Source organism: Vigna unguiculata, chromosome 4 (assembly GCF_004118075.2).
Source record: "Vigna unguiculata cultivar IT97K-499-35 chromosome 4, ASM411807v1, whole genome shotgun sequence".
Classification (NCBI taxonomy): Eukaryota; Viridiplantae; Streptophyta; class Magnoliopsida; order Fabales; family Fabaceae; genus Vigna; species Vigna unguiculata.
This window is the reverse complement of record NC_040282.1, coordinates 36,324,483-36,385,430: the sequence shown is the minus strand read 5'-3', so window position 1 is coordinate 36,385,430 and position 60,948 is coordinate 36,324,483. Positions and strand designations below refer to the sequence as shown.

General features: G+C 29.7%; 5 protein-coding genes and 1 non-coding gene across 7 annotated transcripts in view; 3 read left to right on the top strand and 3 right to left on the bottom strand.

The window, feature by feature from the left end:
• Nucleotides 1-307: 307 nt before the first annotated feature.
• Nucleotides 308-7,375, bottom strand: LOC114181078 (glutaminyl-peptide cyclotransferase). Of its 2 annotated transcripts, XM_028067411.1 has the most exons (11): nt 6,997-7,374; nt 5,900-5,956; nt 4,900-4,935; nt 4,262-4,326; nt 3,318-3,381; nt 2,624-2,741; nt 2,373-2,470; nt 2,211-2,281; nt 1,879-1,906; nt 1,618-1,672; nt 308-597 (listed from the first exon to the last, which is right to left on the bottom strand). In XM_028067411.1, exons 1-11 carry the CDS (start codon nt 7,246-7,248, stop codon nt 482-484), a joined length of 960 nt encoding a protein of 319 aa, XP_027923212.1. In that variant the 5' UTR covers nt 7,249-7,374; the 3' UTR covers nt 308-481. The 2 variants fall into 2 exon arrangements, with proteins under 2 accessions (XP_027923212.1, XP_027923213.1); XM_028067412.1 differs by lacking the exon at nt 1,618-1,672 and having other exon boundaries at nt 6,997-7,375.
• A 7,888-nt stretch (nt 7,376-15,263) lies between these two features.
• On the bottom strand, nt 15,264-17,156 carry LOC114180853 (ubiquitin fusion degradation protein 1 homolog). Its single transcript, XM_028067145.1, has 6 exons — nt 17,129-17,156; nt 16,920-17,041; nt 16,692-16,822; nt 16,371-16,588; nt 15,397-15,665; nt 15,264-15,353 (listed from the first exon to the last, which is right to left on the bottom strand). Exons 1-6 carry the CDS (start codon nt 17,154-17,156, stop codon nt 15,264-15,266), a joined length of 858 nt encoding a protein of 285 aa, XP_027922946.1.
• A 3,843-nt stretch (nt 17,157-20,999) lies between these two features.
• On the top strand, nt 21,000-24,163 carry LOC114181930 (heat shock protein 83). The gene is made up of 4 exons (XM_028068609.1): nt 21,000-21,351; nt 21,698-21,839; nt 21,965-22,245; nt 22,361-24,163. Exons 1-4 carry the CDS (start codon nt 21,229-21,231, stop codon nt 23,912-23,914), a joined length of 2,100 nt encoding a protein of 699 aa, XP_027924410.1. The 5' UTR covers nt 21,000-21,228; the 3' UTR covers nt 23,915-24,163.
• Nucleotides 24,164-26,608: 2,445 nt separating this feature from the next.
• Nucleotides 26,609-33,789, bottom strand: LOC114181033 (protein REVEILLE 6-like). Its single transcript, XM_028067352.1, has 8 exons — nt 33,478-33,789; nt 31,724-31,781; nt 29,513-29,636; nt 29,270-29,434; nt 28,999-29,112; nt 28,363-28,472; nt 27,785-27,844; nt 26,609-27,088 (listed from the first exon to the last, which is right to left on the bottom strand). The coding sequence occupies exons 1-8, from the start codon at nt 33,708-33,710 to the stop codon at nt 27,029-27,031; spliced, it is 924 nt and encodes a 307-aa protein (XP_027923153.1). The 5' UTR covers nt 33,711-33,789; the 3' UTR covers nt 26,609-27,028.
• Nucleotides 33,790-44,712: 10,923 nt separating this feature from the next.
• On the top strand, nt 44,713-44,786 carry TRNAI-AAU. The gene has a single exon. It is a non-coding gene; the product is annotated as a tRNA-Ile (tRNA).
• Nucleotides 44,787-59,595: 14,809 nt separating this feature from the next.
• LOC114180852 overlaps nt 59,596-60,948 on the top strand; it is a 3,212-nt gene continuing 1,859 nt past the window's right edge. Inside the window, exons 1-2 of the mRNA XM_028067144.1 lie at nt 59,596-59,834; nt 59,915-60,572. Coding sequence (XP_027922945.1) covers nt 59,596-59,834; nt 59,915-60,572 — 897 coding nt within the window. The remainder of the gene's footprint in view (nt 59,835-59,914; nt 60,573-60,948) is intronic.

Genomic DNA, 60,948 nt, shown 5'->3' with positions numbered 1-60,948 from the left:
AGAACCAACCGTATCATACGATTGACTTCTCCCATATTGTACTACTAAACTAGAATTCTTTACCTATTCCTACGTATTATTCCTACGTATGAATTTGAATTCTCAGATGGATTATTTATAAGAAGAAATATGAATTTGAATTTACTATTGGATTGTTCCTACAGAAAAATGATAAATTTAGATTCTCTACTGAATTTCTCTATTTTGTTCTCTGTTGTATATTCAAAACATATTGATAAACATTGATTTTGATGTTTTTAAAAAAAAAAAAAAACTACTATTTATGTATTTTGAAGACTAAACAGAGTACAGTACAACAAAATCTATTAGAAAATCTGAACTAAAAAATATACTATAAAGGTAAATGAAGGAGGCACATTTTCTTCCAACTGAATTGAAAATGATAATGTCATAATATATTTCAGCTGGCGCATTCTCCCAGATATATTTCAGAAAGTAGAGCAGAAACAGCTAAAATCAATCATGGAAATTTAAATGGCCTACGCAAGCAAAGCTGCTCAATGATCCCTTCTTCAATTGGTTTCTTTACTGGAGAAACCTTTATTTCATACAGCTTTGGCCACAGTTTTCCAGTCACTGCAAGCAAAGACGTGTTACATAACTTTATTTGAGTTGTAAATGGAAAAAAGGGAAGAGGCAAAAACATTAACTTTCATTGATTGATGCATACTAGACAACTCTTACCATTTGACCTATTAAAATAAGCACAAATATAAAATGGTAAATTATTTATTTAAATTTAATGGAGAAGATATTGTCATTAAAAAATCTAAAGGAAAAAAAATACACAATGTAATGAACAAATAATTTATCTATAATTAGATATAAAATGCCGAGATAAAAACATAAGAGTGTTGAGAGTCATATCACAATACGAAATTTGATATTCTTATTACTTTGGAATGAGTATTTTATATTAATTTTAGCATAAAAACTTGTCATCTTCTAAGTGGTTTAGATAACACTTTATAAAATATATCACTTTTAACTAGGATAAATAGTTATAGTTCAGTTTTAGTTCTTCTAAAAATTGTATTCATTCTTAGTTCCTCTAATTTTGAAATATCATTTTTAGTCCTTTAAGTAGTTTACATTACACTTTATATAGGAGAAAAAAAATATTTAGATAAATTTTGGAAAACTAAAACTGTTGCATTTCAAAATAAGAAGGAAAAAAGAGACGAGAATTTAGAAGGACTAAATCTGAACTTTAAATATTTTAGAGAAACAAAGAATATATTATACCCTTTCAACTAATAACAAAAAGAATGTGTGTGAAAACAGACAAGAAATTAGAGGGATTAAAACCCTTTCAGCTGATAACAAAATATGTGAATTTAAAAACGTGTAGTTAGCATCTCTGAGTTAATAAAAGATAACTACAAAACCATGGTTTGAGCCTTTTCTAGTTGAAATCCAAACACACTACTAACAGGTGGATTTTACGGTAAAATCACTTCCTTTGCATCATATGCCATGCTTGATAGTACTAGTATTTAAAAAGAAAAAAAAAGTTTCATTTGGGTTGAAATGGAAATAATATGCAGGAATGACAAATTTCAAATTGATAATTTAATTAATAAGACCAGAACTTACCAAAAATACGTTTTTGTTCACCGTCCCATGCTATCCCATTCAAAACATCAATATTCTAAAATATAAAAGATAACATTAGTGCAACAGCTACTTCTAATGGCTATAATCCCGAAAGAGAAATTAAAGAAGATTAGCAGTTTAATGAGGGTTTTTTTTTCTGTTCTTAAATCATAGCTGAGGTATAAAAATGTCACATATATATGCACTGAATAACAGGACAAAAATATTATCTCCTGATATCAAAAGGTACAGGCTCCTTACATTATTTCCAGCTTCAATAAGTCCTTTCCTGCACATGATATAGACTAAATGTAACTTCATGCAAGTGGACAAAGATACTAGAGTACACTATCAGTTTGCTTCTCAAAAAGATTATTAATCAATGGCCCTCGGATAATAACTTTGGCATCAAAATAATGCAAAAGTTAACCAATTAGTAGCACCAATTTGATGTCATGAAATGAAGTATCATTGAGAACCAATTTGACGTCAACTAATCTTTGAGAACCACCTTCGGATTTAATTCACAAATTATATTATTAACATAGACAATAGCACTAAAATTATTTTTCAACTGAGAAAGAAAAAGACACCTTAAATTTTGGAGAAGAACCCATCCAAGAACACTGCCATCATTGGGAGAGATTCTCGCAATGCAGTCAGTCTACACAAAAAAGAAGTGTCAACTTCAAACCATTAGGCCTAACATATAATCTTGGGCCATAGACATCTTGATGGATTACACAAAGATATACCATAAAAACATTTGCCCAAATTTCACCATTAATGTATTCCAATTCATTGAGATTGTGTACTTCATGACTCTTATAGTGGACAACTTGTTTTGATAAAGCTACAACAAAGAGGGCAATGTAAGTTCCATGAAAATGCATAGCAAACAAAAAGTATTGTCAAGTTTGAAAGATGAACAAAAAACAGTTTGAGAAAGGGGCTATGCACTTAATTGGTGAAAGGAAAGGAATATAACTTTATTGAACGGACAAACCTTTAAACGTTTGAGGATCAATTTGATACAATGTTGAACTGCCATCACTTCCAAACAAGACTTTTCCATCAGTTGCCAGACCCCAACCATCCTTCATATCATGATTAAATGTCCCTATCTACAGAAATTGTAAAAATATGCTATTTTAATCTGGCTAGCTATGTTAACAGGAAATTTGGGGCATTCGTCCATCACTGATGGTAGCATCTCAGGAAAAAATTTGAAACAACAAAAACAAGATTGATATTCACAACACCAACTCAGTATAATACTGTTTAGATTAAACCCAACCAGCTTGTATGACATTTGACTTTTTAACGATACTTACCCACCAAGTTATAACATACATGTCTACCTCAGATATAGTAAGCTAAAATCACTTCTATAACCATGCAATCACATACATTACTTCTAGCATAAATGTTAATAAAATTTCACATTGTAGCTGCCAAGAAGCAAATCAGTTTAAGATAGATACATTTAAAATGGAAATGGTATGTGAGGTTATACAGTATAAACTTTCAGGCGAAATATTTATAAAGTAATGCAGAATAAAAAAAAATGATTGCAAATCTCCTATAGTTTGATAATGCAGTCATTTTCTTCCAGAGTCTAGTAGAATAAAAACAGAGAATGATTCAGACAAGCAGACCAAGACAAAGGATTACAAGAGGGGGAAGGTGAAGCAACAAACTTTGCTTAAAGTTTTTGGGTCGTAAATGAAACCAGCTTTCTGCAACCAAGTTACTTGGAACAGCCTACAAAAAGTGCAACAAATAAATAAATTACAATCAATCCAAACACCAAATGTCAGAGTGAATATAACTTAATGTCTTAACCACAACCAAAAAAATAAAATTTTGTTAAGATATAATCGAAGTAAACATCCTCTACGACATCCAGAAGCAATGAGAAAAATTGCAACGTAGCAGAAATAAGAAAACTTGGTAGTCACTATGCAGTTTTCATGTCTATCACAAAAATACATGGCGCTTAAGAAGCATCACAAAGTCCTATCTTTAAAGGAAACCACGAGACAATATTATATTCAAGAAACACTTCATAAAATATGCGGACATTTTCCCCCTCTTCTTTTCCACCTCCTATAACTCATTGGCAACAGAATCATTATAAATGTGTATATACATACATATATATATATATATATATATATACATACATATATATATATATATACATATATATATATATATACATATATATATATATATATACATATATATATATATATACATATATATATATATATATGTATATATATATATATATAGAATCATTATATGACTGGCATGTATAACATGAATAATGGCATCTCAACAAAAGTGGAAATACCAAAGTCCAATAATAATACAGCTGGACCTGAAATAAAAAAGAAAAGAAAAGAAAGATACATACAAACAAATCATGAGGGGACATCAACCAAAACTCATGGAATTCTCCTCTAGGAGAATCTGAAAAAAAAGGAAGCTCAAATTGATTCCTAAAAGCATTCAGCACCAATAATACTCAGTGTCATGTCCCACCCAAAAAATCCTGCCTAGTATCAACTCCAAAGTTAGCTAATCTATCAGCACAACTAAAAAACAAAGTAAAATGCAACAGGATTTTCCTTTCCACCTATTATTGAGGAGAGTTAAACCTTCACCAAATATAGAACTATCCATCTTCTGTATGTCCTCAACCTGCAAAAATAATGAGTCTACAAAATTTAGAATAATTTCGATAGTGTCCAACACTTATAAAACATAATGAGTATGCTACATTGATATCAAAAACAAATATTTTACCATGATCAATAAGTCAAATATCCTTTTTTCATCAGAAAGGCAAATATCAATTATCACCATAATTTTTGTGTTTTATGTCAGAAGCACACTATAGTTTCTAAATCCTTGATGCACAATTATAGTCATCTACTCTGAAGCCAACTCATGCACATATTTGTATTAGTTTAGATAATCCCTCTGACCTATACAAATGTACCTTATCCACATAACATGTACATCCAAACCAACAGGTAAGTTACAAGAGTACATGTTTATCCTTCTTTTCATGTCCAATATTTCTTGTCAGAGAAACTGTATCTCGACCCAAACTACAAGAAGACACACATAAGAACTTGTCTCATACTACACCAGCTGCATAGCCTGTTTTCTACCAGTTGTTATCCATACAATTGTAGAGTAATTGGAAAGCCAAATGAACAAGGCATTGGAACAGGTACATCAGAGTTCAAGAAATGGATCAATCTGTACCTTCCCAGTGTGAAGGGAAACTTTGCGGACAGAGGACTGAAACAAGAAATAATTAAAATGTTAAAATGCAATATTTCACAGTAAAAGCTATATTAGTTGTAGGCATAGAAAACAAAGATTAGAATGTAATTAGAAAATAAACCAAATCATGATAAATTTTAGGATAAATAGAACTTGAAAAAATGTTGGTCGTATCCAATAGATGGCAATTGTACTGTACTACTATTACTATTATCTGGAGTTCTAATGCTGGGAACACCAACAACCACTGAGAGGTCTGTACTTCAGTAAAGAGTCATTAGTGTTAATCGTGTTAAGAGTGTAAGGGTCCAGACAAAGGGTTTTTTGAGTCATTTAATCCCAGGGGAGATATGAATTTCCAGATGGTTTATAAATGAGAAATATCAAATATGTGTTTACACTACCAGGAGAATGAGTAACCAAAAATAAGACTCGCATGAGCAAACATCCAGAGTAAAGAGTCCTTATTATTTTATCAGTATCTGAAGACAGATGAGTAAATAAAAAAGGCAACATAGAGACTCTACTCTAGTTCACTAACCTAACTAATATACACACAGAAAGGTCAGTCGCTCAATTTTACAATAATATTATCCATTCCAAACCAAATCCTATGATCATTAAAGGGTGTCCCAGAGCACAAGTCTCCTATCATTGCTGGGTATGGGGAGGACCAGATGTGCGAAGTCACCCAACACCAAGAAGTTTATTTTGCGGAAACCCATTACCACCAGGTCACAAGGTAGCAACCTACAGCAGTGCCCTAAGATTAACCCTCAAATAAATTATATAACCATTTTTTGAGTGAATTGAGGTAAATGATGGCTGGTGAGAGATTTACAATAAAAAAATACAGAATTTCTTATCCCACTGAAAATGTAAAAAGGAAAAGAGTGAGGCAAAAATCTAACTAGAAAAGGTCATTTAAGAAAACAGAGAGAAAGAAAAAGAAAATGTAGGGAAAGATGAGTAATATTACCCTCCCATAAAGACCAGTTGACTCAAATAAGGTGTCATTTCCATCGTAAACAAGGCCCTGAAATCATAACATGAGACAGCCATTTTTGAGTGACAAAACAAATAATACTCAAATCAACATCTTCCATTTCATTAACAAAGCAATGTGCACTTCAACTAATAATTTCACAAAATGTCTCCTTAGCATAAGGCTCAATATTCGTTTTTACAAGGAAGACAATGTGCTCCATATGCTAGAGCATCCAAGAAAGTTCTTGTCCAACATTAAATTCAGTCTTTCTTTTATATCATTTCTTATCTTCGTTTCGTGCGGAAGCCAACAGTTTCTTTGAAATTAACTAAAATCCACTATACTTAAAAGTATACCTTTAAGGACCTTATGTTAAAATATCCCTTCAAGAGTCCTTGTGACAGCTTCTTTTCTGTAAACATTCTTGACAGAATAAATACATGGTTTGAATAATAAGATATTTAACCAAGGGCTAATTATTTCCAACAAATCTCTTACTTTTCCCAACTAAAATTCCTAGATTTCTCAATGCATTCACTCTCCAAATGAGCTAGCTGTCTGAGAAATAACTACTTGAAAATAAAACTACAGAAGAAAACACAGTATGATCTTTACACGGTCATCCAAAATTGTTGACTTATGTAACTGTGCAGTGTATATATATATATATATATATATATATATATATATATATATATATATATATATATAAAGCAAGGTTTAGCCACCCACATTTCTTGATATTGCCAAGTATTACAGACAAATGCATTCAAGTCCGGTACAAGTAGTTGTTGTAGTCGGAGAACCGAAGGCCTAATAAACCCCACACCAGAATCTTAAATTTCCAATGTGGAACTCAAGTCCCATGCATTGCAATTCAATCCTAACAGTAGCGGACTGTTTTCAAAACCTTGATCGTAAGTTCTAATTAATTAAACAGTACACCAATTTTTACACAGAAAATGCACCAAAACCAAAGTCATCAGATTAGAGTATCAAGTTCATCTATCAAAGAACTAATCTGTGTAGACAAACACACAAGTCATCAAATTGTAAACAAACTCAAACAACGAAAGAAAAAGGTTTACCTGAGTGAAGGCCTCTGGATCATGAGGGAACACGTTGACGACAGTGACCGTTTCATAGGAAGGCCCGCTTTGGAACGCGCGCCAATTGTTCGACGAAAGGACCAAGAGAGCGATGACGGAGACAATGAGGAGAGCGGAGAGAAGCACGGAGCGTGCGACGTAGGACCGAGGCTTGCGCCGCGAAGGAACCGCGGCGGCCATGGGAGGGTTCTGCGACTCACGGAGTCTCCGCTTCAGCGATTTGTTTCCCATGGAAGCAATGGCTCCTCATGGAAGAGAGAGACAGCGCACGATAACAGGGGTGGTCGTGGCAGGTCAGCGATGGTTCTAACATGCGCCAGTAGTTTCTCTGTCTGTATTGGGGTTGTAAGAACAAAGGACAGTGACAGGGTTACCTTAAATCAGATTGGTCATATATTGATTTTATTTAATTATTTATAATTTATATATATTTTATATTATTATTTTACTTTTTGCTCTTAAAAATGAAGATCGGAAAATAAGGTATGCTTAAAAATCACAAAAAACATAGTAGTATATGACATGATGTTTCTTCATCTTTTTCTTTCACTGTTTTCCTTCTTTATTATTGAAGAAGAATTTCTTCAATGTTAAAATACATTGAAGAAATAGGTGAACTTTTATTTTTAACTCGAATTTTCTGCATTTTTGTCATTTTCAAAATCTTTGAATCGATTATCGACACTACTTCTCCGTTTACTTAATTGTATATTAGATTGATGGATAATAAGTAGATATTTACATTATTTTTCACGTGTATTAATGACAACCTTAAATACAATTAATAAACTATTTTTTGATCAATTTTAAGTGGTCCTAAATTAACATTACATGTGCATTTTTCTCGATAGTTGAATATGGAGTTTTCAACTTCATAATTATGATTTGTACTTTTTAAAATATAATTTTGTTGTCATGATATAAAAGTGTTTTTATTGGATTTAGTGGAATAATCTTCGAGATGAACTAACATGATAACATGATTGTTGACGTATGATTGAGCTTCAAATCATTACAAAAACTTCACATGTAAAGACTTTCGATGTTCAAGTCATTAAGAGATATTGTGTGCGAATATTTGTGTGTACTCAGTTTATATATTGTTTTTATTAAATGAACGCGTTTATATGTTGTTGTTGGCACATGGTTGAGCACTAGATTGACCCAATATTTTATTGGACACATGATCGATCATTTAAAAGTATTTAATGTCTTTGTCCTCATCAATAAGGGGTTTTTATAATTGTGATAACTTTTTTAGGGTTTCTAACAAACGTCTTCTCACTTACTTTTTTGACATGTGACACACTATGATTGAAAGTTTTTGAATTTCGAGAAGACAAAATGCTTAGACTCCCCTTGCCGTCATTTATGAAGTGACTTTCCTCCCCCTCCCTCAAACGTTTTATTATCCTGCCTTATATTTTTCTTTTATCATTTCAACCACTTCATTTGCATTTCTCCTTTGCATTGAAGTTATCCATTTCATTCTTCCTCACGTTCATTTGAAGGTTTTCTTCCTCCTCCATTCGCTTCCCTACTTTTAGGTACAGTCTCATGTCTTCCTATTCTATTTTTCATTCCTATGATGAGTAGCGTCCCTGGTTAACCTAGAGGCCATTGCCATCAGAGATTATGCGTCTTTGAGTCGCATTGACTCCATTCTTTAAGAAGGTTCTATAGATGAATCTATATCTCATCTTTCTCCTGTCCTTTCTAACTAGAGTGGGACAGGAAAATGTAAAGTTGGAAAATCTTCCAAAGTCCCTGAAAAACCTCCTAAGAAGGGGAAAAAGGCAAAAATCCCACTCATTAATGATCTCGAGTACTTCTAGGTTCATAGGAAGGTTGCTAGTTATACTTCTGACTTCCTTTCCATCTCATCGATAGACAATTTTGTTCTCAGTTTTAGTATATATTCTAAAGAAATGGTTGAACACTTAGAAGTTGAAGCCTGTAATCCAAGTGATAAAGTCTTCCAAAAATCTCTTCCTAATACTGTGACGACAATTTTTTTTTCTTTTTCTAATTATTATTATTATTTCCTATAATATACTTATAAAATTTAAAGGCAAAATTATACATAAAATGTTCACATATATATATTTACAGTATTATATGCATCTTATATTTACACCGTTTAGTACATATTATATTTCCTATACTACAAGGGGAAAAAGTATTATTTATTTACAGTTTTTCCCTCATATACTAGCTTTCAAATAGGTGGAGGGAAAAGGTTATGAATAGGGCTCACTTGGACTGTTGGGGGTAAATAAAAGGTAACTCCGATTTGTCCTTCGATGACAATCGGCGCATTCGGAGCAGAGAAAAAAAATAATGGTAGAGTTTCTCGTTCCCTGAAATGTTACAGAATTGTTTACTGCATTGGTTTGCCATGCATTCCCAGGGAAAACAGCTACAATGTCGGCGAAGAAGGGATTAAGCATGTTTGGAGTAGCCATCTATGATAATGCTATAAAATTTTGTTTTTCACACACAATCATAAAATAGGGAAGTGAGACAAATATCACAAAAAAAAAAACAGCATATCATAATAAAATAAAATGAAATGAAAATTCTCCCAAATCCATAAAACTGGATTTTTATTATATTTTTATAAAGATATTGATTAATTTTGTAGTAACTAGTCAGGATAAATGAGCTCATGGCCAACAAAGTAACTCAAGAACATCTCATCTTGAGTAATACTAACTCGTTTAAATCCCCAAGGTCATACCTCCAACTACAATAATCAAATCTTTATTTATCATAAATTTTATTTCAATATTAAATCATATAATTATATAAATAAATAAATAGGATCAATGAATAATTAAAATAAATAAAAATAAATAAAAGGACCAGTACGTAACTAGAGATAAATATAAATAAGTAAATGAGAGTAAATATAAATTGAATAAATAGGACCAGTGCACAACTGGAGATGAATATAAATAAATAAATAGGAACGGGAACTAAATATAAATTAGAATAAGGTTAGGGACACCTCACTTAAGGTAAATATAAAGATAAAAGTAATTATAAACAGATAAAAGAATAATCAAAGTAAAAAGATAAAATGATAGATGTCTCATCCCCTTACCTTATTTATCGTGAAAATTATACCAATGTTGTACTAAGACTTCGATGATAAATGTATTTATTTATTTTTTTCCTCTTTCTTCCTTCTCACACACAGAACTTCTTCTTCTGTTGCTCTTTTTTTTTCTTCTTTCATTCTCAATATCTCTTCTCTCTTCCTATTCATCCTATTTATACTCCTATTTGTAATGATTACATTAGTTCAAATTTAACCTCATTTTCTTTGGTTTTGCTCATTACGTTCCAATTCAATTACTGGTTCATAGATTTTTTTTCTTCTTCACAGTAACATGATAAAATGACATTTATTGTTACGTTATCCTTTCATATTTTATTTTTTCTTATTTTTAATAGCTTTTACGCGTTATCTACTTATCACTCTTTTATTCTATTTCTTTTCTTGCTTTAATAGAATTACCTTATACGGTAATAATTTAATATTAATTCCAATTATAAAATCTTATAGTTTAATTTGAAAATATATATTTCATATATAAGTGATTTTAAAAAAAATCTAATTAATCTTATTAGGATATATTTTAAATTTTTCCTCAATAATTCATAAATTATATGAAAAAGATAATTATAATTTCATAAAATATTCTAAAAAAAATATATCTCTTTTATTTTATTTATTTATATTATTATTATTATATTTTTTTTGGATGTTACAAATACAATCGACTTCGCCTATGTATATGAGGATATGTTTAAGGACCTTAATGTTTTATTCCCTTTATCTACTTTTGAATGTCACATACTTTCCATAATAGGAGTAGCAGCCAACCAACCTCATCCGAATAGTTGGATCATTTTAAAGGCCTTTGAGGTCCTATGTGAGCACCTATGTATAACACCTACTGCCAATAACTTTATGTATTTTTACCAACTCAAACTCGACCAAGAAGTTGGGTGGTTTTCTTATAGTGGTGCCCAATATGGATTTATTTTCACAATATATACTCAATCTTATAAAGGGTTTAAACAACCGCTTTTTCAAACTGGGGTGTTTCAAATCTAATAAAGAGAAATACATTTTCTTTTACCTTAACTATACACCGAGATTCCTCCTTTATTGGCAAAGATCGACAGAACAACGAACGTTCATCAACACCTACCAGTTCTTAACCTGAAGCAATTGTTCCTCATTCGACGATTGTGATCACCACTGTCATTCCTTTGTCCACTATGATGGCTATATCGACCATTATATCTCTTTCCTCCGGAGATCAACAAGGTTGACCTCGTCCTATTAGTATCAACTTGCCTATCCAAGGGGTGCATAAACCAAGAGCTCCCCCTCCCTAATTTCCCACAAGCATCATTAATTACCAAGGCAAAGAGAGGCCTTTAACCCGAGTTGACCATGTTTCAACATCTACACGACACTTCAATTCTCTGTTGCACATCAACATGTGAGGTTATGTGCCAAGGTTTGGTGGTCCCAACTTTCCAGTGCCCTACAACGCACAAATGTTTGAAGTTGTTGGGGCATCAAGATGCCTTCAACCTGATGAGGTAACGATAATGAGGAGTTTAGCCATCCTTCATCACTTCGAAGATACCTTTTCAAAGAACACCAAGCTAAAGAAGAAGGATGAAGAATTGACAAGTGTCAATGCCAAACTTTTAGAAAGGGAGAAAACCCTTCTCAAAGAGCAAGTTGAGCAATATCTACCAAGGATTGAGAAACTGCTAAATGCCTTGGACAAATAAAGAATCTAGAATTTGAGTAAGGCATGGCCAACGACATGGAAAAGTCAATGAAGGTAAAGAAGAAAGAGGTTAAGGACCTAGTGGAAAGTCTTAGAACAGAGCTTAAGAAGGCCAAGGAAAAAAAGGACAAGGTTGAGGCGAACCTGAACATACAATGATACCTTCGTCGCCCAAGATTTGTAAGGATACACCGAGGGCTTCAAGTAAGTTATTCAGCGGGTTGCACTCTTTGCTCTTAGCTTAGATATTTCTAGTTTTAATATTGAAAAAGATGTAATTGATGGAAACTTAGTTGATGACTAAGTTTCTTAAACTAATCGTATTTGTGATTTTGTTCAAACTTTTGACATTTATGTAATATTCAGGCTTTTATATCTATGTAGTTTTCTTATTTGAGCTACTATGTAATTTATATCTACTAAGTTTCATTTTCAATTGTTTTTAAGATGAGCCTGAATTTATGTGGGTAGTCACAATTTTGGACACTCGTGATTGGATTTACCAAGTCAGTCACATCTTTGTTTGCTCAATCTCAAATTTACCAAATAGTCACATTTTTTTACGCTCATACTTCAATTTTCCCAAGTTTAGTCACATTTTTGGACACTTATTTAGACTCGGGTTTCTGGACAATGATTTCAAAACATACAATATATAATAATATGTACAAAGGAGGAATTTTGTTCATGTTAATGTTTGATATGCCTCGTTAAAACCTTGATCAAATTAACACAACTTAGGAAAAAAATGGGTGAAGAAAAAAGAGACACATTTCCTCACATCAATAAAATATCAGTCAATTATAATACATCTTCAAATGCGTGGCATTCCACGTTCTTGGAATCAGCCTAACAGAAAGCTCTTCAACTTTGTATGCTTCATTTTGCAACGAGTCCCAAATTCGGTATGGTTTGTCCTAGTTTGGTGCCAACTTTCCTTCTTACTTATCCTACCAAGCTTCTTTGAGCTTCCTCTGTATGAGATCTCCTTTTTGGAACACTCGTGCTTTAACACATGTGTTATAATGTCGTACTTCTCTTGTCTTTGCGGCTTCTTCTCTTACACTGCGAGCTCCATTGAGATCATGACATTTGTACCATAAGTCAACTAAAAGAAGTTTCATGCACCAGTACAGGAAGGGCTTTCTGCCTCGGTTATTTTTTACATTTTGCCTCGGGTCTGGAACCGAGGCATATTGGGGCGAGGCCAAAAGGTACACATTTTGGCCTCGGTTGTTTTGAAACCGGTGCCATATACACCGTTTTCTGCCTCGGGTCAGTTACGACCGAGGCCATAAGTGATAAATATTTTCCAGTCCCATACCCACCACCGGATTTCTATCGCACAGTTTCTGCACCAGAATCATCAATGTCCCCTAACCGCGACGGCACCAGAATACATCTACCCACTTTCTTTTTATTCTCTCTTCTTTTCTCCCCAACCTCCAACAGGGAAATAGACATGGACCCAGACATGGATGTAATCCACAACCTCCACTTCTCTCGACACACCACCCCCTCTTCCGACGACGACTACGGTTGCAACTGGAACCACTGGTCCCCCCTCGTCAACTGGGACGCCTTCACCGGATCCCTCGTCTCACAACCAGATCCCACGACGAGGATGAAGAAACAGCTGTCGCCGACGATTCTAAGGGCCTAAGACTGGTCCATCTGCTCATGGCCGCCGCGGAGGCCCTCACCGGCACCACCAAGCAGCAGCTAGACCTTTACGTTGAGAGGGTTCAAGATGCTGACGCAGGATTGCAGAAGGTTGTGGCGGTGGAGGAGGAGGCGGAGTACTCGGAGGCGATGGCGACGGCGCTGCGGAGGTCGCGGAGGAGGAGGGAGAGGTCGAGGGCGAAGGCGATGCGGTCGTCGTTGTTGCTGGAGATGCGGTTGACGCCGTTGTCGGTGACGAAAGAAAGCGAGAGAGAGAGAGAGACCACGCGAGAGAGAGCGACAGAGAGAGGAACCCTATATGGAGGCGCTGGCGCGGGGAGGAAGAAGGGTTCAGGAATTTCAAACCCTAAATAAACCCTATGGCTTCGGTTGTTAGAGGAACCGAAGCCATTAACCCCCTTTTGGCACCGGGTCTCCTTGGACCGAGGCCTATACCCTGATTTTCAGCCACTTTTTGGCTTCGGGTCCTACTGGACCGTGGCCTATACCCCTCTTTGGCACCGGTTTTGAGCGAACCGGGGCCTATACCCCTCTTTGGCACCGGTTATTAAGAGAACCGAGGCCTAAAACTTGGCTCTAATTGCAAAAATGCCACCGCACCATTATATGCTTCGGTTCCTGGCCAACCGAGGCATATAAGGCGAGGTAAAATGAGATTTCTGCACTAGTGATGGGTTGTGGACTGTAGAGTACAATGGTATCCCCATAAGATGTTTAGAATCTCTTCAATCCATAACCCTTTCACTTTATCGAGCTTATTTAAAGGATGACTTTATTCACTACTTCTGCTTTTTCGTTGGATTACGAGTGCTCAATAGAAATAAGTCGGTGTTTGATACCAAGTTGTGTTAGGAATCCCTCAAATCCTTTATCAATAAAAAAATTATTAGTTACAAAGGAATGAGGTAGACCATGCCAACACATAATGTTTGTCAAGAAAAGTTTTTGTACCTGATAATAGTGGTGAGGAGCTTTGCCTATGTCCACTCAATGAAATAATCAATAGCAACTATAAAAAATTTTACCTGACCTTTGTTTAAAGAGAATCACTAACACATAAACAACTTATTACGTCACGAAATTTACGTCAAACATATGTATGCACTAGACGTAAAAAGTTACTAGTGACATTTTTGTAGATAAATGCTCAAAATTAACGTGTGACCTCTTAGCATCGGACATGAATTTTCTCTCTTACTTCTGAATAGGGTGTATCATGCGTAAATTATGTCTAACATAAGATGGTCAGTTTAATGAGAAAAAATATATTATTAGAGATAGGTCAATTTAGTCTTTTTTTTTTCTAAAAAATACAAAAATACCAATTCAAATCAAATATTAAAGCATTAATTTAGTTAAACCTAAATTTTATATTAAATATAGATTAAACGTAGTTAGTTTTTCATTTTTATATGTAATTGAAATGCCTTTTTTCATGAAAAACGAGTTGTTGGATTTATTATTTTTTAAAGGAGTGCACTAAATTTTGTTCTGAAGAAGATGCTCTCTGGAGTTGAAATGTTAATGTGAAAAGAAATTGAAAAAAATAAAAGAATTAAAAGAAAAGAAAAAAAACTTTTACTATTATTATCAATATAACTCAAATCAATAATAATTAAGCTTTAGAGCTTTGAGAATGACTACGTATATGTAATTAACAATGTAAATAACAATATACTTGAAACATAAAAAAACCAAAATGAAAGATGATACACATTTGAAGCAAAGCCAGAGCAATAAAAATCAATCCATCAACGAGTACTTTTTTCCTGAAAAAGCTTGAAACTTCGGTAGTTCCTCCTTCTCCTTATACGACTCTTCAGTTGTCTTGTTCTAATAAGAGAAAATTGAAAATTTGATAAATCACATCATTGACCAATAAATATTTAGGTATAACACATATTACTAATAATAACACACTCACCTTTGTGGATGCTTTAGGTACATTCAAATTTGACCCAAACACAAGCTTTCCAGGTTTACGTGTTTTAAAGTTGGATTTTTTTGTTTCATTTTCAGTTTGTTGCTCCTTTGGTGTTGAAGAGGATGTTTCTTGTACTGATTGTGTACAAGGTTTGTCATCCAAACGCCTTGCAGTACCAGTGAACGGAGTCATTTTGGCACTCTTCGTTGCCGAATCTTCAACTGAAACATAAAAATTACAGTCAGAATCTACAAATGAATTTTATATAGTCCAAAAATTTATTTTTTTTTATATCAGGTAAATTTGACCACAAATTATAATTTATAAAAAAGCAAAAAATGAAATAGTTGGTACTATTATTGGAAGTCTCACATCAATTAATGTAAATTTAGAATATACAAGTGGATGCAAACCTCGTCTTATAAATTAGTTTTGTGGGATTGAATTAGGTTTAAAATTCACTTCTTAATAAGGTATCAAAGTCATAGTTTAAAACCTATATTGGTGTTTGATATGCATATAGTTATACCCATTATTGGACCACCCACTAATATAAGTTACACTCGAGATATATATATATCTCAACGTGAAAATATATGTTACAAATCTCACATTAATCAAAAATAAATCAATTTAGAACATATAAATAGATTCAAACTTTATCTTATATACTACTTTTACGATACTAAAGTTAAACTTGAAGTCAACTGCTTAACAACGACTTCAATTCAACATAAATTACAAAAGGAGAAATCCTCCTTACAACTTCACTTTTTCAATATCACCAAAGTCGTCATATCATATGACGACCTCACTTTTTGCTTTTCTGACTTCTCCATTTATGTAATTTATGAGCAAATCTGCCCCCAATCATGTAAAAAAACTCTAAGAAAAAAAGATCACAATTACAAACACAACTTCAGTACAATCCTTACCAGATGAAGTAGATGACAGCATCGGTTTCTCAGGTTCTTCGTAATCAAGTGGTTGGGCAAAATCAACTTCACAGTCTGTTTCAACTATAGTGACTGCATGAGAAGGTTTAGTTTCAACTATGTCAATGTAATATTGCTTGTCGTTATAAGCAATCATTATAGTGTCACCACTTGTTAAACAAAAGTGGTCTCTAAGTGAAATTTCCAAGCTGCACAAATGATACGTAAAAAAGAAATTAAGAAAATGTTAATCGACACACCCTTATCAGATTTGTTAAACATTATAAAACTAAATGTGATAGAAATTTTTACATGACTCTTGGATTGGAGATTTCGAAGAAATCTTTGGTGTGAGGCTGCAACTTCACATACGTTCCTCTACTGAGTTCTATGCTTCTCACTTCCACAGAATCTCCCTCTTCAAGATGCATATTTTCCATCATCTGTCAATAATTAAGCAACATATAATAACTGTTTAATTAATCTTTGAAACAAAGTAATTAAAGAAGGTTGAACCAAGAAGAAAATGAAATGACATACCCATTTCGGCATATATATGTTACCCAAATCAGCAGTGAATTCTTGCACTCCACAATGACTAACTTTTCCATCAGAAGGATTTCTCAGCTCAAATAACATGGGATAAGCTATATCCATAGATGCTGAAATAATTTGAAGTTATTGTTTAGTAGAAGAAGAATGGATCAATGTGTTCATTTAAACCAAATTTACATAAAAAGTAAACTTACCAAGCAGAATTAGGGCTGAAGGAGGCATGATAACTGCAGAAAAAAGAAATAACATGAAACGTTTTCATACATATTATCATGTCAAAAGTTTAAGGGTAATTAATTGTGAGCATACATACCTTTACCACCATTTTCAAAATTTGACTGCAGAACATAAAAAACAGTATCAGTTAGGTTTGGAAAAAATAAAGTAAGTCAGAAAACCTAGTTCTGCTAACATTTGAAACATAAGAACTCTCAGGTCTTTTGAGAGAGGATTACGGAAAGATACAACACTGATGAATTTGAGTCTGGTACATAAGAGATTGACACTATTCTTATCCAAAATCTTGAGACGATGAATTTATGAATTTTTACTTTTATATGGTGTTCAACTTTCTCACTTTTACTCGATGTGAAACTTAGACTCACACTTGTATTCTCAATTATATAGACTATATCTGATTCTTTGTACCTTATCAATGGCAGAAAGCGGGTAGCAATGGTAAACTTCATTAAAGGTTCCATCCCATTCATTGTAATTTGCTTCCTGTTCATGCCATACTGGTTCCTGCTCAATATCCCAGTTATATGGTTCATTTGGTTCCTGTTGATTCAGTTCCCAGTTATTTGGTTCTTGCTCATTCGATTCCCAGTTATTTGGTTCTTCTGCATCCGAGTTATTTGGTTGATGTTCATTCAAATCTTCTGAATCTTGTGTGTCTATTGGTTCGTGATCCTTCAAATAAACACACAAAAAAAGTTAACAAAATTATAATACTGAAATTTTAGATAAATCTAACGGTACAGATAAATATAAATGCATGTTCAATGTTTTTTATGGAAAGGGAAAATACAGTACATATTTATGTAACTAACCATAGTAAGAAAATTTGATTTTTTATTGGTGGGTTATTTTGTCAAATTATTTATGCATAAATAAAATTATTTCCCATATTTTAACCACATATATAGTGTGTGAATTTGAAATTTTATTAAAATAAAAAATTATTTTTAAAAACTGTATTTTTGCTTTTAAATAATCTAAAATAAAATTAAAAGTTTTACAGATATTTTAAAATTATAAGTATGTCAGTTTAGATTGCGCTTTAATATATATATATATATATATATATATATATATATATATATTTAAAATTATGTAAATATTTGCTATATAGTAATTTAAAATTATATATTATTTTTTGAAAAAAAAAAACACTTAATAGAAAGATGTAGATACACGCAATCACCCCATTCCCGTATTTTTCACAAAAAGGATATCATTCTTTTTTTCATTCTAAGGATATATAGCACATCCCTTATGAAAAAAAAAATTATTTTCTTAGGTTGAAAATTTCAGATGAAAAACATCTATAATAACAAATAATAATACAATTAAATAAAAACTTATAATTTACAAAAAAAATGAAGGAATTAATTGCGTAACACACAACAAAAAATTCACAAAAGGCATTAACAAAATTAGTTATTATATATTCACACACAAGAATAAAATATTATATTGTACATAAAAATAAAAATAAAAATATTTCTACAGTAGCTTTATAGTCAAGGTTTTTAATAATAAAAATAAACTAAATATTTATTGTTTAAACCTTGCATCAAAACTAATCGAACATAATAATATTAACAATATAGCTATTAACTCATTTAATATCAGTATACAGCTGGAAAAAATATTTAAAACTTGATTACAATCATGCACATTAAATTTTATATGTAAATATTTGTTTCAAACTCATACCTATGTACCCTACTCGGTTACACATTCACATGGCCATTCAAAGTTTCATGTATGTTTATGTTTTTAATTTCTTCTCCAGACTTGGTATTTAATGAAATTCTTATTTCTAATCTGAAAATAAATTCTTACCATGTCTTTCGAATGTGAGAATTTCCTCTGTACCAATAATCTGTGAAATAATATAGAAAAGTTAGCACAAACTAATCCACAATTCATTATTTTAAAACATAGATCCTAATGTCATCCTCAATATGAAAAACTTATTTTAAAAAAATATTTAATTAATAATTTGACTTTTATATTAAAATTTTGAGTATGTAAACACAAAAAAAAAAATATTATTTCATTAAATTGATATTAATATCAGAAGTGTCACGTATTAAAATTTAGAATCGTTACAACCAAAATTTAGAGTCAAACTCTTGATTTATCACTTATCACGTATCAAAATCTAAGTTTGTGACATTCAAAATTTGGAATTATCATTTATCAAAATTTAGGTCTCATATAAAAATACGATCCAAATCAAAATAAAAAGAATTACAAAATAGAAAATAACTTCTATTATCATTTGAGAAACATAAATTTTGACATATAACACTGTTTTAGTGGAAGTAATTACATTGAGTGTTTTTTACCAAAATAAAAACTCAATTAAAGAAAATACAAACGTGAAAATAAAAAACAAATCAATGACACAGAAACAAAATTAGTAATTTAAGAACAAATATCATTATAACCAGTAATCATATTCAAAGAATCAACAGTGTAAACGATTATAAGTTTAAGAACATGACATGAACCTGAAAGTATGAGAACAGTAAAACGAAACCGCAAATCCAAAACTTGAAAATTTGAGAAGAAGCTGTCCCTCAAAAAATACTGAAGCTTTGCAAAACTATAACTAAATTTGGATCTGAGTGTTCTACTTTATATAGTTGCAAATGTATATATATCTTTATATCCTCTATCTTTATATTTTTATATCTTTATCAGAATAAATACTCTTTCGTCATTAAAATATTTAATTAGTTGTAAATCAGTATCATGATAATATATATATATATATAAAATTATTTACAATCACATGTATTATTTAAAATTTAAGTGAAAAAGATAAAATAAATATGTTTATATGGTAATATAACTAAAATAAATACTTAAGTAATAATAATAATTTTGAGTATATAAATTATATTTTTAATTTTTTAAATAGAAAACTGATATTGAAAACAGTATATTTATATATATATATATATATATATATATATATATATATATATATATATATATATATATATATATATATATATATATATATATATATATATATATATATATATATAATATCATACGTGATAATGATAGCTAATTAGGTTAGATTTATTTTTATTATTTATTATTAAGAAAATATTTATTTCCATAATAAAAATTGTTTGTTTATCGAGACTACAACAACTATACCATTGAAAATTGAGCATAAAAATCTTAGTTTGAAATCGTTTTTTACTTTAAGAAAACCTTAAAGGACCTTTTTAATATTCTAGTTCAACCGGAAAAGAAAAAAAAAAACAAGAACACAATGTACAACTTTACTTTCAGGCCCCATTCAGCGTGTCAAAGCCATAAAATAATTAGTAAATTTTGGATTGAAATAAAATAATATATATAGGTCACTTAGCACCATACAAATTTGAAATATAACTTTTTTAAAGTATTTATATTTTTAATTCAATATTTGGGATGAATCTGATTTTGATATTCTACACTAAAAAGATAAATTATTTTAGTATTTTAAATTTATAAAAGATATATTTATACTTCCTTATTATTAACATTAGAAAGATTAAAATAATTTGAGTTGAAAGATAGTAAAGATGAAAACGTATTTCTAAATTCAAGAAACTGAATAGCATTTACAAATTTGAAAATATAATATAATAAAGCAAAAAATATTTTGTTCTTGATATTTTTGTGGGGCCCTATTTTCGTCATTTGAATGAGAGAGAAGGAACATTCTAGTAGTGCCTCAAACACCACCATTACCATGGAAAGTTCCGGATACTTTGCTGCGAAACTTAAAAAAAACAAAACGACAACGTGTTTCCTCATTCAGTTTACTAAAGAAAATAAAACCTCTCGAGAGAGGTAGAACACTCCAGAACCTGTTTGTTTCACGCCAGTTCTCATTCTTATATAAACCTCTTCCACTTCTTCTTCCTCCAACGAATAATTTCTGTGCAATTCGCTCTTTTCGATTGTGCATTCTGCTCTGTGCAATTTGCTCATTTTCCTTCTTGCGATTTCTTCTCTGTTAAATCAGTGGTTCTCTGCGGTTATCATCTGATATTCAATGGCGGACGCTGAAACCTTCGCTTTCCAGGCTGAGATTAACCAACTTCTGAGCCTCATCATCAACACTTTCTACAGCAACAAGGAGATCTTCTTGCGAGAACTCATCAGCAACTCTTCTGATGTAAGCCTCTCCTATCATTCATTCTTGGTTTCAGAATTTTCAATGCATAAATGAAATATCCGTAGGTATTGTGTCATTAGATATATTCGTTATAGAGCTATTATGAATCATCCACAGATATTTTTCAAAACTCAATTTCAACATTGTCACATGGAGATTCTTAGTTCTTATTTGTTGGAATTATTTATTTAGAGACTCCTGGTTTTAGTTGTCCATGTAAATCACAGTTTTAATCATTATAGTTATACGTTAACAGTTGTACAAACTAGTTCTTAATGTTAGTTGCTTAACCGTAAATGTTTGAATATAACGGTGTTTGATTCATTTCATTTTTGTTCAAATGTAGGCTTTGGATAAGATTCGATTCGAGAGTTTAACCGACAAGAGCAAGCTCGATGCTCAGCCAGAGCTCTTCATTCGACTCGTGCCCGACAAGGCCAACAAGACCCTTTCCATTATTGATAGTGGCATTGGAATGACCAAAGCAGGTAATACATTAGTAATGCATGACGTGGAATGGAAGTTTTTGGATTTTCGGAGTTTCGAATGCTGATTTGGAAGGAATTTGAACTTAGAAATCTCTGACCGTGATTTTATGTTGTTTTGTTTGTAGATTTGGTGAACAACCTGGGTACCATTGCGAGGTCTGGGACCAAGGAATTCATGGAGGCTCTGCAGGCTGGTGCTGATGTAAGCATGATTGGGCAGTTCGGTGTGGGGTTCTACTCTGCTTACCTTGTTGCGGAGAAAGTCATTGTTACCACCAAGCATAATGACGATGAACAGTACATTTGGGAATCTCAAGCTGGTGGCTCTTTCACTGTTACTAGGGACACTGAGGGCGAGCAACTCGGAAGGGGAACTAAGATTACTCTCTTCCTCAAGGAAGATCAGGTATTGTTAATTTATCAATCTGATACCATTTTGTTGTCGAAAAACTGGCTTTTTTATGTTGTTTTGGTTTATATAACTTGTGTTCTGATTGATTAACCTCTTTGATCGTCAACAGTTGGAGTACTTGGAGGAAAGGAGGATCAAGGATCTTGTGAAGAAGCACTCTGAATTCATTAGCTATCCTATCTACCTCTGGACGGAGAAGACAACCGAGAAAGAAATTAGCGATGATGAAGATGATGAACCCAAGAAGGAGGAAGAAGGGGACATTGAGGAGGTTGACGAGGAAAAGGAGAAAGATTCTAAGAAAAAGAAGAAGATCAAGGAGGTTTCTCACGAGTGGCAACTCATCAACAAGCAGAAACCAATTTGGCTGCGGAAACCAGAAGAGATCACCAAGGATGAGTACGCTTCTTTCTACAAGAGCCTGACCAACGACTGGGAAGAGCACTTAGCTGTGAAGCATTTCTCTGTGGAGGGTCAGCTTGAGTTTAAGGCCATTCTCTTCGTTCCAAAGAGAGCACCCTTTGATCTGTTTGACACCAGGAAAAAGATGAACAACATCAAGCTTTACGTCAGGAGGGTGTTCATCATGGACAACTGTGAAGAGCTCATTCCTGAATACCTTGGATTTGTGAAAGGTGTTGTTGACTCCGATGACTTGCCCCTCAACATCTCTCGTGAGATGTTACAACAGAACAAGATCTTGAAGGTGATCAGAAAGAATCTTGTGAAGAAGTGTATTGAGATGTTCAACGAAATTGCAGAGAACAAAGAAGACTACAATAAGTTCTATGATGCTTTTTCAAAGAACTTGAAACTGGGTATCCACGAGGATAGCCAGAACAGGTCCAAATTGGCTGATTTGCTCAGGTACCACTCAACAAAAAGTGGCGATGAAATGACAAGCTTGAAGGATTACGTTACAAGAATGAAGGAGGGACAAAAGGACATTTATTACATCACTGGAGAGAGCAAAAAGGCTGTGGAGAACTCACCCTTCTTGGAGAGACTGAAGAAGAAGGGCTATGAAGTTCTGTACATGGTGGATGCTATTGACGAGTATGCAGTCGGACAACTGAAGGAGTACGATGGCAAGAAATTGGTTTCAGCTACAAAGGAGGGGTTGAAACTGGATGATGAAACTGAGGAAGAGAAGAAGAAGAAAGAAGAGAAGAAGAAATCGTTTGAGGAGCTCTGCAAGGTGATCAAGGACATTCTGGGAGACAAAGTGGAGAAGGTTGTTGTCTCGGACAGGATTGTCGATTCCCCTTGCTGTTTGGTTACTGGTGAGTATGGATGGACTGCAAACATGGAAAGAATTATGAAGGCTCAGGCTCTGAGAGACAACAGCATGAGTGGCTACATGTCTAGCAAGAAGACCATGGAGATCAACCCTGACAATGGAATTATGGAGGAGTTGAGGAAGAGAGCTGAAGCTGATAAGAATGACAAGTCTGTGAAGGACCTTGTGTTGCTTCTCTTTGAGACAGCCCTTTTGACTTCAGGTTTCAGCCTTGATGATCCAAACACATTTGCTTCGAGGATTCACAGGATGTTGAAACTGGGTCTCAGCATTGATGAAGACGAGACTGGTGGCGATGATGTTGACATGCCCCCATTGGAAGAGGAAGGTGCTGAGGAGAGCAAGATGGAAGAAGTGGACTAAATGACGACAGTCGTTTGATTTTTATAATTTTATGTTGAGTTATGTTCGGAGTCTGTTTGTCTGTTAACAAACTGATGGAAGATGCCGAGATTTTTCTGTTTTTAGTTTCATAGGTTTAGTTTTGTGATGGGAGAATGTGTCTGTTTTGTGATGTGAAAATGTGTCTGTCAGTCGCATCTACCTATCTTGTTTTGTCACAGTTGTTCTAAGATACATATCAATTAAAAGAACAGTGTTTTACAAACCCAATTAGTGTGATTCCAAACATATCTTACGCCACGTTTCTGCGTCATCCTTGGTTTGCTTCCTTCGTTAAGTAATTCCATTCTATGTTTAGGTTTTATGGTGAAAGAGTAATAATTAATATCTTTTAAAAAATTTCACCAACAACCAATGGTGAAGTCTTATTGAACTTGAAGATGTATTCAATTCAAATGTTACTTTTTTTATCATCCAGCAAAAGGCATAAATAAACAATTAATAAGGAAAAATTAAAACAACTAAAAGAATTTAGTGCGAATATGTTTTTGTTTTCTCCAAAATAAATGTAACAATTATTCTCAAAGATCACACAATTAACAATGTTTCTCCAAAGTATATAATTTATCGTGTTTTCTAGATACCAAAATCTTTACGAAATTGACTAATTTTATTTAAGTATATAGAGTTCAAAAATACATTTGGTACATTCAGTTTTACATGACCAGAATTCTTTGGGTGTAATGTGAAACTTGAGGTGATTATGTGAAATTCATGTATAATTTTACTTCATTCTTTATTTTAAGAATAATTTAAAGTTCATTGAACTTTTTGTTACTTCCGGAATGTCTTCCTACAATAGCGTGGACATTTGTTGTCTTCCGGAGATGCACCGAAACCTTATCATCACCGATGCCTTCTCCAAAACTCACAGTGAACAAGAAAACTGTGACGGTAGGTGGAAGGAGCAGCTGCACAATCAAGATGAAGGGATAAGAAAATTGGAATTAAATTAAATAATCTATATGGTTAGTTGTGCTAATTCACATATTTGATGGTGTGCGGTAAAAAATTTAAGGGAGTGCAATATCTATTCTTCACATCATTATAAATAAAATTAATTTTTAATATATAAGTAAATGTAATTTTTGTAAAACTGAACTAAGTTTAAATATATATTTTTAAAAATAATAAAAGAAAAGTAAAAACTTCTTAAGTCACTTTAAATAATCTTGAAATCTTTTGACTTTTAAAGTGAAGGGATATGAGATTCTTATTTCTTCACTATGACTTTATGTTGTTTTATTTGATTTTAACTTTATAAGTGCAATTGTTTGAAGAAGAAATAGAGATTCGATAATTTCTTAAATATTGTGTACTTTTACTCAAAAAAACATTTTAAAAATTATTAACGCGTAAATTGTGTCAAAGTAAAACAATTTTATATTTTTCGAACTACATTTATGAAAAGGTGTAATATTTATCAAAAATAACAGAACCTACATGTTAACGCCAATATAAATTGAAGGAACTGAATTGACTTCTTTTATATACAAATAAAATTAAAACTCAATTAAAATAAAAAGATCGAAACTCTTAAACCAAATTTAAATCACCGAATTATATTTGAAGATAAATTTATTCATTATTTTAAATCTTTAAAATATAATAAAGTAAAATTAAACATCAATCATAATTACTATATTACTAGAGTAAATACAGACGCAATAGTACATGTGTGTACTCATTTTGTAAATTGTGTGATATGATATTGTAAGGTTATTAAGTTAATATATAAAATAAAACTATATTTATTAAAAATAGAGTGAAATATATAAGAAAAGATGAGAGAATAACTGTTAATAAATAAAAAAGAGAAGAATTATAGATAAACTATTTTATAAAAAATTTGTAAAAATAACGATCAACTTTCAAAAATTTAATAAATAATTATATTTTAAAGGATAAAATTGATATTTTAAAATGTGAATACGAAATAATGAATACTGTTTTTATATATGGTTATAGATCATATAAAAAATTCAATAAAACTATCAGTTAATAAAGAAAGTAAAAAATTAAAATAGACACAGCGTAGTAACGATATGCAGGCCGTTACTATAGAGGAGAAGAATAAAGACGTTTGAAGTCATGTTTATCAAATCAGAAATGTATTAGCTGTTTTAACAAATTTTTAACGTTATCTTTTAAAATTAAAATAAATTATTTTTAATCACCCTTAAATCTAGAGACAAAAAAAAATATTTTTGGATTTAAAGAACTTCATTTTTAAATTTGAGACTTAAATTATCATTTTTATATTTAAGGGAAATTATCACTTTTATATTTAAGAGACTAAAAAGACTGAATTTCATTTACACGTAGTATTTTCCTGACACATTTTTTTACACAAATAACCAGTCCAAAACTGATAATGAAATGAGACAAAAAGAACAATCCTTTTTAATTTAAAACACTAAGAAGAAGAATATCACATTTAAAGAAATAAAAAGTTTGTTTAAGTCTTTTTATTTTAACTATTAGATTTCAGCAGTTTTAACAAATGGAATTGGAATTTAATATTCCAGCTTATTATAGTCATTTCCATATCATGTGCCAATAAACATTTAAATAGGTAAATTTAATACGATGTCTATAGATTAGGTAAATTTATATCCTTGGTTCCAAATATTCAATGTTTGGTTGAACCTAACAGAAATATTAGGTGCTGCACAGACCTTCACAAAACTAGAATATAACATTCTTGTTTCCAAATATTTGATATTTGGTTGAATTTAATACACTATTGGGTGCTATACAGACCTACATAAAACTAAGAAATAGCTATACATTCTCACATTATTGTTTTCTTTTTCAAAGGTTGATTCATATATACACAAAGTCATGATTGAATTATGAGAATTAACGATTTCCTTAGCTACAGTGATGAGAAACAGCAAAAAAAAAAAAACCAAGAGCAGGGTAAAAATTTAGCTGTGACTCCAACATCTCCACCTTGTGCCTTTCCATGAGCTCTTACCAAATCATGGAAGATAGTAACACCAATTGATGGAAAAAGAAGCCATTTTCTGCTTCCATCTCATTAGCACTCTTCAACTTCTTATTGTGCATGCTCTATCCACATTGATAGTTATTTCTCTCTGGTTCAACCTCATATGATGAAAGCAACTTCCTCTGTATGAATGAAAAATGATGGATGCACATTAGTAAATCCACTTCCTTACTGTTCTTTCTTTCTTCTAAAAGATTCAATTTGATGTACAATTATAAGGATTAAATTAATCATTAAACTCATTATAATAGGCTCCCAGTTTTATGTTTCTTGAACTAGCTCAAGTACAGAATGAATAAGAATAATACAGATACTACAATGAGATTACAGACGCATGCCTGGTATTTTATAAGTTCAATGACAACATATGAAACATTGGTATCCAGAAAGCTATAACAAAGTTTCAGTTTTCTTGCCAAAAAGTATAAAGTTTACAGAATATCAACTACTTGATTAGTTGATATAATGGAGTTAACAAGTAACTAGTATTGATAATTGTTTCTAAATTAACATATTCTTATAAACACTCTTTTGCTTCCTTTGATAAGATGACAAGAAATACCTTATTAGAAGAGAGAGAGAGGGAGAGAAATACATACGATAAAATGATAAGAAGATCACTTGCAACACCAACAGAGAAAATCTTATTCAAAATTACACGGCAGTAAAAAATGAAACAGAAAAGAAGATAACACTTTTTCACAAAAATGAACTCACATGATGGTTATATTATAGAGATAAATGGTACTTATATAATTACTCATCATGACATAATATATATTTATAGCAATCTAAATATCAGGGACATAAATACTTACATGATCCTCAAAATCTGGGCTAGTTAAATTGATCGACAGGTTTCTCATTAGCAGTAGCACCTAAAAAAATCCAAGGATATTCATTTGTAAGTACTTTTGAACAAGCATAAATTCATTTATATAACATAGTTAATAAAGAGTCAGGTTCAAATAAAGCTTTAATGTCAACTTAGTGTATGTTTGGATGAATATGACATAATTGATTTTGGTTAAAATTGCCTTTAGAAGTGACGTGACTTATGTTTGGATGTTTTTATTATAAAAGCATCTTAGCAACTAAATTCAGCATACAATTTTTTATCCAATGCAAAAGCTAATCAAGTAGTTCCAATTCTGAATCAATTCTATATCCAGCATAAATTATTTAGTGTGAAACCAAACATATGAAAATTAATTTAAAATCACATTAACTGGTATTCAAAGTGATTCTAGAAAATCCAGTCTGAGACCAAAATACACTTGAGGAGTAGTAATTAATTGCCTGAATCATATTAAAAACCAATTTGATAAGTATCTATAACACAGTCCAATCTAGCTGAAAAGAATAGCAAATACTGGATGGAGGAACATAAACATACTGTCTCAACGTCTATACGGTCCATCTTTTTTAGTTTCTGCAGATGTTCAGTTGCATTTGGATCAAATACACTGCCAATGAAACCATATACCTGAGTAAAATCTGGAAGAACTGCATTAAAAAAATTAAACTGTTAATTTAAAATCAACACAGTAATGAATATAAAAATCAATATTACTGTAAAAATGAAACTTGCATGACAAGAAAACGTTATACTTGTATAAGGAAATTTTAAGTCTGTCCGTATCTAGGTTAAAGTGGGAGTTTGTATAAAAGCTACTCAAACAGCTTTCGAGACATCATGAATATGAGATGAAGAGAGTCCAAAATACATCATACTTGTTGAATTCAAATAAAAGCTGAAAGCTTATAATTTTAAGCATTTCAGTTATATCACGGTTCAAGTGAAATTTTGGTGCATAAGACAATCCGTCTCCAAGATTGAAAATTAAGTTACTTCAATCCCATTTGATTAGTTTTTAGTATAAAACTGACGTAAAGCACACACTGAATGTAAATTTTACGCCACTATCAGTACAAACATTTCCTATAACCATATTCCATGAACTCATGATGCATGCATGTAACCATAAAAAAATCAACTTCAAACTAAAAAGGAAAACTACTAAATCCTTGCCTCTCAATGGATGGATTTTATTCCCTTGATGAGGTGTTTGACCATTAGATTCACCAGCTGGGCGCACTTTAGGAGTGCTTTCACCACTACTGCAAGGATTATTCACTTTTGTCACTGCAATACACATATAATGTAGCAAACAGAAAAAAGTAGTTAGTATATCTAAAAAAAATTTATCAACAAGTATCTTCAATAAACAGTCTGCTTTTCATGAACAAAATCCCAGGATCAACAAAATAAAGAAGGTACAGAAAATTGTAGCATCTAATACCAGGGGATAAATTGACAGTTTGCAAGGTGTTGTTTGACCAGGACGACACCACAGTGTTCATAGGAATTTTAAGCATTGCTGGGGAATCATTCTTCAGGATATATCCAGGTTCAAGCAAAGCAGATGAAGATTGAAAAGATCCCGATACTTGTGGGAGTACAGGAGCTGCCAGATATCAATTTTGAATTATTAGATGTAAATCAACTTAAATTGTCTACAAAAAACATGGCAAAAGATTCTTACCATTTCTGGAAGCTTTTTGGGGATATGGATGTGCTGCTTTTCTTTTAGGTCTGGGTGGCGGAAGATGTTCACTTGCTCCACTCTTCTGAACTTTTAGAAAGTATTTCTGTGCGTGACTACGTATCTACAAAACCAGTAGAAATTATTATTAGTCCTTAAGCTAAATTATGGTGTATTTGGATGAGGAATTGAAAGAGGCATTCAAGTTTTAAATGGATTTAAAACCACATAGCATGTCAAAATGAGTGAGTTGGATACCAAATGCAAAAAAAAAAAAAAAAAAATCATAATGATGGGAATTTTAAAGAGGTTTTATTTTCAAATAAAATGAAGAGATTTCAAATTGTTATAATTACAGAAATAAGGAGTTGATCTTATATAATCAGGAATATAGATTATATATGTTTTATTAGGAATATTTTTATTTATTTACACATCATATTTTTGTTAAAAAACGGATACCAGATTAATGCACATCTACCAAAGTGGGTACCATTCGAGTAATTAAACCTATTTATTAAAATGTTAACAATATTTACTTTTCTCTTCTTGCTAAACAATATTTTTTTTTAGTTACAAAATTACATTAAAATCAGATCGCAAACTGCTTAATATTTGATTTTGTAGTTAAAGATTATCTATGAAAAAATTGTATAATTACTCATTTAACATTTTGCATGTTTTTTGAAGTTTAGACCAAAGGCAAATGTTTACAGTTGCTAAAAATTTGTATTGAAATACCAATTTGTTAATTTCACATATGATGGATTTTGAATTATTTTATCTGCACAAAGAATTGAAAATATAATGAATTTGAATTATTTAACCAAATAAAGAATTTCGAAAATGAAAGGAATGTAATTAAAGCAAGTAAACTCCCATGCAATTCAAATTCCTTAGAAGTTTAAGATTCTCTGTCCAAACACTACCTTAAGGCACGGACATTGAAATCTAAAGTTGAAAAAAACTAAAAAAATAAATAGAATAAAATAACACAAGCCCTAACAACTCAAACATTCATGTATATTCAGATTTTCAAGCCAGCTCAGCACCAGACATCTGTCTCTACGAAAACAACAAACAAGTATTTTCCCACTAAGTGTGGTCAGTGCCATGGATCAAATTACATTTTAAATGTTGTCATAAATAATTTCTACATAAAATTAGGCTCCTTGTCACACTTGCTTTTCTTTCAGTCAAAAGGATCAGCATGTCATCAAAAGCAATTTTGTATTACTTTCTTTCAGACGAAAAACCATTCTATACTCACACGTGTATCTGAGTTAAAGATTACAAAACCAAGCTGGATCTGCATCTAACACCTAAGCCTTTAGGTACTTCACATTTTTTAAGAGAATAACAAGGTATGATATGAAATGGGTATAAATTCTAACAATAATTTAATGATAAAGGATTAAAATTCAAATGGTTAAAACGATGCATATATTAACATAGATCACAAAGTGACCACAATATGAGTACGTATACTACTAATCTACAAGTTTATGGAACAAACAATTTGTTTGACAAGAGCTCTACAATGAAGTAATAGAAAGCTCAATGACATTAAAATGCAATAACTTGCATTGAATAGAAAGAAAGAACAGGAAACTCATGTTATACCTCAAATTTTAAATTAAAGTACCTTGCCTAGAAAAACAGGACTAAAAATGGGTTGTAGGTTTAACATTTTTTTGTCCCATAAAACCTTCCTTAAATGAACTGCAAGTCAACAAACCAACCTTACTATAGCAGCAGAGCACAATATGACAGTGAGAAATACATGGTGAATCAAGGAGAATATGGTTGAATAAAGTAGCATTTCTTTAGGGTGGGTGGGAATAAGACCTATCTTTTGACATTTCATTTCCAACGAGATATAGTTTCTTTGGGAAAATTTGAAAACTACATAATCAATTAACGACATTCCATCACCATCAATTTTTTCTGGCCAAATTATTTTTACGTAATCTTCACACTTAATATGATACCTGGGCCCAAATTTTTATTAGTGAATAAGCCTTTTCTAGCCTAGGATTTATTGACTCCCATCCCACAAAATTGAGAACAAAAAACAATTTAACAAGATAATGAGAGAAGGCATACTTTAACTGTAAAAGCTAAAATGAAATATCTATACTTAACTCCAGAAATATTAAAGAAAATTGTGCACTTCTAGCCAAAAAAAGGATTTTTGCTCATTAGAATTACCTGTATAACAGTCTTTGATCCAACAAATGCTTCAATCTTTTTCCAGTCACGGTCAAACCTGTAAACAAATGAAGGAGCAAAACAATGTGAGGACAGTGAAACTGGTAGTAAATACCAAAAGAGGGCAGAAACAAATACTAGCTTTAAATTGCAACAGTAGGGAATGGAATTAAGTCATGACCTTTCAATGAAGCTGTCCACCACAATAATCCAATGATTTACAAAATTATCATGATGTTCTTGCCAAAATTTAAAATAAAGAGAGATAATTTGAACAGTATTTTTTATCTTCAATAATATTTTATTGGATAGCAGTGTATATGGTTTCTCTCTGGTGTCCTCAGATATGTTTCAAGGGAAGTTCTATTACTGAAAGACAAAAAACTTACACAACTATGCCTTTTTAGTCACTTCGGCCCATCAGATCCAGATCCTTCTCTTTTGATGTAGAGTTCTTCTCTTTTCACTTTTATATATATATATATATATATATATATATATATATATATATATATATATATATATATATATATATATTATTTGTACTTAATAATATTTCTTCAACCAAAATAGGTAATAATCTTCATATACAATTAAATTAATCTACACGTTTCAGGTAATTTTGTGTCCTATCATGAACTAATAATACATTTACTACATTAACACAGTCCCAGGAGGAAACATCTTGTCAAAATATATGCATTAGGTGCATGAGAGGGAAATCTTAAATATACTAAAATGTTCTTAAGATTACTTAGTGTAATAATCCTTTTCTCTTGTATGATCTATTTTGCTAACTTGTGATTACCAATGTCTTTGGGCTATTCTTCCTAGCTTATTTATCATTTATTTATCATTGTAAGGAAAAAGTTAAACAACTAATTCCAATTAGTTCGGCTAGTCCATATTCGAATCCAAACAAACACAAGTCAAAAGATAAGAACCAACAATAGTAATATAAGCAATATTACAACGTGCTTCTATTGTTTTACTCTAATATCAATTAAAATATTGAGCATTATCTAGATGTCCCGACAGGTTTCAACCAGCAATGATAATTTGATACATAGTAATAAATAATCATGTCAATGTCACCATCTAACAAAACATTAGGAAAGAATCTGGTTTCGATAATCGTTTTAATACTCTCTTCTAAAGCATCTCATCACATTCTTCACCATTTCTAAGTTCTAAGGAGAATCCATGCTAATATTAGCAATACCACACCCGTGAACCAGTTTGGTTTGAAAAAACGTGTTCTACCTGTTTTTCACTGTGTTTTTAATTTTACTCCTCTTTACATTCACAATTAAATAAATCCTACTTTATTTTCGCACCATTTTTTCTAATTTTCAAACACTTCTACATTAAAATTTTAAAAATTAAAAAAAAAATACAACGGCATTTCCTTAGTGAAAAAATAAATTAAAAACATAAAACATTTTATCACACCAAATACGCCTTTAATCCAACCCTGAGTTGACCATGTTAACTCAGCATAAAAAACCAAGCTTTACCCTATCCATTTTAACACACTCACCGTCATAAAACACAAACCCCAATTCTTCCCCGCCAAACCCACCCGAAAGCCCTAATTCCCACACACAATTCAGCACATGCAACTCAGAAAACCATCCCTGAGCACTAAAATTCAACTATCCAATACCTCAACCGAGCTCTAAACCTCAATCACTGAATAATTCTCAGAAGCAAAACCAAAATTGACCAACAATAAAAGGAGCGAACTTTATTACAGTTGAAGGGCTTCGAGGAACTTGTCGTGTTCTGGTTCGGTCCAGTTCTCCCGCGACTTGGTGATAGTGTAGGGCTTGCGGATCTTCTTGGCTGCATCTTCCGAGGAGTTGGAGGCGGAGACGGCGGCTGCAGCAGCGGCAGAGACGGAGGCGAAGGGAGGCATCCCTGGGAGAGCCATGCCAGTCGGATCCAAGTAGAATCCCTCCGGCGGGTTCGGGTTTTTGGATACCATTCAAAGATTCTAGAGAGAGAAAGAGGAGAGAGAGTTAAGTGTTGGGTTTGTGGCGAAACGTATGACAAATTTATGTAAAAACAATTGTTAGGTTTGGTGTATCACCGGTGGTGAGGTGACGCTATTTCTACATAGAGAAATATTAAAAGATTATTTATTTAGGTATTATAAATGTTAAAATAGTAAATAATTTGTATTATTTTTCTAAAGTTATATTTTAAAAATTTTAGATGCCTAAATTTTGTTAAAAGGAATTTGACTGAAATTCAAATATGATATCTCTTCACTTAATCACTTTCTACTCAATTAATTAATAGTTATATTTTCTATTTCTCCAAAGAGAGAATAAATTTATTTTATTAATTCATAATACTTGTTATAAATGCTCTAAACATGTTTGTTTTTAATTTTTTTTTTGTTCGATTATTGCTTCTACTTTGGTCTAGATGGGAACTTAACATTGATAATAGATAGTTGGGCAAATTTCATCCAAAGATTACCTAATTTTACATGAAATATTTAAAACGTGATTTAGATCACTCTTGCTTTTTATAATATTGAAGAATATAAGAACCATAGGCCAATTCAAATAGCAATAAAAGGCAAACAATTAATAGACATGTTTTTGCCATATATTGAAAAATAATAGACAGAAAAAATTATAAATTGAAACACTAGTAGAATATAATATAACAATGTCCTGTAAATTAAAATGGTGAATGAAGAATTAAATTATAGATCCATACCTATAATTATAATTTACGTAATATATTATAAGGTAATGAAAACTTTATCTCCAAATATATATTTTTTTCTTGACAACGAAACTACTATTTTAATAATAAATTTTGAAAGGTAAATGTTTTGGTCTTAAAAACACTACAAGAAATCGAAATAATAAGTGGATTACAATGTTTATTAGAATAGAATATGCAATAAGATACTATAATTAAATATTATTTAAGAGCACTAGAAGTTTATTTCGTTCCATGTTAAGAATACTTGAGTTCAATTTGGTTAGAATAAATGTATTGAGTTTTTCTTTATTTCAAAACTATTATTACGAGATCTTAGAATGATTGGCCATAACAAATTTAAAAAAAGAAAAATTAATTGAAATTGAAAAGAGTAAGAGAATATGAAGTCATAAATAATTCAAGATTAATATAATTATAAAAAAATTAACATAACCAAGAAGACTTAATATCAACCAGACACCACTTTAATTAATAGATTAAAACCTTACAACAAGAATGTCAAGTCAAATTAATTAAGAATATTCCATAATTTTCTAATCCATTCCGAAGCAAATATAAATTGCGTAAGTGAGTGACTCACATCTATTATTATTGTAAAAAAAAATAAAACTCTTCGAAAGTTATTCATGTGCGAACAAAAATCATATTTTAAGAGTGACGGTGTTTAAAATAATGAGATCCTAGTATTATTTTACTAATAAACTATTTATATATAAATAGAAATTTCATAAAAGGATTTCATTATTTAGAAAACACTAATTCTCTAAAATTTTGTTTCTCTAAATTCTCTCTCACTTTTCTCTAAAACTTCTCACTGTATCCTCATTTTTTTAAAGATCAGAGACCGTATCATTATGGTGATATCTTCGAGTCTGTCCTATCAAAATCTTGAATTGAGTAAGTTGTAATTCTACTCTTTTCTCGGTCTTCCTCTTAAAACCCTGCATGTGATTTTTTTTGTATCGCATGTGAGTTTTGAATCTCATGTAATAATCTTTGTTGGTTAGTGGTTCTAATGATGTTCTAATGATGTTCCATGATCGTGTTTCTACTAATTCTAGGTTGAATTGTGAGCATCAACAGTAGAAAGGGGTTTTAGGTTACGTCATAATCGTTTGAGCCAATCGCAAGTGAGGGAAGTTAATTACACTATTTAATCATTTCATAATTGCTTGAAATATAGATTAAACGATTTAATTGGAGTTGTTGATTGTGAAATTGATGTTTGAGATGCATGAGAATTGAGGATAAATTGAATAGAGTACGGTATTTTCAATTTGTCTGTATATGATATGTATGATAGTACCAAATTACACTGATAATATTATGCCATTGAGCTTTTGTATACTGTTTGATGTCTGTGAGGATTTTCTAAAGAAGTGCACTGGTCAAGACTGCAGAATTATGCAGAAACTGCTATTCTGCATAATTATGCAGACTCGCTGGGTAAATTATGCATCAGGGGCAACTTTAATATGGAGGTCGTTGGGTAAGTGATTATCGTTGGGTGACTATCCAAAACAGAGATGTCTCTAATTCATGCTTCGCTGGACGAGCATTGCTCATTGGGCGATTTATGTGGAAATTAATTCCCTGCACTCCCAATGGAATACTCATTGGGCGACCATTTGGTCGCTGGTTGAAACTCGTGTTTCGCCCAACGAGAGAATTGGTTCGTTGGGCGAGTGTTCCAGAATCAAGACAGATATCAATCAACTCATGCTTTTGTTGTAAGTTTTTTGTAATTAATTGATATTGATGAATGGAATGTGTTGTATGTTTGGAAGCATGGAATGAGTTTGAATTGTAGAATTTCATGGAGAAATTCTAAGTGATAGTATTCTAGTAAATGTAATAACATATGGATTTTCTATGGTAATATTCTTTCTCTAATATTTACTCACACTCAATTATAGTAGACTAGGTTATATCGTAAAGAGATGCATGAGGCCCTAGTCTTTGGAATGGATCAAGTCCTAGACGTGAAAGGGGGCTTATCTTGTGAGTAATTGGAGGATAACCCCTTGAGGCCAAACTCTCCAAAGTTTAGAAATCACCACAGGTGCACATTACCATAAGTCTGATGTTAATTACATGGATCCGGATCATTATGTCTAGAGTCATTATTTATGATAAAATTGTTTGATCACATGTTGTCTTGCTGCATTTAATTGCTTTAAATATGTAATACATGATTTTATATATATTAACTTACACTTATGTTGATTTTGTATTATGTCTTTGTTGTTTTTTTAGGATGATCACTTTAATGTTTGAGCATAGGCAAGTACACGTGGGAATATCATAAATAGGAATTAAGATACAGAAGGAATGTATTTAAATTTATAAAACAAGTAAAACAAACAAAATGAGATCAAAAGAAACATAAAAAGAGGTAGTAGAGATTGATTTCTTAAACCTTATTAATATAATATTGTAAGTCAAATCGGTTTGTTACAGCAAGAAATTATTAATAAAAAATAGAAAAAGATTTATGAAAGAAATAAAGTATTAAAAAATTCAAAGAAATATAAGAAAAATTCATAAAATACGTTTGTGCAAAAGCACCTACTGCATTTTGGAATAGAAATTCATTTTCTGTTAGCCTATAGTATGACGTGAGAGTAAAATAACTAATAAGCAAAATTGATAAAAATAAATAAAGAAACCTTAGAATATTGCAAAAAAAAGTTTTTTAGATAAAGGGTAATAAAGAACCTACAATAGTAATTAATTATAAACAACAACAAAAAATGTATTAAAATGCATAAGATATTCTTTGACTAATAAACAATAATTATTTAATAATTTTTATAAAAAGATTGATATTTTTATCAATCTTAAAAAAAATCAATGTGAAGTTGAAATATCATATTAAGTTAAAAGAAGAAGATAAATATAAAATTGCATTTTTAGTTCCATACTCATTTTTCGTGTTTTAAGTCTTGAGATATAAACTCTTTTGACGTATTTTTTTTTCTGCAAATCTATAAAATTTAATTATTATAATTATTATTCTTACAACTTTGAGAAACTTAATTATTATTATTATCATTATTTTTCATACGGATGTAAAATTTTCCACCTTAGATTAAAAATTTTAAGAACATGTTTTAAGAAAAAATATAGTTAACAAATAATTTATATGTTCTACGTCATTCAAGTAAGTACGTATGACGTCATTTGTCTACATAGTATTATTGTTTTTCGAATACACTCAACATGTTTGGTTTTAATTTTTCTATGCCATTGTCGCTTTTACCTAATTTCACATACCTTTTCCAAATATTAAAAATGTGGTTTATATGACTCTCGATAAGGATGGCAATTAAGACCTGACCTGACTCTCGATTTAGAAGTTGAATTCGCAAGTTCGTCATAGCCTGATCCGCATAAATTTGCAGTTTGTGTGGGTTAGCTCGCAGCCTACGCGAATCGGTTTGCAAGTTCGCATAAAAAAAAAACTTGCACTTGTGTATATTAGTTACTTTTTTATGGACTTTTGCATTAACATTTCAAATTCTTGTATAACTGGAAAAGACAAATATTATGTATTTTTTAATGTACTAAAATTTAAAGAATACATTGTGTATGTCATACTATGAATATGATGAAAATGTTGAATTATCAATTTATCATTCAACTCCCCAAAATATTTACTTAATTTTGTGTACTTCTTAAAGTTTTCCAATTTTTATCATTGAAAATTTTATCATAAGAATTAAAAAATATATATATAAAAAAAAGTGGACCAGCTCGCAGATCCGCGGACCAAGTATGTGCGGGCAAACCAGTGAAAATTTCATCTCTCAAATGATATCAATGCTAATATTATAACTTAAACTATACTTACAAATTAAATTTCAATTATTGATAATAATAATAATAATAATAATAAAAGAATTTACACAGGTAAAAAATAATTATTTTAGTTTATTTAGTTATAAATTTTAAACAATCAATTGAAAACCTAAAATATATTTGTATGATTCATTGTAATATATATATATATATATATATATATATATATATATATATATATATATTACAATTAATAAAATTAAAATTAAAAAATATATGATAGATGGATTAATCAAACTTATAGAAGTTAATGGATAAACTCTAATTACTCGTATTATAGTAATATGCAACTAAAAGATCAACATTCACATTGAATTCTTGATAGTTAATTATAAATATATTTGAAATTCATCTTTAAATTGAAAACTATATGAATTATTGATTCTAACAACACTAAACATTTCACGAATTATATATAGGATAAGATGGCACAACGAAACCAATGAAACATATCATTAATCAAATTACAGTCCAAGAGTGAATGAACTAAATAATCTTCTTAAATGTTCTGATTATCTATTCCAAATTCAACTGAAATGAAATGTTGAAGCTCAACATTTTATTATACTAATAAATATTTTTCTCTATTTTTCTCAATTGTATCTTAAATCTCAAAAGCATTTATAAATAGAACCAAGAATCATCAAAGTTCTAAACATAACATTTATATTGAATAGATAAAGGATTAAAAAATATGTTTTTGTCTCTTAATTCATAGTAAAAATTAAAATTAGTCTTTCTTTGAAATTTTGGACTAATTCAATCCTACATCCATAATTGTGTAGATTTAGTTTTTTTAACCAAAATTTTTTAAATTTATTTGACGTTTCAGACATGATTTTAAGTTAATGTTGAAGCGAAAATGTGTCAAATAATGTAAATAACTCAAATATTATCATGAATCTCAATTAATATTGAAGCAGAAATATGTTAAATCATGTAAAAAATTCAAATATCATCATGAAACATGTTTTAAACGTCAAATAAAATTAAACATTTTGGTTAAAAATACTAAATCCACATAATTTCTAAAAATGGATAAATAAATTGGTTCAAAATTTTGAAAATGAACTAATTTTAATTTTCACTAAAAAATAAAAAATAAAAAATATATTTAACCCATTAATATATATATATATATATATATATATATATTACAATTAACGTGAAGGTCGTAGGTTAAAATTGGCATGCGACATATTATTTGTTTCTTTTTCCTATTATATAAGTCAGTTTATTAAGCTAATTTATTTATTTTAAAGTTTAATTCTTATCAAAGCTAATTTAAGATGTTTATCCAAACTAAGTGTTACTGAAAAATAAATTAATGAAATATATAATCTAAAAAATGCTCTTACGATGAATAATTTATATATAATATATGCTATTTTAAAAGTAAAAATATAATTATTTTATATTAATGTACAGCGAGAGAAGGAGCGGATTACCAGAATTATAAGATCTTTCAATATCTCTTCAACTAAGGTGATTTGAGGTGATATGTATGCAAATACATATATATCCTCATGTTTCTTCACGTGTATGTTTCAGTTGGATCAGCAGTGCAAGATGAGTAACCAGGTCCCATGGCACTATATCTATTCCAAAGAAGGTTGGATCTGATCCAATGACGCTGGATCCAATCCATTGAAGCTATATCCAATCCCAACCCAATGACATTCGATCCAACCAATTTAGCTGGATCGATTTCAATGATAATGGATCCATCATGATCCTTGAATTCAATTCCAAATTTTATATATATATATAATATTAATAACAATATTAAATAATAATAATAATAATTAGAATTCATTAATTTTAACTTTAAGGACAAAATTGTAATATTACATTTTAATATATTAAAACTTTATTTTTTATCTATCACATCGTTCAAATCACTTATAAAATCTCACAAATTTTACTACTAAATCTACTTATTGTCATCCTCAAATTTCTTAAAAAAACATATTTGACCTTCTAATCCATTCAAATTCATTTTCTCGCTCCCCTTCAAATCTATCTCTCGAAGAGAACAGAGCCTTAGAGTGTGTTTGGATAGAGTATTTTAATGAAGCAATTCATTTTTTTGAAGAATTTAGATTTTTTTGTAATGAAATGCTTTGTTTGGATAGAGAAATTAAAAAACATTTCAAATGCAAGCATTTTTTTTTGAAGGATTTCAATTAGTTAAATTAGTAGAAATTCAAATACCCTCAAAATAGGTGGAATTTGAAATTCTTCTCACTCAACCTCACATTCTAGATGATCCAGACGGGCATGACGATCCGGACGTGCCCGGCAACCTGTACGTGCCCGACGACCCGAACGTGACCGATGACCCGGACGAGCCCAACGACCCGAACGTGCCCGACGACTCAGACGAGCCCGAAGACTCGGACGAGCCCGACGACCCGGACGGATCCGACGAATCGGATGGGCCTGGCGACCCAAACGGGCCCGATGACCGAGGACGACCCAAACGGGCCCGATGACCCGAATGTGCCCGACGACCCAAATGGGTCGGATGACCCGAACGTGCCCGCGACCTAGACAGGCCCGACGACCCGAACGTGCCCCGACAACCCGGACGGGCCCGACGACCCAAACGGGCCCGATGACCCAGATAGGTATGACGACTCAAACGGGCCCGACGATCTAGACGGTCCCGATGACCCGGATGAGCGTGACGACCTAAACGGGCCAGACAACCCGGACGAGCCCGACAACTTGGACGAGCCCGACGACCCGAATGGGCCATTCCAAATCATTGGGCCCAACGACCCGGATGAGCACGACGACTCAGACGTGTCCGACGACCCATAAGTGTGGGACGATGCGGACAGGCCCGACAACCAGAACGGGCCCGAAGACTCGGACGGGCTCGACGACACGTACGATGCCGACGATCCAGACGGGCCTGACGACTCATACGGTCCTGACTATCCCAACAGTTTGAAAGGGCTCGTACGAGTTGTCGGGCCCGTTCAAGTCTCGGGCCCGTCTAGGTCGTCGAGTTTGTTTGGGTCGTCGGACGTGTCCAAGTCGTCGGGCCTGTCCGGGTCCTTGGGCCCATCCTAATCGTTGGACCCGTCTGGGTTTTCGGGCTCGTTTGGGTGTACGGGCTCGTCCGGGTTGTCGAACCCGTCCGGATATTCAACCCCGTCCGGATAGTCGGGCTCGTCCAGGTCGTCAGGCCAGTCCAGGTCGTCGGGCCCGTTCGAGTCGTCGGACCCGTTCGAGTCGTCGGACCCGTTCGAGTCGTCGGGCCCGTTCGAGTCGTCGGGCCCGTTCGAGTCGTCGGGCCCGTTCGATTCGTCGGACCCGTTCGACTCGTCGGACCCGTTCGAGTCGTTGGACCCGTCTGGAGCATTATGTCAATGACCTAGACAGGTTGGACCGGGCCATATTGACGAACTTGACGGCACAATCGTGCAGTTTGGGCCGTCAGGCCTCTAGATCATCGGGTCACCCAGCCTGTCTGGGCTTTCCAGTCGGTCCAGCTCGGGTGGGTCATCAGGTCTAACCAATCCAGTTGCGTAGTTGGGTCTGCCCGACCCATCTGGATTGTCGAGCATGTTTTCAAATTTATCATAAACTCAAAACATAATTAAGCGTAAAATAAATATTGTTAAAATTAAATTTTATCTCACAATAAATTCAATTTTTTTTTTCAGACAAGAAATTGAAATGTAAGGTATTTTAATTTCCTTATCCAAACAAGTTATTTAAAAAATGAATGGAATTCAATTACAAGCAATTCAAATACAAAGTATTTCAATTTCTAAGCATTATTGAAATGCTCCATCCAAATACAAGGTTAGTCTTTAAATTTGGATGCAAAATTTGGAATTCATCCTTTTCCAAAATTGAAGTAAACGTACATTTAAAATATTTTTATTTGTGTCCAAAAAAAGAGATTTCATTAGAATTTAAAAAATTGAAGTAAACATACATTTAAAATATTTTTAATTTCAATATTTATTTTCCTTTTATATTTTTTAGAAATATTTTAAAATTTTATCAACTAGGTAACATTAACCTTGGTAAATTTAATAAATATTTTGATTCTAATAAATTTTCATTTAGTATTTTAATTTGAAACATATATAACTATATTTTCTTTCTAAATATTTGATATCGAATAAACAAAAATATTTTCCTTCTAACATTGAATATTTGATAATATTATGTTTCATTTACCCTAATTTTTTATAATTTTATAAAAATTAATTACTTGATATTGAAACAATAAGAAAAATGATATGGGTACAAGTATTAGTATGTATCTGATGAGGAAGAGGATGTGACAAAAATTTAATACCCATTAAACATGAGGACGATGAAGAACTTTTACTCTAAAAATGAGTATGAAACAGCGAAATTCGTGTCACCATGATACCATTGTCACTCGTAACTTTGTGCCTCTTTCTATAAACCAATACCATATTATTATTTTTTTTCAGTCAAATAAAAAATATTTAATTTATTTCTTTAAGTAATTTTAAGTGAATAATATCATATTTACGTTTTTAAGATTTTTTTTTATTTTAATCTATATTTATATGTTGTTTCATTACTAAAGATGTGTTATTTCCACATTAATATAGAGAAGAAAAAAAACGGACGTATATTAAAAGATAGAAAAATATAGTAATACATAAATATATATTAAAAAAATAGACCAACTAAAAAATGTAAAATAAATAATTTACTACAAATTGTATCAAAATAAATAAATAATTCTCAAAAATGAAAATACCTTCATCAAATTAGTGGAAATACATGCGTGTGTTATTTTTTTATTTTAAAAGTAAATATTAATAATTTTTAAAATTATATCATAAATATCTTTTATTTATTTTGTAGATAATTATTTTTGTTAAAGATATTTATTTTAATTAAAAAAGGTTAAAAAATAAGATAAAATAATAGTTTTAATTTAAAAGAATAGTTATTTAATAAATAGTAAAATTAGAAATAGAAATGTAAATATAAATTGGAGAGTCCGTTTATATATAGGTACTATAAAAATATATAAAAGATATAGCACCAATGAATTATGTATATCAATATATCTATATTCAGTCATTCTTTTACTAAATTTTATTTATCAAATTAAAAAAAAATTACACCCATTTTCACAAATTTCTTCACTTCATCAATGAAACTTTAATTATTGATCTTAGGATATTATTTTAAAGGTTAAAATACCTTGTTGGTCCCAATTTTCGTCAAGTTTGTTCAAATAAGTCATAATTTTAGTTTTGTGTTCAAATAAGTCCCAATTTTCGTCAATTTTGTCTAATTGGATCTTTTTTGCTAACACCGTTTAAATCATTAACGTCCATGAATAGTGACTGCCACGTGTCACTTCGTGGTTCTTTGAATTTTTTTAAATTTTTATTTTTATTTTTAAAATTTTTTATTTTATTTTTAAATTTTTTTTAAATGTACATGTGTAAACCCAGTAGCGTGTCACGTGTCACTTCGTGGTTTTTTGAATGTTTTTGAATTTTTTTTTAAATTTATTTATTTATTTTTTTAAATTTTATAAATGTCCACGTGTCAACCAGTAGCGTGCCACGTGTCAAAGTCAATGTTCTATATTGAATTTGGTTCCTATATTTCTTATTTTTGTTCAATTAGGTCTCAATTTTTGTTAACATTAACCAATTTGGTCCATTTCCAAATTAAAATCAAATTTAATTTTTATATTAAAATTCACATTTTTTATTAAATATTTTTATATAGTATATTAAAATTCACATCATTGTAACTTTGATATAAAAATTAAATTTTGTTACATCTTCGATAGGGACCAAATTGATTAATGTTAACAAAAATTGGGACCTAATTGTACAGAAATAACAAATATAAGGACCAAATTAAATATAGAACATTGACTTTGACACATTGGGTTGACACGTGAACATTTATAAAAATTTTTAAAAAAATAAAAAAAATCACGAAGTAACACGTGACACGCTACTGAGTTGACACGTGTACATTTAAAAAAATTAAAAAAAATTAAAAATAATAAAAAAATTCAAAAAACCACAAAGTGACACGTGGTAGTCATTGTTCATTGTGGTTAATGATTTAAACAGTGTTAACAAAAAATATCTAACTAAACAAAATTAACGAAAATTAAGACCTATTTAAAAACAAAACCAAAATTATGACTTATTTAAAAAAATTGACAAAAATTAGGACAAAAAAATATTTTAACCTATTTTAAAATTGATCATCATTCAAATCATTCAAACTTAATTCATTTTAATCCTGAAGATAACAGTAATACTCCTGCAAATCAAGGAAACTTAACAGATCATTTTCGTTTTTTAGAGTTTAAAATGTCGTCAAAAGGGACAAAAACGTGTGGCCTATTAGCTCAGCTGGTTAGAGCGTCGTGCTAATAACGCGAAGGTCGCAGGTTCGAGACCTGCATGGGCCAAAAATTTATTTCATTCATTTTTGTGAAGTCTGTTCCTCTTTCATCCCTCTATATTATACACTGTTAAAAAACCATCTCATTTCATTTTCGTAAATAATCGATAGAGATGTAAGTTAAAACATATCAAGTAAAAAAGTGCATAAAACTTAATCGATACTTATCATGTTACAATATAGTCAAACTTTATAAAATGCACTTCTTCTTCTTTTTTCAATATAAACAATCTATAAAAAATCAATTAAATCAATTAAAAATAACTGAATTAATTATGAAATCTATAATTCTCTTGCCAATCTCTTATAAAATGTGTAATAATTTCAAACATAATCAAGTAAAATTTTTAAAATATTTTTATTTTGCATCATTTGATACATCTATTAGTTTTATCCATTCACTCTGATCTTAATGAAAAAATCTTTCAATTCTTTAGACACTACATCCAATTAGTATTTACCATTATTGTTATGTTATCATTACATTTTTTCAAAAGCATCCTATAATATACATCTTCATATTGAAAATTAATGATTTCCGAATGTTATAAAGTAATTTATGATCCAATGTTCATAAAATTAATAATGTTTGAAATTATTACACATTTTATAAGAGATTGGCAAGAGAATTATAGATTTCATAATTAATTCAGTTATTTTTAATTGATTTTTTATATATTGTTTATATTGAAAAAAGAAGAAGAAGTGCATTTTATAAAGTTTGACTATATTGTAACATGATAATTATCGATTAAGTTTTATGCACTTTTTTACTTGATATGTTTTAACTTACATCTCTATCGATTATTTACGAAAATGAAATGAGATGTTTTTTTTTTTATTCTAAGTCCGCATAGTTAATCAATTCATAGTTGACTAATTGTACAATACTCAATTTTTCTTTCTTATAATTTTGCATCGATGACTTTTTTTTTTCTTTTTAAATGCTTGTTCGTGAAGGTCTCAAACTTTATTAAGAAAGAAAGAATGAATAAAGGAAAAAAAAATTGTTAAGATAGTCACTTCATAAGTTTTATCTTTATATATTAAAAAAATAATTAAGTGTCCCTCAAAATCAACATAAATATATATTTTTTAAAATTATTACTTTAAAAAAATACTACGTTATATGTTTTTTTACGAATTAATTAGTATTATTTATCTGTCTAAATTAAAATTTTTAAGATTGTTAATTAAAAAAAAACTCAATTATTTATTTTTAACTTAGAATAAATTTCTAAATTTATCTTCGTAAAAGAGAATTACAGTTTATTTTTTTGTACTCCATCCATAAATGAGTTTAAATAAAAGTAATTTAAAATATTATTCTTAGAAATGATATATCAAATTAAAAATATTTTTTATTAAAAGTAACCTTATTAAAAATTAAAACTTAACGTTTTAAAAATTAAGACTTAATTAAGTTTCAAGTCGATAATCAATTTGAATATTTTTAAATGTTTTACTATTTTTTATCTTTTGAGTACTCAAAACTTTTATATATTTCGATATAGTTATTATTAATGGGGTGATGTAATTTTTATCTTATTTTGTGGTCTTGCTTACTTGTCTTCATGTAAGAAATAGAAGGTAACCTAATTAATATCAAATTGTTATTATGGTTGATATAAAATAATAAGTGATTTTTAGTGTTCTCATTGAAAATGTATTAGAAAATGAATTTGTCATGTTTCCTAATGACTTTTCACCTTATCATCTATAACGACTAAAAGATTGTCTCCATCATCAATTCTTGTTATCCAACACATTTTCAATGAAAATAATAATAGTCATTCATTGTTTTACATCAACCACAATATAAATTTTATGCTAACTAACTACAAAACCTCACATTTGATAATACATGGAAACAAGTAAGCAAACTCACAAGGTAAGATAACAATCACCTCATCCAATTAACAAAAAATTAATCGACAAAGATTTAATTGAAAAGTATAAAATTTTTTGGTTGCTCCACCAATTCCTTCATGCATGTTTTATCAACTCTTGAAAGGAGTGTCTCCTGTATACATATCTATGCTTTACTTAGTTTAAAAAAAGGTTATTTGATCAAGACTATATATGTATAACAAACTATTAGGACGTTGTTTGAAGAAGAGAAATGTGTGTAATACATGCATGGACGCATATAATGCATCTTCAACATCAAAACTTTATGAAAATGACGAAAGTAAGTTGGAATTTCCATGTTATAAGAAGTTTATGTTTAGATTTTGAAATGATGGGACATGAAAATATAAAATTTCATATTCCATATTCATATCTCTTCTGTTCTTCTCCTTTTTCTCCTCTATTTTTATAAGTGTGTTTAATGTGTTCTCTCCCATTACTTCAAATTTAAAGTGATATTGAAATGTGGTTTCAGTATCTTCGTTCATGACAAAAAGTACAGAAAACTTGTAAAATGTTATAAGTTTTCCCTTGCATGTCCATTTATATTAGTTGTGATATAATGTTGAAAGTTGTCATCAAACGAAATTTTGTAATATTTGAAATAAATTGTGTGGTTCCTTTTTATTTAAAATTAGTGATATGTTTGTTCACTTAAAAATAATAAATTATTATTAGTATTATTATAAAATTAAATATAAATAGTTTTTATAATTTTACTATAAATAGTTTTTATTTTATAGATAATTTTTTAATTAAAAAATATTTAAGTTTTAAAAAATCAAGTTAAAAAAACAGTTAAATTAAAAAAAAATATCGGATAAAATTAATAAAATAATTATTTCGTTAAAAAATTATTTAAAAGGTAAAATTGGAAAATAAATATGAAAAAAAAAATCCTCTTTATGAGAATGTGAAAATATTTGAGGTGTTTTTATGTTATTAATTGCTTGTTAACTAAATCACGTTTACCTACTCTTCATTATGTAATTTATGCTATGATTTTACTTTATAGACTCTAGATAAAAATTGTTTATTCAACTCATAATAGCGTGAAACTCTTTCAATTTTTCATTTTGAAGATATGGAGGTGCTTACCGAGATTTTATTTAAAGTATATTCTCATTAGCGTTTAAAAAAAATTTTTTAGATAAAAGGTTAATTGTACCAAGTAAATCTCCGTGGAGTTTTGCAAGTAATTAACAATAAACAACCAAAAAATGTATTAAGATGCATAAGATATTCTTTGACTTATAAACAAGAATTATTTAATATTTTTTTATAAAAAAAATTAATATTTTAGAATCAATGTGAAGTCGAGATATCACATTAAGTTAAGAGAAGAAGATAAATATAAGGCTTAAATATATATTTGGTCCTTATTTTTGTTATTTTCATTCAATTTAGTCTTTATTTTCGTTTTGTGTCCAATTAGATCCTTATTTTCGTCAAATTTTGATTAATTTGGTCATTTTGACTAACAGTGTTTAAATAGTTAACGTTTTTTAACAGTACATACCATGTGTCAGCACCTGATTTTTTTGATTTTTCTAAAACAAATTTATTTATTTTAATTTTTTTTATATTAAAAAATAATAATTTTTTAATTTCAAAAAATTGTCTACGTGTCAAGTCACAATTATGCCACATGTTAATGTTGTCGCGTGTCACTTTATGGTTGTAATATTTCTTTTTGTTCAATTTAGTCCCGGTTATTTTTGTTTGGTTTCTATATTTTTAAAATTATTATTTTTTATCCTTATTTTTGAACGGTGTTAAAAATAACAAACGATGTGTCAAATATTATTTAATTTTTATAAAGCCTGACGCTTTTCACGAAGCTTTTCACGAAGATAGGAAAGTTTACTAAAAATATTCGAGAAAGTATTTTCATTCTTACACAATTAAAGCATTTCTTTTATTATAAATGATATATATATATATATATATATATATATATATATATATATATATATATATAAATTTAGAATAACCCACATTACTAGCCAATGGTTTTTTTGAATGTATACAGATTCTGTACTTATTCACTTGGAAAGAATAAGTGTGAAAATTATGGTTTACAACTTTCACACATATTCTGTAGTTGTTCACGTCTAAAATTAAAAATAATACAATGATTTAGTAAAATTACTCTCCTCAAATTAAATATATAAATCCATATTGACTTTTAAAAAACATATTAACTAATTACTTTTTAAGAATTAATCTTGAAAACTAAATGAGCATTTTGTACAAGAAATGAATACATTATCACTATCAAAGGCATTTGAAAAAAAAAAAACCTATCCTTCGAGTTTTATCATATTATTAAATAATAAAAAATTCAATATAAAGACAAAAACAAAAATACAAAACCTAATGACACGAATAAAATACTTAACAAAAAAAAATGCGCATTCGAGAATTACTTCGGAACATGATTAATTAGTTCACGAAAACTATAAGAAAGAAAAGAAGAAGAAGGAAGATGAAGAAGAGAATAAAATAAAAAAGTTCTTAGTTGAACCTTGTTTATTAATAGTTACAAACATTATTCCAAGATAAAAATAAGAAAAAGTCTCCTAACCAACCAACAAACCCCACTGAACTCATAATTCATAAACTAAACATGATATATAAACTCCTAAATTACCTAAAACAAGTAAATAATTAACTAATAATAATAATAATAATAATAACATAAGATATCAATAGTTTGGTGGTTGATTAAGATCAAGGTGAAGATTTGCATGACTGGAACTACCAGCACGATGTTTTTTGTGAAAAGTCATGTGACCATTTAGCTGTCTGTCGGAATCAAAAGCTTTGCCACATGTACCACAAACGAAGCTTTTAGGAGGCAAATCACACTTCACACCATCACACTTCCAACTAAGACCCTTGTGGATAGCTAAACCGTGCTTGCTTGTAAACTTTTTCCCACATTTCTCACATTTGTAAGGATGAGAATCAAACATCTTTATCTTACTTCTTCTAATCTTATGTTTATGGAATTCAAATCTGGATAATCACATGCAACAAACAAACAAATCACACCTTTAAATACCTCAACAACACAAATCATTCTATTTCCTAATAAATACTTAATCATGATTATAATTATGTTGTGCGTGATATAATCTTTTTTCACAACTATATGTACTTAATTCCCCGTGCTTTGTCTTATTTATGACTATTCATAAGGGGAAAATTAAAATCTTTAGGGTTAATTGCCAATATACTGTTTTATAGATTAAAGGTTTCGTTTTTAATTTATTTTCGATTTCAGTTTATAATTTAACTCAATCATTGGATAATTTTGTGGCAAAATATTTTTTTAAATTTTAATAACATTCTAAGAATAAATTAGAACTTTAAATATAAATCAATTTTTCCCTTTTAACCTTTGATTTAACATAATTTTAATAATTTTTAAAAGACTTCTGAAATAGGGATGACAAATAAATTCGTCTCCGTGGATATTCCTTGAATCCATCCCCGTTTTGATGAAGAATCCTCACATTAATTAGATATAGGGAATTCTTGACTTTTTCAATTGGGTATGAAGATGTACATATCCGTCTCGTCCCTGTCTCCATACCCGCCAAAATACTCGTCCCTGCCATATCTCCATCCCAATTTAAATGATTAGTCAATTAAGTAAACTTACTTTTATATATATATATATATATATATATATATATATATATATATATATATACTTTCTATTTTTTATTTCTTCTAATTGTTTGGTTTGACATAAAATTTCATTTGTATCTCCAATATATTTTTTATCTTATCATAACTTTTATACAATTATAATCTACGTTCAAATGATGTATATCAATTCAATATTTTTTATGCCTCACGTTTAAATATTTCTATTTTTTTTAACATTAAGTTAATTGTGTTTCACTTGCCATATCATGATTATTCTGATATATACTTTTATTTGTGTTTCTATCATTATTATTTCTTATTCATCATAAAAAAATATATTTTTTTAAATAGAAATCATTTTTTTCCTTTTAACCTTTGATTAACATAATTTTAATACTATTTAAAAAACTCGTGAATGTTATTATAGTGTGATATTATCAAAATCACATCTTTAAAAGAAATTAATGCATGGAATGAAGCAATAATGATAAATGCATTTCTATCTACCAATAATTACTTATACAATATTCAAACTTCATTTTTAAACATACTGATTAAAAATTTGTACCACACACTTTGTAAATTTCACCATCGCCAAATTGAATAGTGTCTCATTTAATGTGGTTGAATCTAATGTGTTGTGTCCATGATATTACAAAAACAAACACACACACACACACACACACACACACATATATATATATATATATATATATATATATATATATATATATATATATATATATATATATTTTCGACTTCGAGTAGTTTTATATTTGTAATAAAAATCATTAAAAAGAAAACAACATCTATTACCATAAATACAAATGATTAACATTCTACTAAAGATGTTCAAGACAAATTTTTCATTCTTACACAAATTAATTAAGTTATAAGCATTTGTTCTATTATTAATGATATACTTTTTAAGTTTAGAAGAACCCACATTTTTAAGATACTAGTCCATGTTTTTCTGAACGTCATTTTTAATTAGAAATTATAGTTTAAAACTTCACAAATATATAATATTCATAATAATAACAATGAAATAAGTTTGTAATGTAAACAGTAATTTAAGAGTAAAAATTCATAATCTGCTATGATTTTATTTGGAAATTAATAATTTGGTGATTGATTAAATCATCACGAGCCACACCAGATTTACTGCTACGTAATACCTGCACCACATATTTATGAACAACTTTAATATTTTTTCACAAAAAGTATATTTAATGTCCCATGCTATTTATTCTTTATGACTATTTATAAATGGAACAAATGTATCTTTAGGGTTAATTGCCAATATACTATTTGGTGGCTCAAAGGTTTTGTTTTTAATGTATTTTCGATTTCAATTTATAATCTAAATCAATCATTGAATAATTTTGTGGCATGATATCCTTTTAATAGCTATCCATTTTTACCTTTTAACTATTTCAATTGTTTTAAGTTTCAATTTCCATTCCGTTTTCTAACAAAAAAGAAACATCTAAATAAAAAAAAAATGATCTAAAGAAGAACAATGAAAGATAGGAAGAAATCATTACAACTAGCAAAAAATGATTTAATTAAAAAATATTGATGTATATTGTGCATACATTAATTTTTTTTAATAATAATCAATTTCAGTCATAGAAAATAATTAGTTAATATGGTAATCAATTTAAATACTAAATTAAAAATTATTGGTAACTAAATAGTTTATATTATAAATAATTGGTAATTAAAATAGATTCAATTATGAATTAATCTACAAATTGGTCATTAACATCACATACCAAATACTGGTTACTAAAATTAGTCTATAAATTCGTCTCCAAATGAATAATTAGAGACCAATTATTTTGTTAGTCAAATCTTTGGTAGCTAATATTAGTGACCAATTTAACTTAAATATTAATTCACAATAGAAACAACTACTTAGAGATCAATTATAACTTTTTCTATTTATAAATTGGTATCCAAATTGATCACTATAATAACTAGTTATTTTACTCATTATTGATCATTATTTAAATATTTTTCTTATAGTGATATAAATTAATTATTATTATTATGATTATTATTAAATATTGATAATGTTATTAAATTTTAATTTAAGTAATATAATATATTTTGTTTTATAGTTTTTATTTTAATGTTGGTGGTGAATAAATATTTTTATATCACTTTTTACTATAAAACTATAGTATTATATTTTTAATTAATATTGATTTTACTTCGATTCAACTATGTAGCCTTCAAATATTGCGTTGCGTTGCAAGGCTGAATAACCATTTTAATTTTAAAAATATTAATTTCATAAACTTGATTTTGTCACTATTTTTAACTGTATTGTAGAGAAGTAAAATCAATTATCATATCCCATTATTATGAAACACTGAAAAAAGATGACTTTCAAAAAAAATATTATGCAAATTGTCATCATTCAATGGTACATTAAATTCTCTATCAAGTTGGTTTTATTTTATTTTATATAATTTAGAGTTATTATATCATATTATGTATATTTATTTTGTGAATCAACTATAATATATTATTTATTTTTAGTCTTCAATTTTTTCAAAAAGACTAATTCAACATAAAATAATATCATACCATTAAAAAAAAAAAGTCATAGATTTAAAAGAACTAAAAAAGTAATAAGAACCCAAATGAAAAAGCGATACCTGTTTGTTGATTGTTCCGAGGTCCACCAGAGATGTCCCAACATTATTACTAGCACTAACTTCACATCATTAATTAATTAATTAATGTATATTATTTTAAGTTAATTGTGTTTCATGTACCATATCATGATTATATGATATATACTTTTACTTGTGTTTATATCATTATTATTTCTTATTCATCATAAAAAATAATTTTTTTTTAAATAGAAATCAATTTTTTCCTTTTAACCTTTGATTAACATAATTTTAATACTATTTAAAAGACTCGTGAATGTTATTGTAGTGTGATATTATCAAAATCATATCTTTAAAAGAAGTTAATGCATGGAATGAAGCAATAATGATAATTGCATTTCTATCTACCAATAATTACTTATACAATATTCAAACTTCTTTATTAAACATACTGATAAAAAAATTGTACCACACACTTTGTAAATTTCACCATCGCCAAATTGAATAGTGTCTTTATATATATATATATATATATATATATATATATATATATATATATATATATATATATATATATATATATATATGACTCATACTTATGTTTCACTTAATTAATTTTAAATTATAAATCAAGTCTACTAAATTTAAACCATTGTGTCAAAATTACCCTCCACCAATATAAACAAAATCAATCTTTTCTTTCCATAATATTAATCTTAATATATGAAGCACTTTTACACTGCAACTATTAATAAATGAGGAAGGTCTTCACCCTCTTATTCACTATATATTGTGTAAGAGGATGAAGTTAAAATATGAATAACTGCATTGTGTTACCATATTCTTATCGTGAGGTCCACTTTCTAAGTTTTGGACTCAATTTTAGTGAAGGACCCAAATCAGACACTTGTGTTCTTACTTTCAGTAAACCTTTCAGTTTTTTTTTGGTTTTGCACTCATTTTTTCTCTCATTCACCCAAAGGCAATTAACACTCTTTGCTCTTTCTGGAACAGAACATGAGCTAGAGCCTTCAAGCTAACTTAACGTTCTTCCTCTTCCTCCAAGTAAGTTGAACGCTAAACCTTCTTGTTTCCCTTCATTTCCAAGTTCGAACGTGTGTGTTTTATCATGGATTCTTCCTTAGAATCTCATTTTCGTTCTTGTGTTCCTATTTTTCAGTACTCTAGTTGATTTTGGAGCTGTGGTGCTCCTTCCATTAAGACTTTCTCCCTCTCAAGTTTAGCTCCTAGTTAAGGTAAGGAAAGTTAGGGTTTATAAGTCTTCAAAATGATTTGCTTGTTTTAACCCTTGCATGTGATTTAAGATAAATTTGATGGAAATTGAGACTGTAACGTGAAATTGGAAATGTTTCTGACATACATGGGGCTTAAAATGAGTTTTAGGTTCAGTTGACGTTGTCAAATTGTAGTATTCGCGTTTCTGCATTATGCAGACTCGCTGGGCGAGCCCAATATCTCGCTAGGTGAGTTGAGCTTTCCAACTCTAACTTATCTCGCGAAATTTTGAATTTTTGCTTCATTAATCATCGAATCGAGTTGAAATTTTTACAGTAGGTCCTAGACATATGACAATTTGTTTTGACAATTGTGATATCTGTTTTAAAGTCTATATTAGAATAGTATTTTTTAAAGGTCGCCTTAGATTAGATTGTTGACAACTTTGACCTTTGTCACTTGTTTTGTGCATACATTTTTCTATAGGTATCCAATCGGATTGATTCTTTTTGCATCGAGTTCTTGATTAAATCATCTTTAATTTGAATGTAAATGCAGAATTTTTGGAACTTTACACAAGCTGCAGTTTTATTTCTAAAATCTCAAATTGTTTGCATAATGTGTTGTTAAGTTGGATTGGGTAAAAATGATAAGAATTAGTTATTTTCCATGAGATACATATGTTATATGGTTTCTAATATGTGTTTTCAAATGCTTGTGTCAGAATATAGGAGATTCCATGGGAGAAATCCTATTTGATTTAATTAGTAGTGTGTTCATTGATGTAAGGTGTCAGTACTGGAAGTTTATCCTAATACTTTAATGCTCATTCAAGACTCGTGTAGAGTGGAATGAGTCATGTGGTGAGAGGGGCAGGAGGTCCTGTCTTTAAGAATAGTCCCAGGGTTCTTATGATGGTTAAATGGACTAACCTTGTGTGTAGTAGGATGAAACCATTGACAATGACTCTTCAGCTAGTAGAGGCTACCAGAAGTGCAAAAACCACCAAGAATCATACATCAATGTCTAGATCCGGATAATTGAGTCTAGAGTGTCATCATGTGTGATGGGTTAGTTGATATTGCTTAGCTTGGTGTAATTGGTGCATTGTTTTGCAATTCTTTTGAGTGTTATATATATATATATATATATATATATATATATATATATATATATATATATATATATATATATATTTTTTTTTTTTTCTTTTTTCAACTAGCTTACCCTTTTCCTTTTTGTGCTCTGTTTTCTTATGCTGTTTTCTTTTTGTAATGTCTTGGTGCGAGTAGATGAAGGAGTCCTTGGTGATCATCAAGATGGTGGTGATGTTGTCGTTTAGATTAGACATGCTAAATATTGCTCTTTTAAGCATCTTTTGAAGAACTATTGATGTCTTTTATGCCCCGTTGAGCAATTTTTTGCACAACTTTTTATGTCTTTAGTGGTGTTTGTCTTGGGTTGTTTTACGCCCATGGTACTCCTGTTGATTCTAGTATATATATTTTAGATAACTCTAATAGTTATTTCTAATACATGTTCCTGTCTTTTGTTTTATTATATTATATTTATGTGATGTTTTATTTATTTAAAAATTTTCTATTAAAGGGGATATTACACCTATATTATCAAAGGGATACATTTTTTTATCATCAATACCTTTTCTAAATAAAAGAATGAATCAAGTTATATTGAATTATGCTCTACAAGAAATAATTAATCAAATTTCATGTTTGTTTAGTAGAGGAAAAAAAGGGAAGTAGGCCCATAAAGAAAAAAAAGAAAAAATATATACGTGAAGTAAAATTAAAATCAACAGGTTAAAATAAAGGAAAGTTGAATAAAAATTATATATAATATATAATATAATTGATAATATATAAGTGTACTTTTTATTTTTCCTACAAAGAAAAATCGCACTTCTAACCTTTATTATCTTAATTTTTTTTTCTGACACAACTTTGAAGATATTTATGTTGTTTATCGCCTAATTTATTTATACGAGTACAAATAAAGGTGTCCCTATATTTTTAATTATATATTTTTTAATATATGTATATGTGTATTATTGTTTACTTTACCGATTTTATTTATTATGCGAAAATAAAGATATATGTTATGACATGTACGTTCACTAAACAAAATATATTTGTGAATATTAAAACTAAAATTTTTAGCAATTAAAAACTGACACAAATAAAATTCCTGATGCTTAAAATAATTATCAAAATTACACATGTTAAAAAGAGTTTGTGATAAAAAAAATTTAACCAGTAATAATATTACTAAAAAAAATACAAAAAACTAAAAATCAATACCAAATTCACTTATACTTTTTGATATTTCATTATATTTTAATAATTAAAAAACGTCATAAAATATATAATATTTTATTATTTTTTAATAGTCATTGAAGATTTAAAATCGCTAAAAATTGTTTAAATTACTTTTAAAAAGTTTTAAAATTCCAAAACGTATTTATGAATTACATTTTATAAAATTTATAGTTAATGTTTTAATTAATAGTTTTATTTAAATTTATTTTAAATGATAATAATAATTGTATTAATAATTTTACCATATTAAAAATTAATAATGTAATTAAATATTACATAATAATTTTAAAAAATAATAATATAATATATCATTACTAACACAAAAAAAAATCTTTTAAGGTAAGTTTTCTACCAAAAGAATCCACTTTTCATTTTCATTTTAGGAAACCGCAAAACAATATATATTATATGATTTAACAAAATAGTATCAAATTAGTTTATTACGTCTAATAATATCACAAGATATATATCAAATCAATATATTAAATTTAAAAATATAAAAAAATATATGTTAAATTTATTTAACTAATTAAATCTTAAAAGATCTCAACATATATGTCACATTCCACAAAAATGAATAGCAAGTGAAAATTCTCATGGCGAAGGTAACAGTCCTTCTCCACTCTTTTCTCCACTTTCTCTTCTGCATCTACTTTCACATAATCACACCTGCACAAAAACAATAACAATTTCTTTTACAAGTAAATGAATCTAATCAAATAAAAATTAGAACAAATAATAATGTTGAAGACCCCGGATAATAAACATCATCTATAAGGAAAGTTGCAAATCAGAAACCAGAAATAATCTTATAAAAAGTATTTTATAACTATTTTACCAAAATCAACAATAGTTATTATATATCTTATTATTTCTTAAAAAAAACGTTTAGCCTTTGAAATAGGAATGTCAAAAAAAATCTGTATCCGCAGATATTTGTGAATAAAACCTACAACGGGTAGAAAATGGATATTGAAAATAAATATCCGTTTGTTACGAGTATTTTTTATATCTGCATGTTAACGGTATCATAATATCCGTACCTGTAAATACTCGTACCTGTTGTACTATAATTTAAATTAAAAAATAAAAGAAAATGATTAAAATATTAACACATTGATTTTAAATGAGTTATTTTTTATCAATTGATTTAAAAAAAATATCCATTTATTTGTAAATTATCATTCAACAATATTTAAATGAGTTATTTACACTTTATTTGAAATTTATAAATGTTATGCATTGTATTTTTATTTGAATTTATAGTTAAAATTTGTTGTTAAATATTAAAATTTTCTTTTTGTAAATACTCACGGGTACCCATATATATATATATATATATATATATATATATATATATATATATGGATTTAAAAAAAAAAATATGGATACCCGTATAACAGATATCCACACGGAGAAGTTACTACTCGTACCATACCTGCCCCGTTAACATCCCTACTTGGAACTAAACATTGGTAAAAAGATTATACAACTTTCAAACTATAAATGTTTTAATCAATAGAATCTTAAACTCTACAATAATAGTTATTTACTGACTAAAAAACTAATGAACAATTAAATTATTTATTATAATTTTTTGTCATGAAAAAAAAAATTTATGAACAACTTTAACGATGAACACACTACTTAGATAAAACAAATATTTAATAAATTCTAAAGACATTCTTTAAACCAGAATTCTATTTTTAAAATCAAATATCTTTTATATTTATTTATTGAAATATTTAAGAGACCTAATTATCAAAATTAAAAACATCAAGAATACCCAAACTAGTAATTAGCAAGGATATATAGCAAACTATTATTTGATGATAAAAGAAAAAACAATACTATCTTTGTTAAGAGAAAGTCCATCACTCAGGATTTTAATTAAATGTTAAAGAAAAACTATAAACATGGTAACATATGTCGTTTGTAAGATAATAGTTTTAATACAACAACAAATGTAAAATGTAAAATGCAAATGTTTTATTTGTAACAAAGTCTTATAATTTTGAATGATAAACTATTGATATTCTCAATTAATTAATAGATATAAATTTAAGTTAACTTCGTACAATTCATTCATATTTATGTTTATTTTATATTGTAGAAAATGTCTATGACTTTCATGTGTCAAAAGGATATTTTGCATGCACGATCAAATCCAATAAATTCTTGGACAAAGAGCTAAAATTACGTTGACTATTTCTTCACATAAGTAAAAACTCTAGAAAGATGATCAACTTTGTATGACTCTACACTTTTGACAAATAGAAGTAAAAAGACATATTATCTTATGAGAGATAAGTATATCTAGTTAATGTGCAGTTATGTAAAAGATTAGATCACTTGATGTTACATAATGCATCTATTACAATCAAGCTTATTAAAAGCAATAATATCATTTAGAAAAAAATTAAATCATCCCCGTAGATGATAAAAATCAAACGATGGAGTACTTAAGACAAACTTAAAAAATATTAATTCGAGTATTCAATGAAACATAAAAATTTAATAAAAATTCAATTAAAAATAACCAAATTTATAAAGTAATTGAAATTTAATTGAATCTTATCATTATTCTATGACAAGTTCATTGTTAAATATTGTAGAATCTACAACATATATATTCATATTTGATTCATACAAAGAATACACAATTATATAATTTAGTCATTTTTAATTAATTCATATTTATTTTAATTATATATATGTGTGTTGTATTTTGACTATATATGAAACAGTGGATAATGTCATCATATATTCCTATGACAAATATTTTTCACCATTGATTGAAACAGTGTCCATTTTAAGCGCATTTAACTTCGCTTTGTGTCGCAACAAACTTTGCTCAGAAGCACAAACACCAAGAAGAAACAAACATAGTAATACCTTCTTATTCTCTCTCTCCTTTAGGCTGATCCGAACAATTCTGAGTTTGAATGTCTGTTCCATGATCACCTTTCTCCATTTCAACACTTGTGAGTAAAAATAGTAAAGCAACAACCTGAGGAATTGAAGAAGAACCTGGAACAATATTCAAATGCCCTCTTTTTCCAAGCCACGCATCATCACTTGGTTGATCCTCATCATGATTGTGTTATACATCCTTTACTCTTCCAATTTTCTTCTCTTAACGAGGAGCAAGAAAGATTGTTCCAACTCCATTCGTTTGGAGGCATCCTCCGAAGAACAACCTAATAACGTGTCATCAACTACAAACACTGTCGAGAGAGAAAGCGATGAAGATGAGAAACCAGGTGAGGAAAAGAACGAAAAGGAGGATGAAGATGAGGAAGAAGGGATAGCAAAGAAGAAAAAGGTAGTAGAAGAAGAAGGGATAGCAGAGAAGAAAAAGTAGTAGAAGAAGAGGAAGAGGAAGAAGAAGAGAAAATACCCTATGATGAGTTGTCTCAGAGACAAGACACCAACGTTGAACACATTGTTTTTGGGATTGCTGCTTCATCGAATTTGTGGGAAACAAGAAAAGAATACATTAAGGTGTGGTGGAAGCCTAATAAAACAAGAGGGGTGGTGTGGTTAGATAGCAAAGTGAAGGTTAAAGCAAATGAAGGGTTGCCACAACTTCGAATTTCTGGGGACACAAGTAAATTGAAATACACGAATAGTCAAGGGCAAAGGTCTGCATTGAGGATTTCGAGGGTGGTGACAGAAACATTGAGGCTTGGACTGAAGAATGTGAGATGGTTCATGATGGGAGATGATGACACAGTGTTTATTGTGGATAATGTGGTTAGGGTTCTTTCCAAATATGATCATACTCAGTTCTATTATGTTGGTAGTTCTTCTGAGAGCCATGTTCAGAACATTCATTTCTCATATGCTATGGCGTATGGTGGAGGAGGATTTGCCATAAGCTACCCTTTAGCGAAGGAGCTTGCAAAGATGCAAGATCGTTGCATTCAACGATATCCTGCTTTGTACGGAAGTGATGATAGAATGCAAGCTTGCATGGCGGAACTAGGGGTGCCCATAACTAGGGAACAAGGCTTTCATCAGGTAATTATTTGTTCCATTCATTTCATTCTCAACTCAAAACTTTAGGGTGTACATTTAGGTCTGCCTCACACTTGACCTGCAAGATACGAGCTAGACTGATTCGTCTTGTTTTAAAAGTGAGGACTCAAAAGTTTGGACCGCTTTGAATGTTCAACGATGGTGTCTTGTTGGCCGACATTTTTTTTATACTTTTTGTGATAAAGCTTTGAATGTTTTATAAATTTAAATTTTTAAGAAGTTCATAAAATTAAGTAGAGACTTTAGGGGAATTGAATAATAAATTGATAATTCAACATTTTCATCATAATCATATTTATACTTTGACATGTATCATGAATTCTTGAAATTTTAGCACTTTAAAAAATACATAACACTT

Coding starts and splice junctions, on each gene's coding strand:
- LOC114181078 (XM_028067411.1), bottom strand. CDS start 7,248: ATGGGAAACAAATCGCTGAAGCGGAGACTCCGTGAGTCGCAGAACCCT. Junction 5,957..6,996: donor ATCCAGAGGCCTTCACTCAG/GTAAACCTTTTT, acceptor TTATGATTTCAG/GGCCTTGTTTACGATGGAAA. Junction 2,471..2,623: donor TGATCCTCAAACGTTTAAAG/GTTTGTCCGTTC, acceptor TCTTTGTTGTAG/CTTTATCAAAACAAGTTGTC.
- LOC114180853 (XM_028067145.1), bottom strand. CDS start 17,156: ATGCCTCCTTCAGCCCTAATTCTGCTTG. Junction 17,042..17,128: donor TTCAGCCCTAATTCTGCTTG/GTAAGTTTACTT, acceptor AAATTATTTCAG/CATCTATGGATATAGCTTAT. Junction 16,823..16,919: donor ACATATATATGCCGAAATGG/GTATGTCATTTC, acceptor AATTATTGACAG/ATGATGGAAAATATGCATCT.
- LOC114181930 (XM_028068609.1), top strand. CDS start 21,229: ATGGCGGACGCTGAAACCTTCGCTTTCCAGGCTGAGATTAACCAACTT. Junction 21,352..21,697: donor TCATCAGCAACTCTTCTGAT/GTAAGCCTCTCC, acceptor GTTCAAATGTAG/GCTTTGGATAAGATTCGATT. Junction 21,840..21,964: donor CATTGGAATGACCAAAGCAG/GTAATACATTAG, acceptor TTTTGTTTGTAG/ATTTGGTGAACAACCTGGGT.
- LOC114181033 (XM_028067352.1), bottom strand. CDS start 33,710: ATGGTATCCAAAAACCCGAACCCGCCGGAGGGATTCTACTTGGATCCG. Junction 29,435..29,512: donor CCAAAAAGCTTCCAGAAATG/GTAAGAATCTTT, acceptor GATATCTGGCAG/CTCCTGTACTCCCACAAGTA. Junction 28,473..28,998: donor TAAAATCCATCCATTGAGAG/GCAAGGATTTAG, acceptor TTTTTAATGCAG/TTCTTCCAGATTTTACTCAG.